Source organism: Rhinolophus sinicus, chromosome 3, assembly GCF_057876585.1.
Source record: "Rhinolophus sinicus isolate RSI-liver-muscle chromosome 3, RSI-T2T, whole genome shotgun sequence".
NCBI classification, from domain to species: Eukaryota; Metazoa; Chordata; class Mammalia; order Chiroptera; family Rhinolophidae; genus Rhinolophus; species Rhinolophus sinicus.
The window spans coordinates 5418417-5490505 of NC_142503.1; the positions used below are offsets into that span (position 1 = coordinate 5418417).

General features: G+C 40.6%; 1 long non-coding RNA gene and 1 pseudogene across 1 annotated transcript; both read left to right on the forward strand.

The window, feature by feature from the left end:
- The first annotated feature begins 3824 nt into the window (after positions 1-3824).
- Positions 3825-28954, forward strand: LOC141570440 (uncharacterized). Its single transcript, XR_012494444.2, has 5 exons — positions 3825-4855; positions 25085-25257; positions 26417-26495; positions 27485-27644; positions 28016-28954. It is a non-coding gene; the product is annotated as an uncharacterized LOC141570440 (long non-coding RNA).
- A 32851-nt stretch (positions 28955-61805) lies between these two features.
- On the forward strand, positions 61806-61983 carry LOC141570954 (U2 spliceosomal RNA; annotated as a pseudogene).
- The last annotated feature ends 10106 nt before the right edge of the window (positions 61984-72089 follow it).

The window sequence follows — 72089 nt, forward strand, 5'->3', positions numbered from 1 at the left end:
TTTTTATGGCAAAGTGATATGCCTTGGATTCTTATTTTTTATCTCTACTATCTTTAAAGTTTTAAAATTGATTAAATGCCTCCCTACCCAGACACACAAACTTGTTGATCTTGCACCACTAAATTACTTTTAATTTTATCCGACAGAAACTATATTAAGATTATTGCAGGAAATAAATTTATAATACAAATTTCAAATATATTGTGCATCTGAAAAGGTTGGCTAATGTTTGTGACTGCAAAAAGGGAAATATTATTTTTAAAGTAATCATTAATTTGAATCCCAAATGATTTTTCTGATATCGATTCATGTGATTGTTAAATGCATAGGAACATCAGATGGTTATTGTTTTAAAAAGTCTAAGTAAAAACTTAGAACTCTTGAAAGTTTGACCTAGAAATACCAAAGGCTTTAAAATATTGACCTATTGTGACTTTCTGTATTTTTCCTTTCACTCTTTCTTAGCTGCATACTAGTTATATCGGGTCCCTTAGTTAGAGCACCAGTTACACGGGTTCCCTTACAGCACTAGTTATGTCAGTTCACTCCTGACCCTCACGGTTCCCCAGCCACAGGCCAGGAAGCCAGGAACCCTGTAGCCCACTTCTATGACCTAACTTACATTGATCAACTAACTTAAATTATGTGTACTTGTGTGCTAGAAAATCGGAAATATTTATTGATCTTCCAGTATGTGCAAATTATAATGAAAATGAAAAGACAAGCACTCTCCCTTGCCTCATTCACTTTGAAATGGTGGTGGTAATGTTGGTAGCAACGTGATGGTTCCATTTTCTTTCTAAGGTGGGGTCAGCCGCACTTCTCTGAAAAGGGCTACATAGTAAATATTTCAGACTTTGAGAGTTGCTGCAACTCCTCAGCCCTGTCTCAGCAACATGGAGGCCATGACAGACGGTGTATCTAAAAGCAGGGGGAGTGGCTACACTTGGCCTGTGGGCCCTAGTTTGCCTGCCCCTGATTTAAGGCAATAAATAGCACACAGTTTGATGATATATGGAGAACAATTGAACATAACCTGTAGCCAAAATGTGATGAAACAAAAACAGATAAGATCTCTCTGTCAAGAAGATTTCTGAAAGCGGCTTCAAAAAAATGTGTCCTATTTATTGTCTTGGAGGAGCTTTCACAGGAATTGGAGAAAATGTAGTTATTCCAGATAAGAAGTCTCCTTTGTTGACCTAATATTTTCTGAGCCAGACAACAAGGTAGTCAGAGGGTAATAAACCAGAGTGACGTTTAAACTCTCATATTTTCTATTTATCATTCATTATATTTTTGTAGAAGTACATTATAAATACTATCAGTGCTCACCTCTTCTTATTTCTTTATTATTATTTTTTAACTCTAGAAAAAATTCTTTGTATTAGGACTTTTCTGCAACCTCAATTGTCTCTTTCCTCTCACTGGGAATGGTCATTCCTAAATTCTGCTTTCTTTTTCATGAACAATGATCCTTCACTTAGACTTTCATTCCTTTTTGTGTTTGGTTTGGGTCAGGACAATGATGACTGGTGAATAAGCAGAAACACTGAAACATTTTTGTCTTTCCCTGCAAGTCATTTCAATTGATGCATACACATCATGGGATTATGTTAATAAAAAATTTAATAGTATGACATCCTTAATATTTCTCATAATTCTACAGAAGATGGCATATGCCAATAAACTGGACGGAACTGTTTTAGATACAAATATACCTGTATCCTTTCGAATGAGATTCAAGTTGATTCAAATTAATATATTTTACTTATACCTACTTTAAATTATGGGTAAAATTACCTGTATAAATATTAGGTTGATGCAAAAGTAATTGTGGTTTTTGCAAACAATAGATTACTAATGATTAATATTTTAAAATACATTATAACAATGTACTTTTTACTCATTATTGCAGTAATTAAATTATATTCATTACAAAAAGGCTTACCTCCCCATACACAAGATTGTTACAAATAAAGCCAAGTAACTGCAGTAAATGTCAGCTCAATCTCTGTGATTGAATAAAAAATGGTCAAAATTAATCAGCTTCTTAAGAATAGCAACATAGACCTAATTTCACTCTATTTTTTTCTCACTGCTTTTTTTTCCTGTGCTTAACATATGAAGTAAAGGTAATTATTTTTAATTTAGGTTATTCATGCTATTAATTACATCTAAATATGGATATCATTCAGATAATTACCCTAGAGACATTAAAAATGTCACAGTACACCACTGTTTCTCATAGCTTGCTCTATGAGAGCTGTTATACAAATGACTAAAACGTAAAGCAATAAGAGTAATTTTAAAGTTTTGAATTACGGCTCTTGGATGGGACACTGGCTGATGACGGTTGGCAAAGTTCAAACAAGCCGGGTTCACTCTAGCCTTTCTGCTGCCGTAGTCTGAATTTCAGCTTTCCTTATCAGATAATCTCCAACAACACCTTCAAAGCAACTCTGAAAAGATAGGAGCATATGAGCATCATTCGTGAGATGAAAGAGGACCCAGACAGCGAGGTAAAGTTCTGATAAGCTATCAGCATTTCAATTTCACTACTTTTTATCTCAAAAAGTGAATAGTTAAACTATTTTCAAACAAAGTTACCAGAATGTAGAGTTTCAATTTTGCTCTGAATAAACTTTAGAAACTTTATTTGGCATTTTATTTATTCCCATTCCTTTCTTCTTCTTCGTAAGATAACTTAAAGACTTAAGTGTCTATAATAAACACAGAACCACATGCTATTCTGGGCCCCCTGAAATTAAAGGACCCAGGGAATTAAGCATTCTAGACCCTGATTATGGGTTCTGTGAATTCTGGAACTACCCATGAGGATTTGTTTGGGCCTTCTGATTATACAGTAGGACTCTCAAGCTCCTTGCACCTAGAAAGTGCATCTTAGCCAGGGGACACCCGAGTCCATCTTTGTCCCAGGGCACCTCCATAGAGAGCGGATGCTAGGTGGAAGGGAATGAAAAGTGCAGGATGCAAACAGTAAAGGAGTTCTTCAATTCCAGAATCCCGTCATCTCTTCACAGCAACTTGGCGAAGATCCAGAGAGCTGTAGACCCACCGAGGAGAAACCTGGTAAGAGGACACTTATTATTCCATTACGTCAACACTCTACGGCCCCATGGCATTGTCTAGAGCCATCCCTTAGGAACTGGAAATGTAGATGACGTATTTTCCAGGGCTGGAGGCAGGCCCAGGGCCACCTGAGCTGCTTCCTGTACACGTTTCCATCTGGACCTGCCCATGAATCGAGGATTTTACTGACCTTTTTGCGGATGATGATGGGTCAGTCCCTGGAAAGCAGCACGGTTGTCAGGAGGAGGGCAGCCTAAGGGCAGCGAGCAATGCTGGACCCTTTCTGACGGAATTAACTTTTCTGACCATTCCTGCAAAGCTCTTGTGTCTGGCAATTTTACGTTTCATGTCTGTAGACTCAAGAAGGTCTCTTTCCTATTGGATAGAATCTTGGAAACCAAATAAATAAGCATGGAGTGCAAGCAAAGCAGAAAGGAAAATGGAGTACTCAATGCCACCTTTTTTCCCTTGTAAGACCAAACTCCAATCAATAAAACTGGAGACCCATGAACCTGTGGAGTGACGTTAAATTATGTGCTTGAGCCTCAGCAGGTTATCCTAGATCTAGCGAGCAGCTGTCTGTGAGAAACAGAGCATTCATTCCTAACCCAGCTTGCAATGGGGCTCCTTGTGTGACATCAGTTTTACACTCTGGACTTTGCTAGACAGGTTTTGCTTAGAATGCCTTGTTAAATGGGGGTGCTACCTCAGGATAGAGCAGCATAATGGTCAGAAACACTTCTCACCGGTGATTCCATTCCACTGCTGAGAGAAATTCTCTTGTAAAACAGTTAATGGGCTTCTCTGCTCATCACGACGCTCTCGGTGCTCTTGAATGAGCTGAGAGGACGGTGAGGAAGCAGGTCTGTGCTCCCAGCTTCACAACCTCACAGATCCTCCACCACCTGTCCCAGGTCCTCTGTTCACCCCATTCTTTTGCTTTCTCTTCTCAACATTTTCCCGGACTCACACGGCGACACATGCTGCTGTGTGCTCACCTTGTGTGCAAATGCAAGATGTCACAAATCAGGATGGCTTCACAAATGGGCAGCCCTTTACATTGTGATGGGACCTCACTACAGATGAGCAGTTTTGGTCAATTCTTCTTTCAACTCTGCCCCCCGGCCTCCTCAGGGTTGACATGAAACCACTGTTCCAGTCACACAGGCTCTGCCAGCCGTGCCCTCACATCGTCCTCACTATCACTGCCCCCCACCTTTGCCCAACCCTGAAAACTGTGGAGGGTGTTGATATGGTCACGGGCTATCTGTTCTCACAGATGTAGGGTCTGGTCCAGGCACATCTGTGTGGCCTTGGGCAAAGCAGTTCACCAAACTCTGTCTGCAGGATGCGGTCGTTCCAGTCTCCCAAGGCTGCTGAGAGGACGAAAGGGTTCTGTGCCAGCAGAGGACTTACATTCCTGTGTTGCTGCTGTCGTTCAGGTTGCCCCCGCCCCCCACTAAGTTTGGATCCTGCCTTTTCTGGGCATCCTTGACATTCTGGTGCTTCAATTTCATGTCCCACTTCTTTTTCCCAGCCTTTCTTTGAAATTCCAGTCCCCACTGGTCTCTCATTTCCTTGAATTTCTGTGAAGATGGTGGCTCCTGACTTTATCCCTGATTGTGTTCTTCCCAGGGTTGCTTCTTACTTAAGTCCTATGCCTGAACTGTCCTCGTTCGGGGCTGTGTCTCAGCAAAGCAAAACCACGGTGCTGGTTTTCACCCGACTCCCATGCTGCCCTGCTGTGTTGCTCTCCACACATTGGGTAAGGACGCACGCTTTAACCTTTCTTGCTTATCAAAGTCTATGTGTAGTGGGCATCATAGGCCCTCCTGGTTTCATGGGTGAATGTTAATAGCAGACGAGATGTGTGGGGACAGAGCCAAGAGTGTAGTTTCCAGGCTCTCGCCCTCACATGGAAAGGTGCTGGCTCGGGTAGTAGATGGTCATCAGCTGTGACTAGTTGGCCGTCAGCTGTTACCGGTTAGCCATTAGCCACTGATATAACTGCCGTGGCTGAGCTAGCAGGTGGCAGAGTGTGGATTGCAGATCGTGTGGCTCCTGCTTCCTGTGTCTCCAATCCAGCCACGAGCGAGACTATAGTGGTATGACTCCCCTATCTGTGGCTCTGTGGGTGTTCCTTTTTGGCCTCACCATGTCCTGCGTTCTTATGTGGGGAGAAGGACCAGGGACCCCGCGTGACACCCTGCATGACAAGATGCAATTTGATGTGGTAAATAATTCAGCTCAGGCATCAATAGCAGGTCAAATTTTAGGAACGGTCGATAAAATATACCTTAGTAAACCACTTCTCTGAGTGGCATCTGATCACAGTTGTATGCTTGTAAGTGTGTTAGATGTGCCAAATCATTGTATTTGATTATCCAATATATGCGTTATATCACTTCTTATAATATTTTTTCAGTTAGAATTATATCTTATTGTCATACTTTTTCATACTAATTCAGGAAGTCAGCCTTTAGGAAGAAACTAAAACATATAGAACTCTTGGTGAGTTTTTTTTATTTGCTATGTAAGTATGCCACTAATGCTCTTACTGGCTGAATCAGGCCAGGAGGAAATGAACTGCGTTTGAAAACTCTCAGAAATACCATTTGCATTCCTGTAAATATTTTTGAGCTTCATGCTGGTACACTGTCACTTGGAAAGTTACTTGGAAACTGGTTGATGATTGTGGGTCTTGCTTCTAAGGTTTGGAGGCAAGATAAGAGCCATAGAGGCAGAACCTTTGAGTATTCTATGCAATGACCCAAGAATTATGAAGTTTTCTAGGCTGGTGTTGGGAAGGCACACTATTTCCGTCCCTGTGTGAATGGCTCTAATGACTTCCGGGGCCTCCCATGCCATAGATATTTCCCTCACACGCACGTGCTTAGAGTTTCCTGTAGAATAATCACAGAGACCTTTGGCAGCCATTATTTTTATAAATTCACTGGATTCTGGTTCTACCTCTTGTTTTCACCATGTCAATTAGAAAAGCGTGGTTTTCTAAATCTCATTGAGAATTTCTCCTTACCCTTTCGTAGTTCTTGTCTACTTCAAAAGAATGTCACATGAATTTATAAGATAATTCTCTTAAAATAATTAAGACTGTTCAAGAGAGAGGTTTCATGTAGGTATTAAGATTTAGCATAACGCTTTCTCTTATAAATATCCAAAAATAAAAGAGATTGTAGCATAACATGGTAAGTAGATTTGTGTGCGTTAAGAATTTAAACTACTTGTTCATGAATTAAAGATTCAGGCTTAAAATAAATCATTTGCATTAAGAGAAGTTTAAGTACATGGCTTGGAGAAATAGTCAAATTCAAATATGTACTATCTCATGTTGAGTATTTAAAAAGGACACAGTTCAAATAAAGAAAATGTGCTAAGTATTCTGAGGGTAAATATTTTCATGTCATTTCAAAATCATCTTTATAATTTTCTAAAAATAGTCTGATGTCTATTAGTGTCATGCTACATGGGATAATCAAGACACCTAAAATTTCTACCGCTTACCATGGACATTTGGTCATGCATTTTAGGGGTCAGTCAGGATAACAGAGATCACACCAAGTATTTTAGATATAAAAGGTTTAACGTCGGAAATAACATCTTATACGACTTCTGAAGACCAGGCAAGTGCTGTCTATGTTTAGGGAGCTGCTGCCATCTCAGTCAGCCTGATGCGGTGAAGTGGGTGTTACTCAAACTCACCTGGAAGTGACAGACGGTCTCAGGAATCCCCAAGAGGCTCCTGTCAGCTGTGCCAGCTGGTGGCAGCGAGGGGGGACTTCTTAGGAGCTCACTGGGAGCCACAGTGAAAACCTTTCATGTGCCTGGAGACTGTCTGCAGCTGCCTCTGAGGATGATGCCTTCTCCTCTTCCATCCTCTCCCAAATCCTGTGCATGTTCTCTCGATGGCAAACTACCCTGGATCCAGGTGGGCAAGGGGAGTCTCGGCTTCAACGACAAGGGTAGTCCAAGTGGTGGCCAACAGAAGGATGCAAGCTCCCCTAACCTGCAGTGGGGTGTGAGCAGTCCTGGTGGTGTGAGGTCTGCTGGTTGGGAGGATGGAGACGATACTTTCACACCCACTCCACATTCACTTTCCTCCATATCACCTCCACTCATGTGCCACTGACAGGAACAAGTCATGTGGTCCCATCCAACTATAAGACAGGCTGCCTCTCAGTGACTATCCATCTGAAGGAAGGAGGAACAGTTACATGGGTGAAGAGTTAGCTTAACAAATAAGTAAAAGTCAATCTTTATGATGGAAAAAATTAATACTGAGTGCACTACGTAACACGAAATAATAGTTTATCAACATAAACTGTAATTAGAGTTTCTTATTATTGAATGGTTACTTCCAAAATGTTTGAAAAATGCCAGTGTTTTTCCTAGGATACAAATATTAGTGCTAAAATAATCACCAATTTTACTGTATGAAAGTATGGAACTAATACTTTCACTTTTCTCTACTGACAGCCACAGTGGTCCTGGTACTGAAGGGAAGTGTCACATTGCTGATAAAATACAATTTTTATGCAAACATAGCAAAGACTGAGTTTCACTCAGTCACACATGGTATGGTTATATAAAATTTTATAAATATTTGCATTTCATAATCTTGTTTTAACTGGAAAATGGAGTCTTGGTTTGCACTCATTATTGTGAAAAAAAATTAGAAGTTACCTGAATTTCTACTGGAAACTTTTAGTGAGCGACAAGAAAATGAACTCATTTATGTTTTCTGAAGCACCTTCTATTGAGTTCAGTCTGAAAAGAGACTTGAGGAATTTTTTTAAAGTAGGATCATGTTATACATTTTATTCACCTAAATAAATCTCATTGAATAGTCTCTGAAGGAATGAATGCAGTGAATTATTGATGTGATGTGATTACATCTCAGTCTCTATACAAGGCTCTTAAAATCAGATATTTTTATTGCCTGCACCTGACAATATCTGCCACATTAATTTTTGTGAGTAAGAGTGGAAATTACTGTCAGATGTGCCTGATCAGCCCCTTTCTTCTCAACTGAAAATACTAGTATTTCTCTGTGCAAAAAGATATCTTAATTATGCATTCCCATCACACCAATTTACTTCCCTTATACCACTGTCCCCATATGCTGTTGACGTTCTAATGAAATTCACACCATCAATAATATCCAGTCACCTACTCTATACTTAGTTCGCAATGTCACATGCATTTTTACTGCCGAAAAAAAGTTAAAAAGATAGATACCTTGTGTTTCCCCAAAGAGGCATTACTGTTTAAAGGCATGAGAAAAGTTTTACTGCTTGTCTCCAGGTCATCTGAGTTATTACCTAAATAGATCTAATCATTAGTAGCTGCCTGAATTATAGCTTCTTCAGGGATTATCTGCAATTTATTTAAAATTTGAGAACAATTAACAGAAACGCTGCACTACACTGGGCAATAATTATAGCTCTGACAAAGATATTTTGTACATCGTGTATTTCCCAACTATTTTCTTGTTCTCAAATCAGCTTAGCACAAAAGGTCTCACCTTGTGGATGTATTATCTAAAAATTGTAGGCAAAGTAGATTTCAAAGTGAATCAAACACAATAATAAAAAACACATGTCTGTATAATTTAAGGTTTTGAGAACCAGCCTAATTTAATTTCTGCCGAGCAATTTTTCCTACGTGGGGTTTTCAAGCACGAATTTGTGAAATGTTACTCATAATGAATGTCACACAGAAGGGGTACATACAGAATTTATGAAAAGTTGTGTGAGGGGCAACCTCAGCTTATATGAAATTAGGACGCACAGAGAACTTGCCACTTCATGTTTTTGTAAAGAAAACCTAGGATAAAAGGTAGTGGTAGAAATCGATTCTTCAGAAGGAGAACATGAGGTGTGTGTGTGTGTGTGTGTGTGTGTGTGAGTGTGTGTTTGTATGAGTGGGTGTGTGTGTGTATCAGTGTGTGTATAAGAGTGTTTGTGTATGAGTGTTGAGTGTGTGTGTATAAATGTGTGTATGCATGTGTGTGTATGAGTGTGTGTGTGTATGAGTGCGTGTGTGTGTGTCTGTACAGATGTTGGGAGCAGATGCATCCTGCAGCCAGCCCTCTTAGGTATGTACCATCAGGTAGAATAGGTACCCTAGTGTGCCTTCCATTGCCACTTACAGGCACAGAGGTCATGTCTCAGGATAGACTGACTTCCATCACGTTACTGCAGCAGGCCCGTTTGTATGACAACACTGTTAGTTTTGGTCATGGAACAAATACCACATTTACAAGTGAGAATGACATATTAAGTAAATAAAAATACAATTGATGTTTTAATTAAATAATTTTACTCTAAAACGTCACTGATCATATTTTCTGTCACGGGCACATATTTGAATTTGTCACTAGGCCTCCATAACAATAGAGAAGGTAAATTCCTTGTTATTTGAGATGTCTATGATTTTTCCCTAATGAACTGTGGAGAGAAATTATTATGGAATTTGCACAGTAATAATTGTCTTGTCATTTTATCTCATAGATGACTAAACATGTTGAAGATTAAATTTCATATTAATAAAGAAAATATAGATATGATTATAACAAATATTGCAAGATATTATTTTACCTATTACTTAAGCACAAGAAATTGGTATTTGTCCATCAAGGTGAATATCTTATGTTAACGCAATTACATGACATCATATAGAAAAAATAATATTGCCTTGATGAATAAGTGGAAAAATGATGTTTTTAATACCCTAAATTGTTGGTCTATATTTTACCTACATTTGATGATATTGAAAATGTCAATGAAATATCTGCTTCACTCTGTTATTATACTAAAAGATAATATGCCAACTTTCTATTCTTTGGCAGATTTTTAGATTAATGAAATAATAGCTGAGCATTTATTATAGTTTTGTATTTCTCATAGTCATAAAACAAACTAGTAAAGTTTCTTACTTCAAACCAATCAATTCAAATGATTGAGAGTCTATGGAGAGATCTAGACCAAATGAGCGGCTCCGCTTGTAAGTACTGTATGAGAATCAATACCAGTGTAATCTCTGGTCCACATGAAATCATTACAAACTAAACATGAAAAAAAGCTAATTGCAAGTGGTCGAGCTGGTCAGTGTTTAACACCTCCCCACGTGTGCCTTTTATTATCGTTCCAACCCTTTGGAATGTATTATTTTTGTGAGGCAAGTTTTGCCTACTTGAGACATTTGAAACAATTTCTCCCCAATGACTCTTATTTAAAGAGATTCTTATTCTATATTATTTGCCAAGATAGCTAAGATTTAGTTCTATTTTTAAAATCATCTTTCAAAGATCAATCTTACCATCACAACCACAAAATAAATGTATTTTAATGAATCACCATGGAGATGTTTAAATTGAAATCCAAGCATATTGGTGAATTAGTTCATTAATTTTCTATTTGTTTTCCATATCAAAAATATATTCGGAATTGTAGATTTCTCAATATTTTCTTTCTAAAGAAGCTTTATTATCTAACAATTATTTTAAATTGAATTCAGGAAGTGGTTGATTTGGAAAAATTTGTCAAGAAGAATAAAAAATTAACCAAATTTCCTACTTCCCTTATGACAGACCCAGGCTTTGTGTTCAGATGTAAATATTGCCTTTCATAAAACTTTCTTAGTCTTTCTCCCTCTCTCACTTTATTATTCAGCTTTTTAAAAATTGCTTGTGAATATTACTGCTTTGGGGCAGTTTAGTGTAATCTTCAAATTATTTAAGAATAACATATACAGAAATGATTGAAATTTGAATAAGTGGTGGGATTATTAATTTTCCTTAGTGTCTCCTTAGTGATATTTTGTACTTTAGCTATAGGTTGTCACATGATACTCCCGACATTTCCCTTTCTGCATGCCATCAAAAAGTTTACTCTTTCTTCTAACTCCCTGAATGGAAAAATGAGAGAGACCAGAGAAAGAACAGATGTAATTTGGCTCTCTAGGACTTAAAAGAAAATCTTTCTTTAGTCTCCATACTTTTGAAATTTAGGGCAATGCCATTCCACCACCTGCCTGGCTCATTTGTCTGTTTTCAAAGAACTCGCTAAGACACCCTTCCACACTCTTGAATGCTCCTCAGAACTGGAGGGTCTGTATGGGAGTGGTAACTAGGCTAGATGTTTGGGTAAGAAAATAAATATCCATAATAGAATTCTCTAATACAGTCAGTGTTTCCAAGGGATTATTAATGCAGAAGTCTCTTTCTGTATATTTTTCTCCTTAAGTAACAAAGTGCTCACTAGTGAATGACTGACTGATGCTTCTTTGAGCAGATACTCTATAGTTTCCCAAAATAATGTAGGAAAACCATCTAACTGCCAAACACATTATACAACCAATAGGCTTTGCAAAGTCATGGTAATGATGGTTCTTAGGGATACTTATTCAAGCATTTCTTCTCATGAGATTTTATGTTCAGCAAGGTAATAGCTTAGTTTGATGATTTCAGTGATTTATGGCCATATTATGCCAGTGATTTGTGAAGACTTATTTAATTAGCTTCTAGTTTTTCTCTCTCTTTCCTTTTCTGATTGAAAATATCTTTAATTCATCTTAGTCATGATCATTTTTCTTTGAATCTCTATATACAGTGTTCTGACCTTTCTATATCATTTAGGATTTACAGTCAGCTCCTAGTAACAGAAACCTGACTTCAGAGTCTGTCTCCATAAGGATTCATTCTTTCACATAAAGCGCTGTGGAAGTTGGCTGTCCAGGGCTCACAGAGCAGCTCCCCAAGTTGTCAGGGCTCTAATGTACTGGAATCTTCCGTCTGTACTGCCCCCGTTAGCATAAAGCTTCCAGCCATCAGAGCACCACACGTCCCAGGATGACGGCTACAACAGCTGCCCTCGTGCCCCATCTCATCAACATTCCTGGCAGAAAGGACCCCACCATTAGTGTGCGCCTCATGTGGACACCACCGTTAATGGGATAAAGACAAGTGTTTACAGTGAACATGAATGTAATGTTGAAAACAGATGTCACTCACTGTTTCTTAAATGAGTAATTAATTACAGATATCTTTGCAGAATGTTCAGTTTCCTAAAAAAATAATTTCATTTTATTAGAGGCCGGGAGTTTTCCAGAAACAGGTTTGGAAACCTTTCTATAAAATTGTGGTTTAGGACATCATTCCTTTGGTAATTTTAAGCCCCCTTTTTTTTCTATTTTGGGAATGTCAAACCTCATATGTTACTTTTGCCAAAAATGGTAATAAACTAAAGATGGTTTACAGATCAGATTCAAGAAGGATGATTGGCACACCATTTTGTTAGCAATCTATTGATCATATCCAGCAATAAGAAAGTACATTACCAATGATTTATATAATAATATATTTGGACCACTAATGGTTTAAATGTCAATAACCCTAGCAAACTGATTTATTCCTAAAGTTGCAAATGTATTCATAAGAGCTATTAAAATATTCATACCTATCTATATGCAGGGGATAAAGTTTATAATGATTGGACTATTAAATAGTTATAAATTGTCAACAACTCATAGAAATTAATTTTCTGTAATGGCCGTTGATTTCCCAATAAATGGTTTATGATGCATTTAGCATCTTAGTAAAATATGAAGCACTTAAAATGGATATTCTTATAGTAGAGGCAATAATGTTCTCAGTAACCACATTGTAAATTATTTATGATTTGCTAGCATTTTTCTCCCCACGTGCTTCTGCCACAAATACATAATTAGTGCATTAAATCTGCCATTAAAATAAAGTGACTAAATCACCCAAAACTATCCACTTCAGTTATTCACCCTATTTAAATATTTCTGTGCCAAACGGAAAGTTCAGTTAACACTCTGACATTCATAAAACCCATGCCAAGGTAGTTTTTTTCATGGATTATACTGAAAATAACATATTAAATTTGTGTTTCGTGTATTGTCTGAGTCTTGGATTCTTTAACGATTTTACGGTTCCTTGAGCTACCGGAAATTCACAATTGGTCTCAATATTGTCTTCAGAAATTAACTGAAAGAAATCTGGGAATTGCCTTCTCAATCCGGTTTGAGATTTGGTGCTTTGATATGTTTCTGCTATTAAAGCCATTAAATCGGAAAAATCCTACTCTTGGATGGTCTTGCCGGTAAGCGTATTCTGTTTCACTAGGTGCATTTTCAAGTGGTTGTTGTCTGAAGCGCATCATATTTGGTCGGTCAGCCGACAAGCACTGGCTTCCTATCTGACCTCAGTGAGGTTGGACATTCTCGTCTGAGCAGGGCCTTCCGCAGACTGCTCACTATCTTACAGACTCCTCCTGTGCTTGTCTGAGTCATGGTAATAAGATCCACCTCCAGGCTGATCGAAGACTTGACCTCCTGATGACTTTCCACATTTCCTGATGCCTCAAGGACAAAGTTGGATGTTCTCCCTCTCCTGAATGCCTCCATTCCACACACCCTATGAGTTCAGAAACTTCCAGCATGCCACACACAGGTCTTCTTGAATTACTCTGAAACAAGTTTATTCAAGCACACGTTACATTTGACATTACAAAGTGTATAATAAATTCATATATAAAGGGAAGCAATATATATATATATATATGTGTGTGTGTGTGTGTGTGTATATATATATATATATATATATATATATATATATATATATATATATATACAAAGTTTGAATCAACTGCATGTAAGAACCATCTTTACAAGTAGGAAATAGGATTTTATTATGGGGTCTAGGCTTAAGACCCTAATGGAGTTCTGAAAATGATTACAGTAGTTTACAAAATCAATTGTATTGCTTCTTGGTGTTCTCAGGGTGTTCATACACCATACTATTACGTGGAAACCAATACTTGTCCATGCTCTCTGTTTCTACTTCCCAAAAGCCAACAGTTTTCAGACGAGAACTATATATTCTTGTGGGAGAGAAAAGAACAGGTTTTAAGTGCTGGGCAATAACTTGTCATTTTCCCTGACTTTGTACCCAACTTTGTCTTTGGCACCTGTCACAGTGAATGAAGACATTTGGCATTAATTATACTTTCGTGACCCTTGACTACTCTTGTTCAAACAGCCCAGCACTTAAGAGAATAAAATTTCACTGAGAAAATCCATGAGATCAGCTCATTTCTCTAATGCTGTCAATTCAAGTTCTAGCTTCTTTGGGAAATTGCCAAAAGGGGGTCTTGTTGTCATTTCAGTACAAGGATGCTGGAAGACATAGCTCATGTCACAGGAAATAGAAGAAATGAAATCATGCATTTTGTTCAAACCATTTTTCCACTTTTAACATTCTCCTCCAGGAGACCTCACTCATACCTCTGTGGTTTCAACAGACCCCAGCGGAGTGTCCTGCTGTGATGTTTCATTTGGCATCTGTCTCCCACCTAAGACTCCATTTTTTTTGCAGGATGATTTATATCTGTGTGTGTGTGTGTGTGTAACCTGTTTAGCACTTAGCATAATATTTGGTATAGAAAAAGTGATCAACACATGCTTTTATGAATAAAGAAATACCATAAAGTTATTAACACAGTATATTTATATAGTACAGAGTATATTTATATAAAAATTTATATACTGTAATTGATTTGTGTAGATATTGTTTCTAACTTAATTTGGGTAAAGTTAATTCTTATTAATGTAGGCTTGGTGCAAACTTGTGCTTTAGGTTGAATACATTTACATTCAGTTCATATCGTTGAGAATCGATCATTTTGCTGTTTACAAACAGCACTGCAGCTCAGCAATTTATGCATCTATCCTACGGCGCAAGGTCTTCCAAGAGGAGATGCAGGCTGGGTACAGCTGGGTGCAGCAACCTCATTTTCTTGATATTCTTGGCTTAGTGAGAAGGATTGTTTGTCTTTTATTGTTTGCTAAATGCAAGAAAGAGTATGGAGTTCTAAAAAGTGATTTTTATATAAACTATTAAATAATGCCTCACATTGACAGCTTTATAAATATTGAACTGTTTGTGCTTCTGGAATCAACACTACTTTGTCATTAGGTGGTGTCCTTTTAACCCCTAACTGGACTCCATTGCAAAGGTTTCTCAGGATTCTTCTATTTATACTCACAAATTGCTCTGCAGTTTTAATTCCTATGATATGAATCCAGATTTGAATACTAGCTTGTATTAGTCTGGTTAAATTAGACTCTGCTGAAGTAATTAATAAACCCCCTGTCTCCATAGCTTAACCAAGAAAGGTTTTAGCTAATGGTGTTGATGCAAAGTTGCTGAGCTTTGTTCAACACGCAGCCACTCAAGGACTTTAATTCAGAGTCACTCGTCTTCATTGTTTTCTGGCCACATCAATGAGGCAGAGAGAAAGCACAAAGATCTTCCACTGGCTGAGGCCGTGCCAGCCAAATGTCACGGTTTGCAGCCCACTGGCAACAACTAGACGTGTGACTGGGCAAGAAGCGGGGTACCGAGTCTTTTGTGTGCCTGAATGCAGAACTGCAAATCGGTAAGCCACCAAAATATGGAACATGTTGCCCTATTTGAATGTTCTGGAAGGGTTGTCATAATTTATAGTGCCTACCTCCTAGGAATTCTGTGAGGGTTCAATAATTTAATATGGGTAAAGCCAATAGGGTGGACACATAGTAAGCACTAAAGCCTGCCTGCTTGTGTAATTATTGTACTAGTAGGAGTAATAATGGTGGTGGTGATAGTGGTTGAGATAGTAGCAATAGTCAAGTTTGTAGTAGTGTAGCAATATTGGTAATAGAAGCAACAATAGTAATAGTGGGGATCGGAGTAGTATGCCTAGCAGTAGCAGAGTACTACTGGTAGAAATAGTGGTAGTAATAGCAGTAGGAGGAGTAGCAGTGGGGGAGCCGTAGTAGTTGTAAGAATAGTAAGAGTGAAGGTAGTAGACGCAGTAGCAGTAGCAGCAATAGTACTAGAAGGAGCAGCAATAGTAGCAATAGTAGGAGCGGCAACAGTAGTAGTAGAGTAGAAGTAATAGTAGCAGTAGTAATAATAGTAACAGTAGCAGTAGTAATAATAGTAATAGTAGCAGTAGTAATAGTAGCAGTAGCAATAATAGTAATAGTAGCAGTAGTAATAGTAGCAGCAGTAATAATAGTAATAGTAGCAGTAGTAATAGTAGCAGTAGTAATAATAGTAATAGTAGCAGTAGTGATAGTAGCAGTAGTAATAGTAGCAGTAGTAATAGTTAATAGTAGCAGTAATGGTAGTAGCAGTAGTAGTAATAGTAATAGTAGCAGTAGTAATAATAGTAATAGTAGCAGTAGTAATAGTAATAGTAGCAGTAGTGGCAGTAGTAGTAACAGTAATAGTAGCAGTAGTGGCAGTAGCAGCAGTAGTAATGGTAATTAGTAGTAGCAGTAATAGTAGAAGTGCCGGCTCCCTCATTGCTTGGCCAATTTGTATATAAATATATACATATATACACCTTTTTAGCACTTAGATTTTATGTTCCATTTTCATTTGCTTATTGCTCTATTCATAATTCCATTGAACATTTAGTAGACCACCATCATTTTCATCTTCATTTATTTTTTTAAAAATGCTGAAATGTGTATTCTACTGCAATTGCACCTTATATGCACACACGACTGTTTTCATCTCCACTGAGGTGGTCCAATAAAGTCTCCTCAGAGGTGCTTCAGGTCAGTCTCCCCTGAGGTAGCTCAATTCGTGGACACTGGAACTAGATTTTCCGGGCTTTGGTCCTGCCTCCAGTACTCCTGAGTTTTCTCTGCTTCCTCAGCCTCAGTATGTGAATCACAGTAGTGCTCACTTTGGAGGGGTGTTTTAAGGGTTAAAGGCAGGGATCTACATCAGGTGCATAGGACAGTTACAAAGATGGAACAGTTGCTCACTAAGAGTTAGTTCTTATTGTTACTTGTGTGGGGTCCTGGGCTATTTATTTGCATCTGCTGTCGTTTTCTCTTAATCAGATTTGTCAAAGATTTCTGTGCCTTTGACCTAATTGATTGCTTTTCATTTCTGGCTGTTGTATTTCGTAATCTATTTTCGTCTGCTTTCTTTGGCATTTTAAATTGCTTTTGCCAAGGTCCTTCAGTTGTGTAATTGGTGAATTTATGTTTTTGCCAGACAGGCATTTACAGTTATACTTTTTTAACCTAATGGTTTGATTTGCATTTCTTTCAGGACTAAGAACGTGCAGTATTTTTTCATGTCCTTATTGGCCATTCATATATCTTCTTTGTAATGTGTCTGTTCAAATCATTTCCTTATGTTTATTGGATTTTCTTATTATTGAACAGTAAAAGTTTTTACTATGTATATTACATATATTTATATATAATTTAGGTATACGAGATGCTGAAAATATTTTTCTCCTCATTTATGGCTTGTCTTCTCATTTTCTTTATGGTATATTTAGAAGTGTACACATTTCATTTACATTTCTTTTACCATTTGTAACTTTTCTATTCTAAGAACTTTTTCCTGTCCCAAGGTCACAAAGATTTTCTTTTACATTTTCTTCAAGGAGTCTTATAATTTTAGGTTTCACATGTGGATGTCAGACCTATTTAAAGTAAATGTTGGGAAGAGATAACTTCTATTCCCCATCCCCACCATATACAGGCTAACCCCATTGTTTGAAATGGTTATACCATTTATTGAAAAAAATATATTTTTTCTACCATTTGTTTTATTTTAATCCCACCAGTTTGATGTATCTTTTTTGCTTCTTCTTTTAATTTCATTTGGATTAACTCATTAATTACCTTTACTTACTTTTTAGTTGTATGTTCTTTTACTGTACATACCTCCAGGAGTTGCTTTAGAGATCACAACATGCTTCAGTGAATTATTTTGTCCTCCAATAAATTATTTTTTCTTCATCTTCCTATACAATACTAGTACATGAGCACACTTTGACTTCATTTAAGTTAATACCTTTTGAATATTTAATGTTATTGTGCTTGCCTATTTTATATTTACATATTACATATGTGTGTGTGTGTGTGTGTGTGTGTGTGTATCACATGGCATCATTTGTTTTCTAATGTCAATATTCACTTATGTTTACCAACAGATTTATTTTTCCTGTTGTTCTTGATTCTATTCTTATTTCTTTTTGCCATCATGAATTATTTTATTCTTGCAAGAAAACCACTTTTAACATTTCTTTTAGTGATTAGCTCCAGGTGATAATTCTGTTTTTAATTGTTTTGTCCTTGTTTATTTTACCTACATATTTGTAGGGGATTTTTACTTGGTATGGAATTTTAGATTGGAAATTATTTTCTTTCAGGCTTTTAATGATGTCATTTTATTTTCCTCTGGCTTCCACTGTGTCTGCTGACAAGACTGGCTGGCAGTCTCCTTCTTGCTCCTTTGAAGTTTATGTGTACTTTTATATCTGGCTGCTTTTCACATTACCCCTTTTTCTTCCATATTTTCAGAATTTTTATTATGACTGTCTAGATGTGGTCATTTTGTATTTAAGCTGTTTGATTTCACTAAACTTTTAAAATCTGTATAACGATTTCTTCACTGAATTTAGGAGAGTTTAGATTTTGCTCTGTCTCTGTTCTCTTTTCTTCTGGGATTCTAAGTGGAGGTAACTCAGATCTTCTGATTCCACCCCTCATTTTGAAGCTCTCGATGTTCTCTTACTCCAGAGAAGGTTCACCATATCCTGTAGACAGCTGGAGGGGGGCGAATCCTTTTACTGAGTATAGGTCTCAGCTGACTCAACTCGAGTTGAAATTTTGACACCTTTGCCTACCCTTAGTGCAGCCTGCTGCTACTGCCCAGCTCTTCAATTGTCAAGTTAGAGTCTACAGCGTTGCCAGCGTTCCAAATACATATTAGGTTCTCAGTGCCACTTCTTATCTCCTTTAAATTGGAAATCTACCGAAAGCTACACTCTCATGTTCAGCTCTTGTCTACTTAGTTCCTCGTGCACTTCACCTGGACATTTTAAGAATTTTGCAAATGCCTAGAGGGACATACAACAATATGCGAGCTCCCTTCTCAACACTTCTTTTTTCTCCAGGATTTGGCCTTTCGAACATGAATTGTCTATCATTTTGGCTCTAGTCATGCCTTTAGTATTAAATCCTAGAAGAGCAGTCATTGGGCAAAAAGTCTTAACATTAATAAAATTTTTGACCCGTTGTAAAATTGTCTCTCAGAAAGATTGGCTCAATTCAGTTTCTCACCAAAGTGTATGGTATAAACTATACCTACTTGTCAAGGGATTATGTTCTATAGTCTCCTGCATCAATATACGCAATAAATGAAGACAAATAAAATTGAACGAGTGGTTTTATCTAGAAGAAAATTCTTCCATAAATAAGAAGGCAAATGTAGTGGCAGAGAATTCTTTTTAGCTTAATAAGAAAAGATAAACTAATGGCTCTTCCTTGATGAATTTCAAGCATCGTATAGAGATCGCTGTACATTGAACATTAGATAGTATATCAAACACTAATGTTGCAGAGAATTTATCATTTCACTCATGTTACTTGACTGTGAGGAGAGAGAAATCTTTGCTTTGCCTTCTATCAATTTGTGTATGTATTTTTTTTAATCAAGGCATAAATAATAGGTTATATGTTTTAATACCCTCTCAATGATTTGAAGTTTGAGATTCTACCACGTCTCTTCCCATTACATGTAACATCTACTAGTGCATTATGGGGACTTAATAGAAGTGTGTTGAATGGATATTTCTTGAAGAATGTGGACGTGGCACCATCAGCAAAACCTTTAACCTAAAGCATGTCATCAGAATTATGTTTTTCTAAAAGCCTTTGATGAGTGGCTAATGGATTCTTCTCTGTTGGTCAAAAAAACTAGATCAGTGCATCCAAGACACAGAGAGACCCAGACTAGTCAACACAGGTCAAAACTGATTAAAGAGTCATACAATTAATTATCTCAGTTATCTTGTTCATCCTACTTTCTGATACTTCTAAAGTTCAGAATCTTCTCTTACTAGTGCACCTAGGATCCAAGTAAGAAGGAATTGTAATTTCCACACTGTTAAATCTAACACTTAAAAAGAAACACACAATTGTTCATGATCCATACCCTAGGGCTCCCAGGGTCTATAAAGTGTGGATGGATGTGAGCCTAGAACCAGTCATGGCTCAGGCAAATGAGAGGACAGGGCCCAGACTGCACACACTCTGCAGTGCAGCAGCGAAGTGTGAAGAATTATTTACAACTGCTTCACTCACATCTCTTTGTCAAGATTCTCTTTGTTCCATAACAAAGGCCTCTTGGCCCTGTTTGCCCTGCTGGATTCAATATGTCTACAGAGCTTCAGGCACGGACTCTGAAATGTTCTCTCCAAGCACATGCTTTACAGAGCAAAGGAGATGGAGCCCAAAGCATGAATGAGACTATTCATCCACACGTCATTCCTTAAACTTAAATTCTAGTCTGTAATAATTCTTGGCATAGTCATGACTTCATAAGACCTCGACTTCACTTATTTTATTATATTAAATATCCCCTCAAATTCTCAACAACTTAATGTCCTAAGAGATAAAGATTCTTCCAAAATACAGGTATTTTGAAGAATTAAGGTAAACAATGGCAGACCTTAAGGGAAAATCCCTTCCCAATAACTATCTCCTTAGTGTTGGGGGATGGCTGTTTCTGTCTCAATGATTTGGTGACTATTTACTCCTCTGCTAAACCCAGTACAAATATAGTTCTCATATGTTTGCATCACAACAGATTTGAAAATAACATGGTTGGACCAGTTACATGTATTATTAATTATTGAAAATATGTTACTGAACCTGTTAAATGCATAGCTACACGCCATCGACAGTGTATGGAACAGAGAGAAGTAAAAGGAATCTGCATATTGTAGTGTATAGTAAACATTGTTACCGAAAATATTATGTTAATGTATTCTCTGAGAAACTGAGAATACCTGTGCAAATAACTGAAATTATTTGAGTAAATACATTCTTTTGTTAATTTCAGTTATGCACAATGTATTCACTTTAGTATATAAAGTTTATTCATTTAATTCCTTTTCTGAACCACTTGAGAATACATATTTAATATCATGTCCTTTCCCCTGACTACTTAAGTATTTTATAAGAACAAAATGTTCTCATACATACCACAGGATGGTTATCAACTTCAAAAAAACATCTTATTGACATGACACTTTCACCTAATCTGCACTGCGTATTCTAATACCTTCATTTGCCCCAATGGTACCATTTTTAGTATTCTGTGGTACAGACCTAGTCTAGGATTATTTATTGCTTTTGTCATTTCTCTTTCGTCTCCTAGCTTAGTTATTCAGAGTGTCATTATCTATTGAATAGTATTTTGAATACAGCCCAGGAATTTTATAAATTTTCCTCAATTTGAGTTTGTCGGATACGTCCTTATGACCTGACTAGCGGGATCAGACATGATGATATGCTCACAAGATGAAGTCCTTCCCTCCCCCTGGTGATCTGAATGTTAACCATCTGGTTGAGATTCTGTTTTCTCCATCTATATTTGCTGTGTCTTCCCTTTCAACTTCCACAGTGAGAACCCTGGCTTCGGATAACATTACCACATGTAATCATATGCTCGGTTCTACAATACGCACAAAGTAATTTCAGAATCACTGTACCCATACAAGCACAAAAAGCAAACATAGTAGCAAGAGGCAAGATTTGCTTGTATGCAATTCGGTTGATGAGAAATCTTGGTTACTGTTATGTTGGGTCATATTTTAAAGGAATTCTGATAATTTTCCCTAATGGAAAACTGCCTATACAAGCATTTATGATAGTGATTCTATACACTAATTTTCTTTATTGCTCATTTTTATTACTTATTTTTAGAGTATTTCATCTCATTGCACTGTCCGTATCTTTGTAAGCTGATGAATCAGTGGCTACTTGTGTTTAGCAAACCACTTAAGAATCACTCAAAACGAGAACAATCATCTATTTGGCTTATGATCCTTTGGGTGAACAATTCAGACAGGCTCAGTCTGGTGGTTTTGATGGTCACTGGCCGAGCTCACACACCTGTGTATAGCTGGACAGGAGGCAGGGTACTGGCTGGGCCAGAGTATCTTATCTGTGTGCTTGACAAATGTCTGGCTGTTGGTCAGGGCAGTCAGGTGTGACTGGCGCGTGTGTTTTATCAGCCGGGCTGTTGACATGAAAGTGTCAGTTTCCAAGGGAGTGAGCAGAGTGTACAAGACCTCTTGGGGCCTGGGCCTGGAATTGACTTGCCTTCATTCTACCACATTCCATTAGCCAAAGCAGATTTAAGGGGTGGAGAAGTACGCGCTCCCCCTTGATGAAACAGATGGACTGTTACATGTAAAGGGCATGGATACAAACAGAAGTGAAGAGTTGTGGCTGATTTTGGAATCTGCCACAGGTTCCTTACTTAATGTTTTTGGGAAAGGATATGGCTTTAAATGTTTAAACATAAAAAACAAAAGAGGACATCTTGTATATTAATGTAAATGCTTTGGTGATTATGAAAATGGATATGAAAATCCACATGTGGCTGTATGTTTTTCTTTGTCATCTGTCTTCTCAGTCAGGTAACACAAGTATCAACATGGCTCATATCTCTAGTAGGACATACTTGAGGGGTGAAGGTGCTAGAAAAACATCTAAATTTCACTTCTGATGTTGTCTATATATAAATGATCAAAAGGAAAAGGTCCTTATTTTATCTGTGTAAATATTTAAAGTTAAACCACCTTTTAGTGGTAATTGCATGAGATATTATAAGCTTCTTTTCACTGAAGAGTGTCTTCTATTTTGTTTCTCTGTAATGTCCTACACTTTGTTATTTTTTAATTAAATTTATTGGGATGACAATGGTTAGTAAAATGTCCTACACTTTTTGTTGGTCTCTCTCTCTCTCTCTCTCTCTCTCTCTCTCTCTCTCTCTCTTTTCTTTTTTTAAAGCAGCCAATAGATAAAACAAATAATGCCAAACGCTGAGAGGGGGGCAGAATTTTTCAGGTGCCCATTTCACATATTTGTCTCAGTAGCTGGGGAACTGCGGAGCACTCTTTTTTCCAGCTTTATTGAGAATAATTGACATATGTGTGTAACATTGTGTAAGTTTAAAATATACAAGGTGATATTTAGATAGATAGATAGATAGATAGATAGATAGATAGATAGATAGATAGACAGACAGATAGATGATAGATTACAGAATATGATATTATGGACCGTGATTGATATACAGAAAGTCCCTAATTTAGTATGGTTCAACTAACAATGGGAGAAAAGAGATGGGTCTTCAATGTAGAAAACTTCCAAATAAAGTATGTTGGTCCTCTGCCCTCATTGAGGTGGAGTACAACTCGTTAGATGTGGGCTTTGTGTGGTGACATCCTTCCAAAGAATACATTCTAGAAAGAGGAGATACAAGAGTAACTACAGTAGAGAAATCTGATGGACTCTGTCTCAGCGCGTTGAATAAGGTCACCATCGACAGCCGTGTTTATACACCCTTGATATGATGTGACGAGAATGACACTGACCTCTGTGGTCTTGGTCCCAGAATTCCATAACCCCTGTCTAACCTCGAGGAAAGTGTCAAACAAACACAAACTGAAGGATTTCTACAAATTACATGACCAGTACGCCTCAAAACTGTCAACTTCATCAAAAAACAAAGCAAGTCTGTGAACCTGTCCCAGCCGAGAAACCTAAGGAGTTGTGATGACTAAGCGTGGTGTCCGGGATGGGCTCCCGGAACAGAAAAAGACATCAAACTAAAAACGAAGGAAAATAAAAACCGTGAAATATTTGCATGGAATAACTTTAGTTAAGAATAATCTATTAATGCTGGTTCTTTCGTTGTGATGAATTAACATGACGTGCTAGCAATATGCAAAACTGGGTTGAGGTATGCACAAACCCTCTATACTATCTTTGCAACATTCCGTTTGTCTAAAACTATCCTAAATTTTAAAAAACTGTATTATAAAAAAGCAAAAGCTTATTTTACAATAGTTGAGTGTGTTAAATGCCCGTTAATTTATTTGGCGTGTCACATAATCTGTTGCTTTAAATAAGTAGTTCCCAATCTCTAATCTGTGTGAGTCACTAAAGTCTTTGTTAAAATCTTAGAGTTCAGAGCCTTGCTGTGAGCCTGGGACGGAGCTGAGTGGGGGAGAGCGTTAGAGGGAAGCTGGCAAGAAAGTCAAATGTTGCCGCCACTGTGGGAAACAGTGTGGAGGTTCCTAAAAATTTTTTAAATGGAACTGCTACATGATCCAGCAGTCCCGCTTCTGGGTAAACATGTAAAAGAATTGAAATCAGGATCTCAAGGAGATACCTTCACTTCATGATCACCGAAGCATGGTTCTCAACAGCCAAAGCTCTGGGAAATGTTGCTGTCACATTAACTCAACACATCAGAACCTGTACTCACAAGTCTGTGACTAAACCATTTCCCAGACCAACCTCCTGTTGACTATCAACTTCCTACCTGAACACTTCCCACGTTTGTTCTCTCTCTCTCTCTCTCTCTCTCTCTCTCTCTCTCTCTCTCTCTCTCTCTCTCCTGCTTTGGAATTCTGTTGGAGCAGCTGTGACCTCAGAACACAGGATACTATAAAAGGGGAAGAGTAGCCCCAGGTTAGAACTGGTCTACATCTGACTGGCCAGGATTGGCAACAAATTCACTAGAAGGTGAACAACCTTGCATGTCCTGCAGGAGCAATTTTGGCAGCTGTAGAGCACGCAGGAAGGAAACCACTCTGGTACCAAAAGAAAAGGGGCCCTTTGCATGCACTGTCCCTCCAGCACCACCCCCTGACACCGTTTAACATCCCCTCAGCTGGAAAAGGAGAAATACCTAGTGAATGCGGCCAGCTCCTTTAACACAGAGAAGACAGTGGGGGTATGTTTGGAGTGGAGCCGCAATAAATTGCTGACTGGCACAGCTGATTTCCTGGTGTGGTCATTGGTGTGTCTTGTAGACTCATGCTTTCATGTTATGTTTTCTGTCTTGCAGAGTGCTTAAAGCTGACCAGTGGTGATACACCTCAGCACTAGAAGATTGAGGTCTGGCTCACCAGGAAGGCACTTACAATGTGACAAATGGACTGGTGATTTAGGAGAGAAAGGGTGCAGTAGGCACCTGGAAACAAGAAGACATCGGTCAAAGCAGTGAACTTGCTCAGTTCAGTAAGTGCTAGACGATGGGGGACCGGGAAGGTGCGGAGAATGAGCATCTTAGTTTGTATGAAAGGAATCATGCATTAAAGAACAGATTTTTTAAGAACAAGGAATAAAAATATGTTATAAAATCAACACATTTATAAGTAAGAAACTGATCACAATGAGTAAATTTTTGTGTTGCACTGGGGAGCTCATTATTCTAAGGTGAATCTCTCTCTCTCTCTCTCTCTCTCTCTCTCTCTCTCTCTCTTTCTCTCTCTCTCTGAAAGTGTCTCTCAGAAAATAACGTCATAATTATTTTTACAAATTCAAAATTGTAACACTCTACTTTCATAAAACTAGGTGATTATGAAACTGGTTGTCCCAATATACTGAAAAGCACCTCTGTGCGGTTACAGTGGAACCCGTGTCGTTCTTCACTGATAATGCCACACCATTATCTTTGTAAAGTTATTGTCCCCTGCCTAGAGAGGACGGGATGAGAGATGGCTTTCACTTCACTGGGCAGAATCAATAGCCACATTTGTTGAGATAAATTCACCACATAAGCCAGCAATTCTTTATCCAAATAGGAGCCTGGGCTGGAATCCTCTGAAAATGTCCTGAAAGATGGTAAGAGTTGCCATAATCTATGTAGTGAGTTGGACTTTTTCCACTACTCCATAGAAGGCTGTCTCCTAAAAAGGATTCAAGGATTTTTGTTTGTTTGCTTTTGTTCTTGTTGTTGTTTTTAACCTTAGAATGTTTCACTGTGGACTAAACAAGGGCCAGAGTAGAAGTGAAGGGAGAAGCAGGGAAGGATTTCTGGAGGGCAAGGGAAGGGAATTGACTGCATTGGTGCTGGGACCAGCGCAGCCACTCATTTGGCCACTCAGTGGCTTAATTTGGGCCATTAGTTATTTGAGGACAACAGGAAACTCTTCATTTCATTCATTGCATTTCTTGTTAGATACTACTAGTTCTTAGTGATAGAAACAAATCAAGCAAAATTAGTTATTTGGTTTAAAATAGGTAAAATATACTATAAAATTCTCTTCTCAGAATGATCCAAAAGAATGGTTTATTTCCACATTTAGTTGGGGAAAAAGCCAGCAGACTTCATAAAGACATAATGATGCATGAAAGATTCTGGATGATTACAGACCTCCCTACTGGTTTTATCCAGGTGGTGGAAGCTCAATAAATGCCAACCGATTGGCAGAGCCTGTGGACTGAGACATTGGCCTGGACAGCAAATTCCACAGGTAACATTTTCTTTTTGCTACGTGATTCCTCCACACTCCAGTTCCTGAGTTCTGAGGAAGCTCTCAAAGGAGATGTCAGCGTCCTCTGGAGGATTATTGACATTTCTAATACAGTGTGGGTTAAAAGGTCCTCAAAGAAAAATGGCGTGTAATAATCTGGGCCCCAGGCGGCCCCCAAAGGGGATGCAGGCCACAGTGAGTTATTTGAAGGATGTAAGGCAAATACCACCCTGTCAGTCATGACAATAATGACGAGCTCTGTAGGAAGATGAGTTGTGGGAGAATAAATCATAAATAGTTGTTCAGGTGTCAGTCAGGAAACGAGCTGTTATTTTGTCCAAAGTGAAGCAGTTGGGGACAGCAGGGCAGAATATTGCATATTTGGAAGCTTCTGTGAGCTCTGGGCACCATGCTAACCAGGCCAGGATGGGGGTGACACTCATTGTCAAGTTTGAAGGCATCACAACAGGTTTCCCTTCTGAACTCAGAACATGGAGGCTAAGAGGGATACGTGGATAATTCATTTCATGAACTGCACGCATCACACTCCTGAGAATGCCCAGACTTCTGGAGCCTGGGGGGCAGGCCCAGGGTCACAGGGGGCCTGATGGAGACCTGATGCAGCAGCATCTCTTCCACTTTCGCTGCGGGAAACTTGGCTGCACCTCATTTTGACTCTGTCTAGAACAGAATGATCAGAATCTTTGTCAGTTGTCTCTGGGAAGCAAACATTAAGGGAATGTTTTAAAATAAAACAACTTCAGATAACTCATTCAGAGAATGTGCATTATTTGCCATTATGGGATGATGTTTTTGAAATTCTGAATGCTTTCATCATCCACCTATCCTGTCATCTTAGTAATGAAAGGATCTGGGTGGCGGTGGGCTGAGTGGTCCCTTTAATTAATTCTTTGATCCTTAGTTTTCAGTGGGAATTCTTACAGAAAAAACAAACAAACAAACAAAAAAGCTTGAACTCCTTTCTCTAGAGCTTCTCACGCTATGGCAACAGTTTTGCATCAAGTTCCGATGTGTGGGTTTCCACCCCATACCAGGCATTGCCCAGCACCACACGGTTGTCCTACGATTCAACTCAATTCAACTCTACTCTGAAACAATCTACCTGGAGACTGCGTCAGATCCCACAGAGTAAGTACGAGTTGTGTCCTAACTCTCTGCCCCAGCTTCAAACCCCAGTGGCCAGATTATCTCCTGCTTTTGGCTGACCGGCTACAGGTTGTAGTAGGTTCCAACAACCTCCTCCTTGGGTTTGACTAATTTGCTATATCAGCTCAGAGATGAAGCAATAAGAACTCATCCCTCTGTTAAGCATAGTGTCCTACAAATGGGGTGTGGAAATACCACTTTCTATGACTTCAAGGGTCACTTTCTTTGATGTGACTTTTAAATCAAATGTCAGTTCCCATTGGAAATGAGGAAACAAAGCATTCTGTGGGATTTGAATGTTCTCAGCTGGAGCGCCTCATACCTGAGGTCTGATCTCTGTGGGTCTCCTACAGGGAGGTGCCGCGCGGCCTCGGCAGGTTCTGGAGCTGGGTCGGGAAGGAAACAATGACGACCGGCAGTTCTCCTCCTCAGGCCCCGTGGAGTCCATATGGCCCTGACGTCATCATTCAGACAGTGGCTGCCCCTTGTCCTTCCTGGAGACTCCATATGTGGTTTGGGACAGCAGGAAGTGACATATTAAGATATTGTGAGGTTCAGCCAGAGCTTTGCTTCCACACATTGAATTGAATCAGAAGTCACCCTCCTGTATCCAGCATATGAAGTTGTCTTGAATAGATTCAAGTACGTCATTTCTGCAAAAGTTTGCTGTAAGTAAGTTGTGAACTTCATGTGTTTTTTTGTTTGTTTGTTTTTGTTTCCTGATCTGTAAGTAAAAGAGTTGTGTTAGAGATGCGGTGGGGTGCAGGGGCTCTTTCTTCGCCTGTGAGGCTCCCGGTGGTGAGCACATACAGGGCCGGGAAGTGATTGTCGGCTGTGGGAGTATAGTCTGTGCTGCTATTAAATCACGTTCATGCTATTGCTTTAGGGGCTTCCAAAAGTCCTTTCATGCATTTTCTACACATCCCTTTCCCATAAGCACAGTCTGTTTTCCCTATGAAATGATTATCTAGGTCGCTAATGCTTGGGAAATTTTAAATACGAAGAAAGCTTCCCTATTCGCCATTGTTCCCATTTTATTTTCTGTTTAAACAATTGTTCTGTGAAGCAATAGAAAAGAAGCTTGTTCACTTAAGAAGAGGAGAGCGGGGAGGTAGGAGAGGTTAAAGGGGAGCAAAAACGTGGTGATGGAAGGAGATTTGACTTTGGATGGTGAACACACGATGCAATATATAGATGATGGATTATAGAACTGTACACTTGAAACCTATATAATATTACTAACCAATGTCACCCCAATAAATTTAATTTAAAAAAGATAGTAATTGAGATGATATATAGAGACAGAAGAAATAAAAGATTATAAACCAAAATATTAAAAGACTTATTGCTAGATGGTGGAGTTATTGATGACATTATTTTCATTTTTGTATTTATGCTTACATGTGTTATACAAATATTATACAGGCAATAATGTTGATACTTTTGTAAAAAGAAAAGAGAATAATGAAGTGACCCCGGCCTAGTCCGTCTGTCACTGTCAGGGTGGAGGTGGAGGGAAAAGAAGTGGCAACAGTGGCTGGAAGATATTTTCATTCCAAAGACTCCATTAGCGAGTCTGAGGCTCTTGCTCAGAAACCATGTGGAGGACAGATGCCACGCTAGGTAATGTGTTGGTTTGTTTCTGTGACGCCCTTTGTTTAACCTGGAAATGGCGCAAGCCGCAGTGTTTCCTGCAGAACATTCAAATCAGAGGGCTGTGAAGCAGAGTTATCATTGATTTTCACTCCCATCATCTCGGACACTGAACGTCTGCTCAGGAGCTTGTGGGTCCCCTCAGGCCCTCAGAGCTTCCCCAGTGGGTGCAGGCCTGCATCTCCCCGGACACAGGAGGCCCTGGCTTTTCTTCTGCAGCAGGGCCTCAGCCTGACCGTCAGCCTGACGGCTCAGAAAGAGAGAGAAAATACAATGAAACGCCACAAGATCTAACTGCTTGCTGAGGCTCCTAAGATGTGCATTCCACAGCTTCTGTTGAGAACATGAATGGGGAGTTGATACTCAATGATTTGTCTTTTTATGGGACTGACATGTTATCTGTGTTAATCTGCAGTAGTTGAATAACCAGAGGCTTCACACCAGCATGAATAATAAATCACGTATGATGAAAACCCATTAAAAACATCCAAATAGTCTGCCAACTGCCACTCCCAATCACTGAAAGCCATCAAAAGATAACCCCAAAAAGGGGTATTTTTGAGATCTTCAGCTAAAATTCCCCATTAAAAGAAGAAACTTTCACATCCTGATTGGAATTAGAAATCTTAGAAACTCAACCTGAATACGAAGGCATGAAGGGCAGACTGTGCTTATTCTCACCAGGCCCAAGGGGAGGTGGGGGAAAGGAGGTGGCCGTCAAGCTGGCCCTGTCCACCAAGGCGCCACATACTGCCCCCTCCAGTGCTGGGTCTTCTCCCAGAAGCCCTTCCAGGCACACGCCACATCCTTCCAGAGGGGCCTTGAGAGGAAGTTCATTGCTCTCATGTCTCTCAATTGCAGAGAAAAACGCAGATCGCATGGTGCTGGGTTGGTGCTCGTCACCTAGCATGGCGTTCCTCACTCGTAATATAACAGAAGCAATACCACACTCTGTAGCTGAGTGTGTGCAATGACTAGGAAAGAGGCAATTGCATAATAACCATGCATGGACTCCAGTCTCACATAAGATAAGCCTGCACCACTGGGACCCACCCAAAGACCACAGGAGGGCCGGATGCAATGTCACAGCTAACTGGGCCATGGAGCTTGTGCCCACCTCCAAGCTCCCAATGAGTGCCCGGGCCTGCTCAATGGATGTGAACAATTCAAAAGGGTTTTACCTTGGTTTCTGCTAGACTTGCTGGTTTCATCAATCTAGGGCCACATTTTCTGGTATAGTCTCAGGCTGGGAGTTTTGACCCATGTAGGTAATGTTTATTCAGACCCCACGCACCTGTGTGGCAAGGACTCCATATATAGTTTCCCATAATTCAACAACGATGTATTGAGCACATAGCGTGAGGCACGGCTCTAGGTGCTGGATTCGGAAGTGAGTCAAAGAGTCAACAACGCTGTCCTCCAGAAGCTGGGATTTTCAGAGGGGGTGGGGGAAGGGCTCTGATCCTGGAGGCACAGGAAGAGACCAAGCTCGCTTGCCACTTGTGGGTGGTGATAGTTTTCCTTGCCTGCTCAGACTGGCAGCATTGTAAAGACCCCATCTCTGCCAGGGAGTCAGCCCTATATCCCCTTCCTGGGGTTAAGGCCAAAAAACTTGCTTTCCCAGGGGATTTAAAATCTTATGCCCCCTTGTTCCTGAGTCCAGATCCTGTATCTCCTCAGGCTGCTGGGGATTCAGCTTGAGTTCCCCAATACTTCTGGACCACAGGGTGTCCCTTGATTTGGAGCTAAGTGATCAATTAAGGTCATTTTTATCATATTTTATTTAGCATATTTCAAGGTGTCCATAAAGTCTGGAAACATGGATAATATGTTTCATATTGAAGATGTCCTTGATGATGTTTTGTGTACTTATCACTGTTCCCAGACTTTATGGACACACATCTTTGGAGAGCAAGTTTCAATTCAACTCAGTCTACCAAGCTACTGAAAGTCCATTCAAACTCCCTGCCATCTTCATGTGTGGACAGCATCTCTGCCTTCCCACTTTAATATGTTCTTATTGCGGAGTAATACATAGAAAAGGAAATGAGTCCCAGATGCTGTCCTGATGAGGATGTACTTCTATATGCAATTTAAGGAATGGATACTTCTTCTCTTTCAAGACTTGTAATCTCTGAGCTCATGCATTGTATGTTCTCTTTCTTTCTTCCAGTGTTTTTTTCGTCTCTGCCAACTAAGCTCTGGTGTGGTGTAAGACTTGATCCTCAGTTCTCTTTGTTTCCCAATCTCACTAGGTGGTGACACACATTTGTTCTGTGCCCCCAGCCTCTCTTTCCTTCATCTTTGATTATAGTAGCCATCTCCACATGGGGGACTCTTTTCTTCCTATCCCATGGTTGCTGGTGGGACTGTTAACACAAGCGTTCTTCTCTCTATGGTAACAGGAGGGGAAGAGTGAGCCCACCTGTCCCATTGTACAGCAACAGCATGGCCAATATTTCAGGTGTCACTGCTGTGCAGTGAAACACTCCAAAGCTTAGAGGCTTAAAGTCACCTCAATTTATACTCTGTCATGTATTCTGTGGGTTCATAAGGTAGGACTTCTCCTCTAAGTGATGGTGCTTGTAAGTGCTCCACCTACAATTTCTTAGGTCTGTCCACTTCTTGGTCCCCACCATCCCTCATAAGTTGTCATGGCAACAGACTCCTCCACCTTGCTGCCATCCATCTTTCCCTACCCAGGTGCTGTTCCACACTGCTGCCATGGTGGTGTTTCTGAAGCACACATCTGATCACATCCCTCGCAGTACAGAATCCTGCAAAGTCCCCCTTTGGACATCAGAGGAAAACCCAGTATTATGACGTAGCATGAAAGAAGCTGTGATCGGGTCATCCCTGTTATCATTTGCATCCTCACCCCTACCACAGCTTCCCATGCTCACCCTGGGCTCCACCCATACTGAAATTGCCTCAATTATATAAATATACTTTCCTTAGAGACAGAGTTTGGGGACTTCAGACTGAACTGCATTTTGTCCTTTCATCTGCCCCCACTAAGACCACTATAATGCTCGTGTTCAGAGGGGCTGTTGGTAAGGTTGAGGCAGCAGGTAGGAAGGAAACTACAAGATGAATATTATTCCAATATAAAAATGCGCTTAAACCTCGACTCAAAAATTATATTTCCAGACGTCATCAAAATGGTGGCGTGAGGTGAGCCTCTGTAAATCTCCCCTGGAATTATCAACTAATCGAACAACAATAACTCCACAAAGGACTCCCTGCACAGCAGACAGGCAAGACAAAGAGGCCCACTATTGAATTCACCTAAAGGTGGGCAAATCCTGCCAGCAAGGGAGGAGGGCAGAAGTGCGGAGACAGAGCCGCGTGGGCAAAGAACTCAGACAGGCTCAGTGCCCCGAGCTTGCTGCATCCCGGAACTACCGCAGCTGTGGGAGAGGGAAGAACTCAGACCGCTAGGGCTCCGCTTATGGCCCACAGGGCTGAGGGGACAGCATATAACACGGCTGAAACCAACGCTCACAGCAGAGACCTCGGAGAAAAGACTGAGGGAAGAAGGCTGAAAACGTTGGTTTAAGCCCTCACTGCCAAGCAGAGAATGGAAGCCTTAGGAACTGAGACTAGCCGCCCCTCCCTACCCTCCCAGAGCTCACCCCGCCCCCACCTGCCCGGTGCTAGAAGTGGAACGGTAGCAGTGTCAGATCAAAAGAACAGAATATTTGCTGTTCTGAGAACTGTGGACCACAGACACAGATTCGCAGCCCAACTAGTTCCGGCAAAGGGGAGGGACCTGTGGAAGCAGGACAGGCTGTGGTGGTGGGCACTGCCATTGCTCTGGGCCACCTTTCACAACTCACCCCACCCCTGGCCCCACCTATCTGGGTGGATTCCTGCAGGAGTAAACAGAACTGCTGAAATACATGGGCTCTGAATCTGGTGCAGGAAGAGCTTTGGAACTTCAGAAGCTCTCCGCATACCCACACGGACACTGCACCCTGTGACCCAGGCGAACTATTAACAGAGGAGGAGCCCATCTCCCAGGGAATCCCCCCACTGTGTGAGAAGCTGGAATAGTGCAGAGAAAACATAGCACTACCGTGTGAGAGGGGGAAAAAAAGCTGCAGTCGGAGAGAAAATAAAACATTCTACCAACAAGTACTGGAAAACAAAAGAAAGACCTCTTCCTATCAACCTGTTGCAGAAGCCACTCCTGTAGATGTCTAGGAAGAGAAATAATAAATCAGTAATTGCCATGAATAACCAAACCAACAAGACACCTCAGAAAGAAAATGAAAAGTCTCCAGAAAAGGAACTTAAAGATATGGAAATATGTGATTTAAATGACAGAGAATTCAAGATTGCAGTTCTGAAAAAACTCAGCAAGATTCAATAAAACACAGAAAGGCAGTTTAATGAAATCAGAAACACAATCAAAGAACAACATGAGCATTTTACGAAACAGATTGAAATTTTTAAAAAGAACCAAATAGAATTTCTAGAGATTAAGAACTCAATAGATGAAATTAAGAATGAAATAGCCAGCTTAGGTAGTAGAGTTGACCAGATGGAGGAAAGAATCAATGACATCGAAGATAGAAACCTGGAAATGACACGGATGGAAGAAGAAAGAGACTTGAGACTTAAAAGAAATGAAAGAACTCTACAAGAACTTTCTGACTCCATCAAAAAGAGCAATATAAGAATAATGGGCATACCAGAAGGAGAAGAAAGAGAGAAGGAAACAGAGAATATATTCAAACAAATTGTCGATGAGAACTTCCCAAACTTGTGGACAGAACTGGATCCTCGAATCCAAAAATCAAATAGAACACCTAATTACCTCAATCGCAACAGGCCGTCTCCAAGGCACATTGTACTGAAGCTGTCTAAAATCAACGACAAAGAAAGAATCCTCAAGGCAGCCAGGGAAAAGAAGATGGTAACCTACAAAGGAAAGCCCATTAGATTATCATCAGATTTTTCAGCAGAAACTCTACAAGCCAGGAGGGAGTGGAACCAAATATTCAAACTATTGAAAGAGAGAAATTATGAGCCAAGAAAAATATATCCAGCAAAGATATCCTTTAGATTGAAGGAGGAATAAAGACCTTTCCAGACATACGGAAGCTGAGGAAATTTTCTAATACATGACCTGCAGTACAAGAAATACTAAAGGAGGCTATTCGACCACCATCAACAGGGACAATTTGTGGCAAACAAAACATAAAAAGGGGGAGAGTAAAGGCCTGAACTGGAATATGGGAATGGAGAAAATAAGCGTGCTGAAGAAAATGGAATACTCTAAATATCAAACTGTCTTTTACATAAACTTAAGGGTAACCACTCAAAAAAAAAAAAAAAAAAAAAAAAAAAAAAGAAAAAAAGGTCCAGAACTGAAATATATACTGAAATAAAAGAAGAAACAGAGGGAAACATCATAGAATACCACCACACAGAAATAATAGACAACAACAAAAAGGCAAAGAAACAATGGAGACACAGTCTTACCAGAAAACTAAAGATAGAATGCCAGGAAATCCTCACATATCAATAATCACCCTAAATGTAAATGGACTGAACTCACCAATAAAAAGGCACAGAGTAGCAGATTTGATAAAAAAACTAAACCCAACCATATGCTTTCTCCAAGAGACACATCTCAGCTACAAGGACAAGCATAGACTCAAAATGAAAGGGTGGATATTGACACTCCAAGCAAATGGTATCCAGAGAAAATAAGGTGTAGCCATACTGATATCAGATGAAACAGAACTCAGGGTGAAAAAGGTAACAAGAGACAAAGATGGACATTTCATAATGGTAAAGGGGACTATACAACAAGAAGACATAACAGTCATCAATATTTATGCCCCCAATCAGGGAGCACCGAAATATACCAAACAACTACTAACAGAACTAAAGGGAGAAATTGACCAAAACACAGTTATACTAGGGGACTTAAATATATCATTAACAGCTATGGATAGATCATCCAAACAGAATATAAATAAAGAAATAGCAGCCCTAAATGACACATTAGATGAAATGGACATAATTGACATATATAGAGCACTTCATCCTAAAACATCAGACTATACATTCTTTTCTAGTATACATGGAACATTCTCAAGGATAGACCATATATTGGGACATAAAATCAGCCTCAGCAAATTTAAGAAGATTGAAATCATACCAAGCATATTCTCTGATTCCAAAGCTTTGAAATTGGATATCAACTGCAAAAAGAAAGCGGGAAAAAACACAAATACATGGAGACTAAACAACATACTTTTAAAGAATGACCGGATCAAAGAAGAAATTAGAGGAGAGATCAAAAGATACATAGAAACAAATGACAATGAAAATACATCCTACCAAAATTTTGGGGATGCAGCGAAAGCAGTTTTAAGAGGGAAATTTATATCATTACAGGTCTATCTCAAGAAACAAGAAAACTCCCAAATAAATAACCTCATGTTACACCTTAAAGAACTAGAAAAAGAAGAACAAATGAAACCCAAGGTCAGCAGAAGAAAGGAAATAACAAAAATCAGAGCAGAACTAAATGAAATAGAGAACAAAAAGAAAACAGAAAGAAATTAATGTGACAAAGAGCTGGTTCTTTGAAAAGATTAACAAAATTGACAAACCCTTGGCTAGACTCACTAAGATAAAAAGAGAGAAGACACTAATTAACAAAATCAGAAATGAAAAGGGGAAGTTATCACAGACACCACAGAAATACAAAGGATCACCCAATAATGCTATGAAGGATTACATGCAACCAAATTAAATAACCTAGAAGAAGTGGACAAGTTCTTAGAAACATATAGCCTTCCTAGACTGAACCATGAAGAACTGGAAAATCTAAACAGACCGATCACCAGTAACGAAATTGAATCGGTCATCCAAAACCTTCCCAAAAGCAAAAGTCTGGGACCAGATGGCTTCACTAGTGAATTCTACCAAACCTTCAAAGAGGATCTAATACCAATCCCGCTAAAACTCTTCCAAAAAATTGAAGAAGAGACAGTACTCCCTAATTCATTTATGAGGCCAACATTACTTTGATAGCAAAACCTGGTAAGGACAACACAAAAAAGAAAAATACAGACCAATATCTCTGATGAATACAGATGCAAAAATCCTAAACAAAATTCTAGCAAATCGAATACAACAATGTATTAAAAAGATTATTCAACACGACCAAGTGGGGTTCATCCCCGTGGTACAAAGATGGTTCAACGTCCACAAATCCATCAATGTGATACATCACATAAACAAAATAAAGGACAAAAATCATATGATTATATCAATTGATGCAGAAAAAGCATTTGACAAGATACAACATCCATTTATGATTAAAACACTTAATAAAATAGGTATAGAAGGAAAATACCTTAACATAATAAAGGCCATATATGACAAACCCTCAGCTAATCTCATAATTAATGGTGAAAAACTGAAGCCTTTTGCTCTATGTTCAGGAACACGAGAGGGATGTCCCCTATCACCTCTGCTTTTCAACGTAGTGTTGGAAGTCCTTGCCAAAGCAATCAGGCAAGAGAAAGAAATAAAAGGCATCCAAATTGGGAATGAAGAAGTTAAATTGTCACTCTTTGCAGATGACATGATGCTATATATAGAAAACCCTAAACTCCACCAAAAAGCTATTAGAAACAATCAACGAATACAGTAAAGTTGCCGGCTACAAAATCAACGTAAAAAAGTCCATTGCATTCCTATATACTAATAATGAAATCTCAGAAAAAGAAATACAAAAAAAAAAAAAAAAAAAAACACAAAAAACAATTCCTTTTGCAATTGCAGCAAAAAGAATAAAATACCTAGGAATAAACTTAACCAAGGATGTGAAGGACCTATATGCTGAAAACTATAAGAGATTTTTTAAATAAATTGAAGAAGACACAAAGAAATGGAAAGACATTCCGTGCTTATGGATTGGAAGAATCAACATAGTTAAAATGTCCATATTACCCAAAGCAATATACAGATTTAATGCAATCCCCATCAAAATCCCAATGGCATTTTTTAAAGAAATAGAATGAAAAATCATCAGATTTGTTTGGAACCAAAAAGGACCCCGAATAGCCAAAGCAATCTTAAGAAAAAAGGAACAATACTGGAGGTATCACACTTCCTGACTTTGGTTTGTACTACAGGGCTGCAATAATCAAAACAGCATGGTATTGGCAGAAAACAGACACATAGACCAATGGAATAGAATTGAGAACCCAGAAATAAAACCACATAAATATGGACAGATAATTTTTGACAAAAGAGCAAAAAACATACAATGCAGAAAAGACAACCTCTTCAATAAATGGTGCTGGGAGAATTGGAAAGCCACGTGCAAAAGAATGAAACCAGACTGCTATCTGTCACCATGAACCAAAATTAATTCAAAATGGATCAAAGACTTAAGATAAGACCCAACACAATAAACTGCATAGAAGAAAACATAGGTACTAAACTTATGGACCTTGGGTTCAAAGAGCATTTTATGAATTTGACTCCAAAGGCAATGGAAGTAAAAGCTAAAATAAACGAATGGGACTGTATGAAACTTAAAAGCTTCTGCACAGCAAAAGAAACCCTCGACAAAATAAAGAGACAGCCAACCGAATGGGAGAAGATTTTTTTCAAACAGTGCCTCTGATAAGGGGCTAATATCCAAAATATACAAGGAACTCATGCAACTCAACAACAAAAAAACAAACAACCCAATTGAAAAATGGGCAGAGAACCTGAAGAGACATTTCTCCAAAGAGGACATACAAATGGCAAATAGACATATGAAAAAATGCTCAACATCACTAATCATCAGAGAAATGCAAATCAAAACCACAATGAGATAGCACCTCACCCCAGTCAGTATGGCTATCATCAACAAGACAAATAGTAACAAGTGTTGGAGAGGCTGTGGAGAAAAAGGAACCCTCATACACTGTTGGTGGGAATGCAGACTGGTGCAGCCGTTATGGAAGGCAGTGTGGAGGTTCCTCAAAAAATTACAAATAGAATTACCATATGACCCAGCAATCCCTCTCCTGGGTATCTACCCCCAAAAATATGAAAACATTTATACATAGACACGTGTGCTCCAATGTTCATTGAAGCTTTGTTTACGGTGGCCAAGACATGGAAACAACCAAAATGTCCTTCGATAAATTAATGGATAAAGAAGTTGTGGTATATATACACAATGGAATACTATTCGGCGGTAAGAAAAAATGATATAGGAATGTTTGTGACAACATGGATGGATCTTGAGAGTATGATGCTAAGTGAAATAAGTCAGACAGAAAAAGCAGAGAACCGTATGATTTTGCTGATATGTGGTATATAGACCAAAAACAACAAAAGAACAAGACAAACAAATGAGAAACAAAAACTCATAGACACAGACAATAGTTCAGTGGTTACCAGAGGGTAAGGGGGGAGGGGGGTGGGAGATGAGGGTAAAGGGGATCAAATATATGGTGATGGAAGGAGAACTGACTCTGGGTGGTGAACACACAATGGGATTTATAGATGATATAATACAGAATTATACACCTGAAATCTATGTAATTTTACTAACAATTGTCACCCCAATAAACTTGAAAAAAAATTATACTTCTAGTCACCTATATGAAAAAGTGTCCAAAGTTGCTCCAAAATGATTTCATTGCAACATATTCATTCCATCACAGCAAAAGTTGGAAACAATTTAAATGTCTTCCCATGAGAGACTGATTAATAAAAATGTTTTGTACATTTATGCAATGAAATATAATTCTAGGCCCCTTTCAGATATAATAGCACTAAGAGAAAAATCAGATCATTGAAGAGCGTGAAGAAGCAGGAAGCCGGAGCAGCTGGGAGCGGTGCTCACGAGAGAGTCTTACTCTGTGTTGATTGGAATTCCATTATTTATTATCAGAAAATGTATGTGTCATTTCTGCGACATTGAGCTACATATGCATTTAGATGAATCCGCAAATAAATCTTAACTTCTAGGTTAGAATCAGAAAACTCATCGTATAATAAAAATGGTCCACTTTCTGCCTTTGACTGTTTTCTAGTTAAATTTTCTGTCAGCTTTATGCTGCGAAAGTGCAGGAAAGATCTATGGAATATGGTTAGCTGTGTTTGTGGAGTTACTTTCAGGCTACACTCTTGTTCTTGGCCACTTATAACATCTTGGAGAAAAAAAATAGCCTTTGGCCTAAAATTTCGCTAGCTGTTTTCAAGCCAACGATGAATTTTAATTGGAAAGCTTAAAGGTTGGGCAGGGGGAGTGGTGGATTTAGCTCCTTTTCAGTTATTAAGATTTAAACTCATGTGGTTCTTAACACACTGAGAGGAAAAAAATAACATGTAAATGCTTTTTGTTTATGGGTAACCGGAAAAAGTTTTCATTGAGTTGCCTTCAAGTTGGTGTGGTTGCAGTCTGGATATTTTTAAAAAATAAGTTTTCTCTCTTCGTACTTACATCCAGGTGAGTGTGAGTGAGTACGACAACTGAATCACGGGCCTCCGTAGCCTCTTTGAATAAACATCAATTTCCATGTTAATCCACGCGGATAAATAAGTCTCTTCATGGGACCAGCCCACAGTATAAGTCTTTCCTTATGTAAACACTTTTCATTTCTTTATATTTGTTTTTAATTTTGGCAGCAAATCAATATGGCATTTCTTCTGTACATTTTTTTTTTTATATATTCGTTCTCTCTCTCATCTGTTCTTTGACTCCAGTAGTATTTATTTTCCTTCTTAAAATGATGAATCCTGGTATAGGCTTTTTTTGTTTGTTTCCTTATAAGAAATTTATTCACTTCACAGGCAGAGGGAGTTAAAAGGACTAATGCCCTTCACCCCTCAGCACCCTCCAGACTTTATCCTGCCTCTGGTTTGGGCTATGTCCTTCTGACCTTTGCCCTGCGACATGGGCTTGGCCATGTGGAGGCTGGACCTCAGGGTAGCTTAGCTGGCCCCAGTGTGGTCTTGGGCCTGGTGTTGGCCTGCCCTGTGACCCGTGCCTTCCTGGCTCACTTCATCACTTTCAGATGCCATCTACCAACTTTCTCTTATTATAACCAAGCTTTCACTGATTTACACCCCAGTTTACTACATTTTCATTATTAAAACTTTATTGTTTTTGTTCGCTGCTGAGCCAAAGAGGAGGCTATGATGACATTTTTTCTTCTTGGGCCATTTTTTGCTGTTCTTTGTTATACTCACCCTTTAAAATGCTTCTTGATAAGGTGTTGCATAGGCTCGGATCATCTCTGCAGTCGGGTTCCCTTGGGGACTGTCTTTCTGGGGCTGTCTGACCACGGCTCCCACCAGAGTCGCCAGGGTCTATTTCAATAGGCTTCTAATAGGCTACTAAGACTTTCCTGCAACCTTCCCTATTTTAGCCCCTTTGATCCCATGTTCTGAGATACTTGGTGGTGCCAGTTGTAAGCCATTTGAAGAACATGCCGTGTCAAATAAATAAACTGAGATTCCGAGCTTTTGTCCCCACCGTCTCAGAGTGTACACTTTCTCCTTCAGATCTCAGAGGAGTCCGGACGCCTGGCTAGCCCAAGTCTGTTACTGACATTTTTTCCATCTTCCAAACCCCTCTTGCTATTGTCGCTTCTCTTGTGATTTGTGTCTTTCTCAAACTAGTTCCAGTGGTGATTTCTGGAAAGAGCAGATTTAGTCTTTATAGCTTGAATTCCATCTTCCAGCTTTTCCCAGAAGCTGTGCATAATCTTTAATGCCAGTGCAAAGTAATTCTCCTTTGTGAGTGGTTATGGAAGGCTGAAATGGGCAAAGAAAATCTCACCATGACTGCCACAATTTATCCCTTATTATTTTAGGCAGAAAACAGCCTGGACTCCAGAACTACATGTACTGGACAGAGCAGTATATTATATTATAACAAACTAAACATATCCCAAAGCAGCCATACTAATGCATCTAGGTTCCTGTGTTACTGAAATGTTAAAGAATTATTAAATCTCTTACATGTTAAGGTGCATAAGTAAAAGTTAACCTAGAAAGTATACAAATAAGTTAAAAGAGAATTATCTAATGCCTCTGCATGAGGAAGATAATTATTTGTTTTAAACCATGAACTAGAGGAACATTTGAAATGAGTTTTATAATCCATTTTTTATTATCCAATTCAACTTCTCTTAAAAGTACAATTAGAAATTTATGAGGAAGGAATCAGAAATCATTAAAGAGTAAAGCTGATAGTAAATTTCCAATTTATGGACTTTCAAACTTTAAGCCGTTTGCCCTGCTTATTGATTAAAACTCTTATTCTTTACTAATCCACATGAACGAACCATTGAACTTGAATTTGCTAAATGCATTTGAGAATTCTTTCCCACGTTCCTTGTTGATGTAAAGATGTACATCAAGGTAAAGTGCACTCACTTTTAAAGGTTTTGTATTAACCATATCTATGTATAACTATACCTACAATCCACAGCTATACTTAATGATTTCCTTGGACTTCTCCTATCAATATGGCAGACTGAAACAAGGCAATTAGGTCTTGGGTGAATTGGAACAAATACACTTAAAATGTATTCTGGAGCTTCTAGATGTCAGGCAAATATTGAAAGAGCAAAAAGAAAATTAAAATTGAGGGAAAAACATATTATATTCAACTTGAGCTTGCCCTGGGAAAAATGCACACCTTAAATCTGGTATAAGGAAACTAAATCTAGTACCTGTAAAAGGTCAAGAACTAAACATGAGACTTTCTTTAAGATAAATTGATACCTTGGAAGCCCTCAGCATTTCTGTAATTAAGTGTAATCAATGGGGGAAGTTTTATATCACCAATTGCAAGAAGAAACAAGCCACCGAATGAGTGAGTCACTGGAAATAATCCAGAGTAAATAAACTCTCTTCAAAGGTTTCAGATATTAACATTATAAACAGAATACAAAGCGCTATGTATAAAACATCTAAAAATTAAATGTGGAATCAAATAATAAGCAGAGATGTACTATCAGAAATGGCAAGGCAGATTTGGACAATAACTAGATAAAGCATATGGAGATGAAACACATAATCACTAGTAATAAAACCTCAATTGATGCATTTAATATCAATTAGGCATGGACTGAAGAAGTAAGTCGTGTCTTTGAAGATGGCATTAAAGAAATTATGCAAAATACAGTGAGGCAAGGCATAGTAATAGATGAAACAGAGTATTCCAGATTCTATTGCAGCATTAACAGCCCAGCCCAAAACTGAGCAGCTTGAAGCAACAATGATTTTATCATCCTTATGGATTCTGAAGGTCAGTCAGCTGTTCAGGGCACAGTGGGGACAGTTTGTTTCTGATCAGTGATGTCAGGGGCCTCAGTGGGGGGGACTCCAAACTGGGCTGATTTTAGTTAGTGGCTGAAATCATCCCAGGACATCTTCACTCACATGGCCGAAGGATAATAACAGTGGTTATCAGCTTGTACCCAATTTGCTCTGTCAACCAAAACTACATCTGACCTCTGCCCACGGGGTTTTATCTGTGCACCCCGTGACAGATCATACTCCGCCATGTCGTGGAGACAGAGCTCCAAGAACAAGTGTTCCAAAAGAGTGTGTCACTGTATGCTAGCCTTAGACGTCCGCTAGCATCACATCTGCTATATTCTGTTGGTTGAGACCATCACAGAGATCCATCCAATTTCAAAGGTGTGGAACATATGTGCATCTCACTACTGGATGGGATAAATGTCAAGAACCCACATTCTAGAAGAGCATGTTGTGCCACCTTTATAAAGCATACTCTGTTACAAGAGGTTAAAACCCATTGAGGATATTAGAAAAATCTAACATATGAATCATCAGAGCCGCAGAAAAGAAGAAGACAATGGTGGAGAAGTAATTTTCAAAAAAAAAATGGCTGAGAATTTTTCACACGAATGGAACGCATGAATCTATCAATACAGGAATCACAACATGGACCAATAAGGATTTAAAATACAGAAAGTGTACCTTTTGTGTATTGTAATGAAATATATACACAAACAAAGAGATAGAGAAACTTCTTAGGATAAAAAGAAATACAAGGATCACCTAATGAAATAATACAAAGAATAGCACCTCAGGCACAAAAATGAAACAAAAAGCAGGGAACTATGTCGCTAAAGTGTTGAGAGGAACTAAATCTCATTCTGGAACTGTTTATGCAACAGCAATGCATTTCACTATGAAAGGTGAAATGCATTTCAGATTATCAAAAACTGAAACAAAAATTACCATCTACAATCTTTGCTAAAATTTTTTAAAGGATTTTATTTTTAAACTAATTTTTCAGCTTTATTGAGGCTTATGCCTTCAAAGAATATTACTTCTGGCATTTCAACACTGTGTCCACCTAAACTCACAAGAACAAGGACAGTGCTGGCTTAACCTTTCAGTAAACAAGTTACAGGCCTAGGACATGACCACCCACCATGACCTGCCCAGTTAGGAATTAATGCTCAGATTCCCAGGTGAGGTTACTTTCCACAGAGGCCCTTTTTCATCCACAAGAACAATAGTGACCTCTGCTTTGTCCTAACATTCTTTGCTTTGTGGCAACTGAATATTAAGAAAGAGACTCTTAACATGCCAATAGGTGGCATTTTAAATGAGCTGAGAAACCATTATGGTGTCTTAGGGAGGGTGGGATCAAAGTGCTTCTCTCTCTCCCCCATGTTGTTAAATTAAACATTGAGCACCCATTCCTGGGGATGGGATCCACCCCATGGGGTCCACGGAATGGGGAGAGCAGTGAGGTGTGCCCCAGAGACGGGGTGCTGGGGTGGACTTCCCTGGAAGAGGGTGCCCCTCACTGGTTAGGACTTGGGAGGATGCTGAGAAACCGAACATGAGGAAGGAACAAGAAAGGGAGGAAGGTCCCTGGGCTGTCCCTTAGTGGGAAGTGCTAGGACGACTTTCTCCCCCTCTTGCTGAGTCAGGGCTGGCCAGAGGTGGAGTCTGGGGGTTCTAGGAGCTTGAGACCCACTGTTTAGGGCAGGAAGCCTTGGCAGTCCCTGACAGAGGTGACACAAACACAGGGCAGCACACAGGATGCCACCAGGACAATAGGCTTCCCAGCAGGCAGGGCCCAGCTGGGATGGCCAGTTAGTGACCAGTGTGGACAGAAAGTACCCTCACAGGCTGATCTGATCACAAATTCCTAACTGGGCAGCTCATGATGGGTAGTCATACCCAGGCATGTAACAGTTTTTTAGTAAAATGTTTATATTTACCTTAAACCAGCTGGGTCCATTGTTTCTATGCATCTAGATTCACACCCCTTTGAAATAACCACCCCCAAGAGAGCACAGAATCTTGTTAACTCCCCTGGAATCCAATCCGCCTTCTTTTATCCCACCTTCCTGTTCTCTTCCTTACATTCCTTCCTAATTTCAAATGCACAAAAGAAGCTGCAAAACTGTCATTCTCTAGAGTATTTGAGATCATGCTTCCCAGAAACTGTCATCAGTTTGGGCTCAAACAAACTCTTAAAATATTCTTACAGGTTTGCAGATTTCTTACCTCAATGCTGAGCATTTAAGGGGCATCTTCTTAAATCCCTTCTTGACAGTGACTAGAACACCCTTTTGTCTTGTTTTCTTTCATGAGATGGTCACTCAGGTGTGGTCTCCAAAGGGGACACAAGGACCAGCCTTTTCAAGTGGATGTACCTGGTAACCTGGTCAGTGAACTCACAGCTGGTGTGTGGGAACCTGGAGGCAGCAGGAAAATGGAAAGTTGTTAAATTTACATAGAAAGGAATGCCGGCAGCATCTAGAATCTGGAAACGGCAGAAGAGTTTCTCTTCTAAAGCCTCCAGAAGGAACATAGCCCTGCCAAAACTTTAGGCCAGGGACCCATTTTGGACTTCTAATGTTATAAATTGGTGGTGTTTTAATTCACTGAGTCTGTGGTCATTTGTTATTCCATACACACTCTTGGATGCGCATACACTCTCTGAGGAGGGGAGATTTGAAGAATTTTAAAGAGATGGAGAATAATGAGAAGAGGTGGAAAGGGTAGTTTCGGAGGACACTTGGGATCATATATGTGCTTCTTCATGAAGAGACTTGAGGGTGGGCAAGTAGAGAATGTGTCCACAGTTGCCATTGTTGCTGACCCCCGCATGGCCTCTTGAGACCTGGCATGTATGGGAAAATTATCCGAAGTCCAAAGCTGCCAGGAGGAAGTGATGCAACAAATGACCCTTCTCACCTGATATGCCAGCCAGGCCACTTTCCTCCCCATGGTTCCCTCCCTGTGCTACAGAAGTTGGAACTACAGAGAACAGCCACATGGGCTCTGGAGACAGGCCAGGGTTGAAAATGCTATTTGTTGAATGTGGCTTTGGGCAATTTACTGAGCCTCCCCATGCTTCAACTGTGTCACCTCTGAGATAGACACAACAAGTGTCCATCTCACCTTCTCCTGTCACCATGAGAATTAAATGAATCAACATATTTAAATGCTTAGCACAATAGTGAGTGTATAGTTAGAACCAGTAAACTATCATTGTTATTATTATTTTTCCCATGGTAATTACATCTCTGAACATTTATCTGAAAAGGGAAGATTTGGAGGAAAAACATAAGCAATCAGTCACAAGGCATTGACTTAGACGCACACAATTTTAGGACAGAAAGAACCCTAGATAGTATACGATCCAAATGCGCCATTTTCCGAAACAAGCAGGGAAATTACTTGTTTTGTACTGATGCCCCAGGGAGTTAGCAGCAAGACCTGGCTGGAATCAAAAAGCACAGAATTGCGTGGTGGATCAATGCGCTGTCTATTGCACTGTGACCTCTCTATAGACCTTCTTCCAGAACCGAAGTGGACAATTTATTTGAAAACTACCAAGGAAAGTCAGGGGAATAAACCAGGTTTACAGTGTATGCATTTGTTGAGATATTTCGGCTTATTTTTCTCACCCCACAATCCTTTTTTTTTTTTTTTTTTTTTTTTTTTTAATTTCTAGTTTTCTACTTGCGATGGAAAGCAGGAAGAATTACTTATTATCAACTGTTCCACATTGTGAAGAGATACTAAATTGTTAACATCTGAATCTCAGCCGATGTAAAGACCATCGGAGTTGTTACCCAAGTTGTTACCCTGGCAGCACACCAAGCTGTGATAAGTCTGTAAATGTCATGGACAGAGATTCTGCAGCTGCCCCTCAGGCTCAACAGGTCCTTGAACTCTTCAGATAAGAAAGGCTTTTCCAAAAAAATCTCTCAGACACCAGGACACATTCAAAGACAATTATGTGTGTGTGTGTATATATATATATATTTAAAGCTGTTGGAATTGGATAGTCTAGTTCTCATTCTGGCCACTTACCAAGAGTGTTCTAAATAAATTGGGCTAGTATTTACCTGATGGGAATTAAGAGATGCATCAGAATTACCCTTTAAAGGTCAGAGACTTCCTTTGCTTCCAAGGAAATAAAATCTTATTTCATAGCTTCCTAGAAGCAGAGGATTGGAAGAAAGGAGTGAATGTGTGTGGTTCTGACCTTTCTGAGTTTGGATTGCCGAGACGAGCTTGGGGTTGTTGAATGGAAGTGTGTCTCTTACCCTAGAGATACGACTTCCAAATGTTGACAATTTTACCATTTCCAGGGTACAGCAATTCTGTCCTTCCCAGGCCATTGCTAGGGCGTTACGTGGTTCCTACGCACACCCTGTCCTGTGGGTCTGTTCTCTCCCTAGCCCAGTTTGGCTCATTCCTATTTGTTCCCCAACATCTAGTTCATGTCTCACTTCCTGTGTGCGACCATCACTGACCCTCCCTGGAGAGGTGAGACCCTACTCACAGCACTGTCGTGGTAACTGTCACACTGTGTTTTCATTGTCTTGTCCTTTTGTGCCTCTGCACAGGGCACTCCTAGGCCACAGGGGCTGCGTCGTCATCTCTGTTTCCTTGGCATAGAACACAACTTCTGGGGCATAATGAGTCTTCAATGGAAGTTCGGAGAAGCCTTTAACCAATTATATTCCAGCCCTTTCTGCCCTCTGACACCAGGAGGGCATGTGCTACAACCACAGCAGCCCCATGTTACCCTCTCATGAAAGAGTATTAGAAGGCAAGTGACGGAGTGTGACATTCCAAGGATAATACTCAATCTACTTCAATGTATAATAAACAAAGGGATGTTAGTAAATTATTCTAACTAGTAACAAGTGGCTTGTAAATACCTCATGTTGGATTACAATTTATAGGTGTTTTGCCAATCTGGAGTTGACTCACCAGTACCCATGGGTCAGAAGAAAACAAGTTTTATGGAACAGCCATGGCCACCAAATATGTGAAGACAGAAACACAACCTTAGCTCATGTGACTTCTAACAGCTACACCTGGATCATTGACACCAGGTGTTTCCCAACATTACCTGTATTGGACACAGAGACAGCTAGAAGGGGTGAGAAAAGAAACCTTCAAGAAACCCAAGTTAAATGTTACTTTACAGTAATGTGGGAGCATCTGCCTTTGGCAATTATATGGAGTCCCCTTGAAGGGAGGCTAAGTACCAAGCATAGAGGGGTAAACAGTAAATTCAAGAACTATTTACTGCTTCCGTTAAATCCACGTGGAATTATTTGGAAGCCAAGCCTACTCTGTTTTCCTGCCACAAATAGAAAGAAGTAACTGTTTACTCCCCCTAGAAACCCAGATTTCAGCCCTCATCCACAGAACTACAATAGAAGCTGAGCAGCACTGTTTGAGGAATTAACACCATGAGAAAATTACGAGATGGAGTCCAAGCTGAAAAGGAATGTATGTCTTTGCACCATGGTTACTTAAGTGAACATTTTCGCGTACACCGTTAAGTGCACCTAAGCACCCACATGTGGGGGGATCTATGCTGTGCCACGTCATCTCCTGGCAGTCAGGTGTGAGCAAAGAGCACCAATGAGGAGACACCATCCCCTTAGAAAAAGCCATCAGATGTCAATGCAGAGTTTCAGAAGCAATGCTGGCAAAGAAAGACGATTTAAAAATAAAGAAATGCTCTCTGTTGTAATAGACGTTTTAAACGTCTACTTTTTCATGGAGGTTAGTACAGATGGCATCCCCCGTAGTTAGTCAGTTTTGTGAAACGAGTACTGAATGCTCAGGTCTATCGTGGCGCATTCGCTCATTGCCCTTCGTGAGGATGTGGAACGTAAGCAGGCCCTACACCCCACAGCAAGAGCAGGGCAGGGGACATGAAGTGTGGGGCTCCAGTACTTAGGAGGCACAGGAAAGAATCCAGATAAGAAGGAAAATAACTCAAGACTTTGACCAGCTATATAAAACTTGAGGAAGTGGGCACCTCTGTCATGCAGGGTCTCTGGTCCCACTCCCGGCATAAGAACGCAGTACATGGTGAGGCCAAAAAGGAACACCCACGGAGCCACAGATAGGGGAGTCATACCACTATAGTCTCGCTGGCGGCTGGGCCGGAGACACAGGAAGCAGGAGCCACACAATTTGCAATCCACCGTCCGCTTCTCTGCCAACCAACCGACCGACCAACCAACCAACCGACCAACCAACCAACCAATTTGCCAACCCAACCACCCCCTAGTGTAGCCACAGCAGTTGTATTAGTGGCTAATGGCTAACTGGTCACAACTGGCGGCCAACTAGCCACAGCAGACGGCCACCTAATAACCGAGCCAGCACCTTTCCACGTGAGGCTGAGAGTCTGGAAACTGCTCTCTGGGACTCTGTCCCCACAGCATCTCATTCCCATGAGGAATTTTTCCTCATTTTCCTCCCCACTGAAGTGAAAAAAAACTAAAAAGAACCAAAAGGAGGGGCATGCTTGGCGTCTTGAAAGAGACTAAAGACAATTGGGTGTTTTTTTTCAGGGCATTTGGTCGATCTTGTCCAGTGCAGAGCCAAGTTCCTGCAACTAACATCCAGTCTAGAATAGTCCATCAGGTACACAGCTTCTATTAGGTTGGTGCAAAAGTCATTGCGGTTTAACAGGTTAAAAATAATTGCAAAAACCGCAAAGACTTTCGCACCAACCTAATACATTGGACTCCTGGACCGAAGAAGAAAGCAATACATTAAATATGTGTTTAATCTTCCTGGCTAGTCTCCTTCAGACCTTTGAAGAACGATGTGGGGACAGAGTCCCAGAGAACAGTTTCCAGGCTCTTGGCCTCACGTGGAAAGGTGCTGGCTTGGGTAGTAGATGGCCATCAGCTGTGACTAGTTGGCCACCAGCTGTAACCAGTTAGCCAATTAGTCACTGGTGTAACTGCCGTGGCTGCATTGGTTGGTTGGTTGGTTGGTTGGCAGAAAAGCGGACAGTGGATTGTGGATCTTGTAGTTCCTGCTTTGTGTGTCTCGCCCAGCTGCCAGCAAAATTGGGGTGCCGGAATACCCCTTGTTGGGGTACTGGCAGATGTTTGCTCCCTGTGTCTCCAACCCAGCCACCAGTGAGACCGTAGTGGTATTGACTCCCCTACCTATGGCTCCGTGGGTGTTCCTTTTTAGCCTCACCATATCCTGCGTTCTTATGCAGGGAGCAGGACCAGAGTCCCTACATGACAAACCAGGAAGCAGTGAACTCATGGAGGTTTTAAAGATCTTGCCTCCCAGCAAGTTCCCCATATTGTTGCACGCAGACAATGAGAACATCATCGCCCCCATGATGGCCAGGCTCTCTCCTTATCTTATAGCATTAAGCTTGACTCCGTCTCTTGTGTCTCCCTTCTCTTTGGGTGCCTCCTCCCTGAGCAGAAAGCAAGCTCAGTCATCACATCTAAAATAACTCTTTCCTAAACTTTCTCATCATTTCTCACTCTCACCCAGTTGACTTGTCTCAACCCTTTGCTTTACTTCCAAACTCCTACTGTTTCCCTGAAAATAAAACCTAACCCGAAAATAAGCCCGTTAAGATCGTCAGCCAGATGGACATATTTAGTACGTTATGACAATGTTCCAGAAGATGACAGGACTGTATTTGAATAAATGTAGATTGTGAAAAAATAAGACATCCCCTGAAAATACGCCCTAATGTGTCTTTTGGAGCAAAAATGTAAGACCCAGTTTTATTTTCGGGGAAATATGGTAAAAAGAGCCATCTTGGGCCCCTGAATCTACCTCTTTACCTCCTGTCCACTGGCCACGTTGCAAATTCTGTAACTTTCTTGAAATCCACTTGATTCCTTATTTTCTGGAAATGCACTTGGCAAGGTCAAAAGTAGCTTGTAATTTGTCACAGCCAATGAAATTTGTTTTCATTCAAGAGCCATTTTCTAAGTAGGCTTTTAAAATATGTTTGGGGCTCTGTTTGGCCCCTGATAATCATCACCCTCTCCCTGACATCTTTTTGACGACGCGTCCTCACAGTTCTACTCCCATCTTCTACACCTGCCCTTCCTCCGCCACTGGCTCCCAGTGTCTGGTGTTACACAGACGTCTGATATGAGTAATTTCTCCTCAGTCTCCGTGTTATTTACACACAATCCTATGCGCTGACAACTTTGAAATCGCTTTCAAAACCTTGAGCTTTTCCCGAAGCTTAGATCCACATTTCCAAACTGCATACAGAATGGTTTTATGAAAACATCCTGAGGCAATTTAAATTTAAATTTCGAAAGCTTGGTTTCATTATCTATCCCTAAAAATACTCTATGTCTCCTGTATCCTTTATGAAACCAAGATGATTTTGTTAATAAAGGTTTATTAATTATTTAAAACCACTATTGTTTTCTACAGAGAAGGTCCTAAAACGGGGGGTGGGGGGGGGACACCTTGCTGATCTGCAAAACACTTTGAGACGGATGTGGGGCTTAAGAGCTGGGCTGCGTTACAGGCTTCACATCAACTAGAATTGTGAGCCTGGCACTATCCAGGAGAAAGAGAGTAAGCAGTTAATACGAGAGCAGGGAAGAAGAGAAAAGAGCCGGGCAAATAACGAATAGGCGTGAAATGGTAAAGTGAGAGACTGTCAGTGCCAGGGTGGCTGAAAGAACACATGATTCATTGCAGGCTCCATCCCCTGCTGTGTGCGAGGGCAGCCCTCCCAGCTCTCCAGGAAAGAGTCTTCTGTCCTAACTGAGCAATGGCCTCGGATGAGGGGGATCAACCAGCAGGGATAGTTTGTATGGTCTGGAATGATATCCAGACACTGATATAAGGGTCATCTCAAAACAGACAAAAGACAATCAATGCAAAGAGACAGTCCACGGACAACAAAGACCGGGAAATGCAGACACCGCTGAAATCTGGAGCGATCTGCCTATCTGCCTTCAGACTTCCACAGCTGCTGAATGTTAAGAGGTTGGGGAAAGTCCTGTGAAGTGGATGTCCTCACCTGAGCTGCTGACCTGATCAGTCAGCCTTCTGAGGCACTGATTTCAGGGCTCTGCACTACTGATTTCTCCCTGTACCCAGTCCAGGCCTGAGTCTAGCCTTGTTGGTCCTTGCCATTCTTCCCCCATCCCCACCATTCTCTCCATCACAGAGCCCATCCCTGCAAGCTGCATCTCCCAGTCTGTCATGACAGCTTTGTTCTAGCCGGATCCAATAGGAAGCTCCAGCAGGAAATGAGAAGGAGGAGGGAAGGGAGAAACTGGGCCGTTCATCTCCTGCCTCTGTCTTTGGTAGCTGAGTTTCCTCTGTGTATCCAGATAGAAGTCTGTGCATGCGTCTGTCCCCGAGGGACCCCATCCCCAGGCGCAGGTAACAGCCTCCTGCCTGTGAGCCTCTGTGTGGCCCACCTGAGTGGCCTCACCGACTCACGTGAATTCTCAAGGTTTTCATTCACATGTATTAGCAATGTTGCTTAAATGATCCGTTTTAAACACACAAAACGGTTTCCTTTTTCTTGTTTAGACCCTCACTGATAAATTACTTATGGCTATAGTTCCCCAGTGAGCCCTAATAGGGAATATATTTCAGTTTGGATGTTGTATTTTAACCAATAGCATTCCATGAATTTAATATTAGGAGAATATCTAAAGTATGACATACAGAATCTATTCTAAAGGTGTCGAGGGTGAAATAGCTATGGAATGTAAAATGTTTTATTAGCACTTTGAAAAAAACAGACAAAGGCAATAATGTTATTCATTCATTATTCATTCATTATCTCTGCATGCACCCATTTGTTTAACAAACATTTACTAGCACCTTCCATGAATCAGTTCTCCTTTAGAGCTGTGTGGACAGGATAGGTGTCGTGCGGGAGACCCTGCTCACTGCGCCATTTGTCGCGTGGGGCGGCCTGCAGGGTCTCTGGTCCCGCTCCCCACATAAGAACGCAGGATATGGTGAGGCCAAAAAGGAACACCCATGGAGCCATAGGTAGGGGAGTCATACCACTATGGTCTCACTGGAGGCTGGGCCCACCGGTCGCGCGACCTGCAGTCCGCCTTTCCACCAACCGACCGACGACTCTCCTCCACTCTCCTCGACTCTGTTCCTCTACTCTCTTCCGCTCTCCTCGGCAATCTTCGGCAATCCTCGGCTCTCCTCGGTAGCCGCAGCAGTTATACTCGCGGCCAATCGGCTAACCAGCCACAGCCGATGGCCAATCAGCCACAGCTGACGGCCATCCACTACCCGAGCCAGCACCTTTCCACGTGAGGCCGAGAGCCTGTAAACTACTTTCTGGGGCTCTGTCCCCACAATAGGTGACAGTAGAAACAACAACAAAACTGCTTTCTGCCTCTGAAGAGTTCAGTTCAATTGCAGGAAAAGAGAATAAACAAATACAGTAGTACCTCGGTTTTCAAACATCTCCGTGGATGAATATTTCCGTTTATGAACGCGGTAAACCGGAAGTAAATCTTCGGTTTTCAAACACACCTTGGAAGTCGAACATGTCACGTGGCTTCGCTGAGTGCAAGATCCTAAGGCCTACCTGTTGGCTGTTTTCTAACGTTTCAGAACTTGAGCGGTCTTCCGGAAGGGATGATGTTAGAAACCCGAGGTGCCACTGTAATTACTATGATTCCAGCGGGGTTCTGCACCCTGTACCAGCTAAGGCAGGGAGGACCCCACAGTCATTCCTCATTAAAAACAGAGAAACTTGATTTTTAAATACTCATTATCTCCTGTGTGTTGCCTTGTGCTGCAGTTTATGTATCTTCTGTGTGACTTTCTTAAGCTTATTTGGTGCTCAGTCCTGCCAGCTTTGCATTCTCACAGCCATTGGGGGACTGATGTCATGTTTTTGTGTTAATTAGATTTATAAACAGGAAATAAATGTGCACTCAGCCCAAAGTACCAGAGCAGCCATATAGCAAGACCTATTTTAAAACTGACTACATTATGTGTTTCTTTTTTCCAACTTGCTGAATATTCCCAGAGCAGAAATACATTCCAATTTGATATTTCATACACTTATCTGTGTACCAGCAACCACAACACGTCATTTAATTTCAAAGCCAACTGCAATCTAAGCTGTAACCCACATTTTTATGAAACACTGCAATGTGAAGCAAACCTTAAAGATTGTGAGTGATGTCATGTGGGTCACCTCAGCATCTGGGGTATCACTGGAGAGACAGACAACCCTCCATGACCCACAGCTCTGGGCATAATTTAAAAGAAGGGGTACACAACATTTTTAGAAATCAATGATGTGAGAGACAATATACAAGCGGACAACGAGCATATGTAAAGACGACACTCTGACCTACAATCTGCAGCAACCAGCCCAGGAAACCAACCCTTTATCTTCATAACCTGCCCAGGAAGCCAGCCTGCTCTCTCTAACTCAGACGTGTGGGGAGTCAGACCACTATCTCTAGTGACAATGTAGGAAGCTAAGCAATAACCTCTGTAACAATCGGTCCCAGAGGGACAGGACTTGATTAATAACTGACAGCTTCCCTGATTTTCTCTCTGCTTCCAACTTAGGACCAATCAGAGGAAGCCAAATGTGCCCCCTTAACCAATCACATGGGACGCCCACTTCTCGTTAGGCCTCTCCATGCTCCCCAGGCCAACAGCCCCTGGTCAGCACCCCCCTGCCTGACACCCCGCCCCCCGCCCCGAGCCTGCCCTGTCCTCCACTGTAGGACATTTCTGCCAAATAGTGATGGTGCCCGACGCCCCTAATGTAAGAAGATCTGAATAACTAGCCTGTGCTTTTCTCCTTTGGTTGGTCGTTACTTCCACATACGACTTCTTTGCTTTCTCTTTCCACATGTGTTTGGTTGGCTAGAAGTAACATTCATTATTGCAATGAACAATGAGCTCACATTTTAAAACCAAATTAATTGTCCAAGCTTGAATAACCCACTTCGGAGAGAGCCAGTGAACTGCTTGTCATAGCATCTTAGCTCTAAACCTGAATACATCTAATAAAACCAATAATGTCACTAAAAGAGATTCTCTACTAGAGACTATGTTATTTGGGCTAAGCAGAAACAGGTTCTTATGGGGACAAAAGCTCAAGAGGTGACATTAGAATGTGCATGGACAACAACTCTGCCAGATAAAAGAGGGTCGTTAACAAGTACAATGTCTCTGGAGAGAGTGGGCAGGACACCAGGATGGGTCTGGAAGCCTCTTTAGAATGGATCAATTACAACAGGAGATGTCCATAGCACACATTAAAGAATTTCACAACCTACATCACAGATTTAGAGGGATCTATGGTTGGAAGGACGAGGCATTCTGTCTCATGATGCTCTAAAATAGAGTATAAGAACTAGCACATTAAATGCAGGTGGGGGAAAAATACTTTTAACTCTTAATATGTGAATATATTTAAAATATTTCAAAATATATGATTGGCGGACTTCTAAAGTCATATGTGCCTCTAAGATTTTATTCTTTTCTTTTTCCCCTCTTTCTTCCTCCTTCCCCCTCCCCCCCACTCTGGTTCAAGCCATTGTTTCTCAGTCTAGTTGTGTAGGACACAGCTCCCTGGCCCATGCTGGTATTAGAGCCCTGCACTCCCCCCGGCTGAGGCAGTCATTCGCGAGTCACACCGTCATCAGTGGGCTACTCACAAGCAGTTCACAGCAGCCGGCTGCAGCTCACGGAAACTCACGCCAATCTCCAGCTGCTCACGACAGCCCAGCTCCTGGGAGAGCTGTTGTTCACAATCTTAGCTGTAGAGGGTGCACCTCACTGGTCCATGTGGGAACCGAACCGGCGGCCTTTGGCGGTAGGCGCACAGCGCGCTAACCACCTGAGCCACTGGGCCGGCCCAAGATTTTATGATTCTGCTCAACTGTAATTATTGTTTTTGCCCCCTCCCCCATCCCAGTACTCTCCTACCCCTCTGGTTTTTTAAGCCATTGTTTCTCAGTCTAGTTGTAGGACGACCCACTGTAATTATTATACCGAGACAGTGAGGTAGCCTTGCACACCTGCTGACTAGTGTGCTTCCACTGAACAAAACCAGGGCAGGGGTGCAACTCAGGGAGGAAGGTATGCAATTCAACTCAACAGTAGGAAGAACTTGCTTTAAGAGAAGAAATTATGAATAAGTCTGATGTTGTATCCTAGATGAGATACTGAAACAGAAAAAGGACACTAGGGAAAAACAGAAAATCCAGATAAAGTATGGAGTTTAGTTAATATAACAATGCATTAATGTTGACTCATTAGCTGTGACAAATACACCATAGAACATAAGATGTTAAGAATAGGGGAAAGAGTGTAGAGTACCCAAAACTCTCCAAACCACCTCTGTAACTTTTTTGAAATATGAAACTATTGTAAAACTAAATGTTTATTTAAAAAATTAATGACCTTAAATTGCAAGTGACTGAAAATGCATAGGCTTAGATTTTCTCTTTTACTGGAGACATCCAAGTGAGAAAGTGTTGAAGGTGTAACATATCAGAAACATTATGTTCTAATCGAAACCTGTGAGTTGGGGAACACACATAAAGTGAGGATAGCATGTGCTATACAGGCAATTAATTCACAGCAGTTATCAATATATTTAAGAAAGTGTTGAGCGTCAGTCATTGCCAGAGTTTCAAACCCAAACCAAATGCATTTAATAGTTTTTCCAATGTTTCAAGATTAATGTTAAGGCATGAGAGTAGACATCTTTATTATAAATTGTATAAAACACTTTAAAATGGGCAGGTTGTTTGATGGGATTCCACTTATGCATTTAGATTTCTAAATAGTGTGAGAATTGAAGCTTTTAGCCTGGACACTAAATAAACTATGATAGCCAACGATTCCAGAGAGACATATGTTCCTTAATAAATAGCCACTAACAACATTCAATTATCTGGAGTTATGACCAAGCAAAGCCTCCTGATATGGGAGAGCCCCTTCACTATAAAGTTTTAAGCCCCTCACTATAAAGTTTTAAGATCCCTCACTATAGAAATTGTAAGTCTCCTTTTCCCTAGTTTCTTAGCTCCTTAGCCCAGGGCTTTGATTACTCTTCTAATCAGTTTCTGAATCCTAAAGATTGCTCCCAGCCTGAATCACAGAATGAATCTCACCTGCTGCTTCAGATAACTATTTAAACGCCTGTGACTACCCAACATCCCCAAGCCATTCTGAACCTGACTCTTGGATAACTCCATCACAGAGACCAAATAAGTTTTAACATTCCCCCAGGCCAGTATACTTGTTGATTGTAATCATTGAAGCCTAATGTTCTTTCCAACCCATTCTGGGCCCAGCTCCTGGACAATTGACGCCACAGGCTCTATAGAGCTGACGGATTTATTAATTAAAATCTATTTTTCCTCATTTAGGGGCCTTGGAGATACAGAGGATACCCCAGCAACATTGCCAGTCGCAACCACGGAAGCCAACAGAGTCTTCCAGATGGATATTGAGACTCCTTCCTCTCATCTAAGATTCGATAGGGGGAGAGTTCTGTGAATCCCCCACTAGGTAGGGACAGCTCTACACCCCTGTCCAGCAGGAAGCAGGTACAGAAGAACAAACCTCCTGTCTCTCAACTTCCCATAGAGATTTTATGGGGATCACGTCTCTCAAGGGGAAAACAAGGCAGGCAGTTAGACAGGCATCGGGTCTCTGCATTCCTGCATAACCCATAGTATTCAACCACCAAAAAGATCTCCCCTCTCCACCCAAAACTTCCCCTTTTCATTGTAATTATCTACCCCTATGAGGAACAAATGGGTACAAAATACCCAACAAGATTATACCAGCCACTCACACCTGTGCAGTAAAGGCCACAACACAACGACCTTCATTTCACCTGGGCCTCATTATACCATCATTATAATATCATGCATATGCCCAGAAGTTCATTATATCATAACAGACTGAATTCTGGGAAAGAACATGCACAGTCTAAAAAGATGAGGTCATAGCCTCTTATCAATCACAGGTGTCAATCAAGTGGTCCTGTGCCTGGAAAGGAACAGCCCATTCTAGAGAAAACAAGGGATAAAAGCTCCAAGTCCTCACCAGTCTGAGCCCTTTCATCCTCCTGAGCCTTGCCTTTGCCTGGGGCCAACTCAAAACCCTTTGGAGTATACCTTTTCTCCTAATAATGCCACCTTGGGCCCTTGAGCCATTTTACTGCTTGGGTCCGCCCCTATTTCCTTGGAGTGTACTATCTCTTCTAATAAACTGATTTTTCACTACTAGTAGTCTCAGTATCTCGTTCAATTCTTTGCTTGAGACACCAAGAACCTGGACACCGCAATGAGAAGGGCCCACTCTCCAGTAACCCTCCTATCTGCAGGCCCCCCCAGGCCACACACCATATTTTACTGAGCAGGACACTACTTTGCACAATTAGTTATCCATCATAAATTAAGCCTGATTAAAGGGTAAACACCACAGATAAAGGAAAAAACTAATACATATTTATCAGCCTCAAGCAGTCATTGACGCTTCAACTCTGGGTTTCATTAGGAATCCATCATAGACATTTGGACACATGAAAGGATTAAAAGTATTTTTAAAAAGGAAAAAAATGCCTAAGAACTTAGGTTTCTGAAATACTTTTAAGCTTTTCTTTGGATGTGGATATTATAACTTGAAGGGTCATTTTCTATCTTTCTTGTAATATAAAATGGTCACCAGTTCCCATACAGCTGATTATACACTTATAAGAGAGCAAATGTTCCCTTTACTGTTCCTTTGGTCAAAATAAGTTATTATTGAGAGAAATCACTGCCTCTGATTTACAAATGTAGATAAATATTTCACATCAAAGGCTTTCATGGCTAATAGAATTTTCTTTGCTTGAGTGGTTTCTGAGGATGAAATTCAAGCTGGAACAGATATTATAGTGAAATCTTAGTGAACTTTGAAGGGTCCTTAAGGATTGAAAACGTTTAGTGAAACACAAGAAAAATATCACTCCTTTTAAAAAAATGCTGTATAAAATATAATGAAATATACTAAATGCATGCAGCAACTGTTGGATATTTTGACAGTTCCATGTTCACCATATGAACATAATGTGAAAATTTAATTACACAATTGCTACAAATCATTAATAACAGAGTGGTATAACAGTAACAAATAGTGCAAGGTGGGAGGTCCGATTCTGGTCTCCACTCTACTTGCTACCGTGTTTCCTCAAAAATAAGACCTAACTGAACCATCAGCTGTAATGTGTCTTTTGGAGCAAAAATTAATATAAGACCTGGTGTTATATTATACTATACTATACTATACTATACTAAATTATATTATATACCCGGTCTTGAAGTAAAATAAGGCTGTGTCTTATATATATGTATTAATTTTTGCTCCAAAAGACGCATTAGGGCTGATGTTCTGGCTAGGTCTTATTTTCGGGGAAACACGTTATGTGGTTTTAGGTAAGCTATTTAACTAAAGATGTTCACTTTTTTCTTTTTTCCTATAAAGTAAGGATAATGAAGTACCCACCTCATTGGATTGTTAACTGCTGCTCTTTTTTTTTCATATCTTTTACCTCTAAATATGTCCAAAAACCTACTTCATAGTGTTTTTTTGTTCTTTTACAAGTCAATTTTTATTAATTAAATACAAGAGGAAAGAACACACAGTCTTTTCTAGTTAATCACCCCATTTCCATTTCAGGGGCTCATCATCTACCTCCACGTCCAAGTTTCCAGCTGGCCTCATTTCCTCCACTTGGAAGGGCAGCCTCTTCCACTTCCCGTGGTGCAGACCTGCGGGCGGCCAATTGTCTCAGCTTTGGTTAATGTGAAGATCGCTTCTTTTCGTCCTCATTTTTGGCTGATAAATTTGCATTGTTTTACTTCCAGCACTTAAAAAAGGTATTTCTGTTATCTTCTATGAAATCAGCAGGCATTCCAATCCTCGTGTGCCTGCACATAACGGTGTCTTCTTTTCTTTGGCGCCTTTCAGGTGTTTTTTTTTTTTTTTTTTTTCCCTTTTCTTTAACTTTGGTGTATAGAATGTTGAGTATGGTGTGTCTAGGTATGGTTCTCTTAATGTTTATTTTACTTGAGTCTTGCTCAGATTCTTGCATGCATAAGTATATTTTTTTCATCAACTTTTGAAAGGTTTTTGTTATTATTTCTTTAAATTTGGTGGAGGTCCAATTTTACACTTTTCTTCTTCTGAGGGACCATTACATGGATGCTATATCATTTGATATTATCTCCAATTCCCCAAGGGGCTGCTCATTCATTTTCAATCTATTGTCTCTATTCTTCAGATTGGATAATTTCTATATTTATATTTTAATAGTATATATTTAATATTATAATTTTACATATGAACATTTATATATAAAATAGTATTCAATATATAATATTTAAATATAAAATGGATAAGTAAAATATATAAAATATGTTTATGTCATATATTTATATATCTACTTATATGTAAATATAAAAATATATGATGTATGTTTTATAAGATAATATATATTATAATATTCTATAATGTTATGCATTTAATATTTTATATTTTGATATATAAAAATATTTATATTTTATATTCATACCTATGTACTTACATAGGTATAAACAGATGGTGTGACAATATGTATGTATGTATTTCTAGGATAGGATACTATTTTTGCTTTAAATGATGTAAATTAACATATATTTTGATGTCTATGAGGCTTATTTATTCTATTCATCTTTTTGCAGATAAAAATGATGTAGCAATTATCAGTGTCCTTCCTCAGTAGAACTGTATTTCCCCAATTTCATGAACTCACACATGGCAGTTCAACTTGCTGTGGTCAATGAATTGTTAGTAAAAGTGACATGTGACACTTTCAGCACTGCTGTAAGAGTTACTGTATCTTTCATCATATTATCTTTTCTCTCTGCCTTGATGTGTATCCATCAGTGTTCCAGAAAGTTGAAGTCTCATCAGGCTGAATTTGGCATGAAAATGCCAACCATGCAATGCAAAGATCTATAGTGACCTGAGTGACGAATAACCATTTGTTGTTTTAATCAATGAGATGAGGGTGTCACTTGTTACTCTAGCAAATTAGTTTATCCTCACTGATAGGTACCATATACATGCATTTATTCATTACAATTTTAGAATAACTTGTCAGTTTCAGTATATCCCATTATTTTTGAATTTTGTTAATCACAGAGTAATTCAAAGTAATACATATATTTAGATTATTGAATCATCCTCTTCAATAGCACAATGTCTTTCCATTTATGCAAATCTTCTCTTGTGCCATCAAGGGAGCATTCAGTATCTACTATACCATCATTTATGTCAACCTTTTTCTAATGAAGTGTAAGTAATTATTTTTATCTTTAATCTATTAATATTAGTCTAATGAAAACATTTTGCATAAATATTGACATGAGTTCTAATTAATTTCACATCACAAATGCATAGAGTGGGACATCTAAATTAAAGATAGTAATGATCTTTAAACTCAATTACTGTCAAATAATATCTTACAAAGATTGCATGAACTCACTCCTCCACTAGCAATATATCTATACTGGTAATTTAATACAATGTTACTATTATTAAATGTTCTTTTCTTCAGTAAAAACTTCAGATGACAGATACATGCATACATACATACATATGGTATTATAAATATTGGTGAAGATACCCATACAAATAAATGTATGTAAAATACATGTGTGTATGTATGTATACACATATATGTACACACCCACTTACATACACATATTTGAACCTAAACACTGAACTGTACAGAGACGCACTCATACACATACCCACCTATACATATGTGTCCTACACAGACAATTTTTGGCTGTTTCTAATATAGTTAGAAATCATTATTTGTACTCTCTTGCTTCCCATAATCCCTAACCCATTAGACTGTTTTCATGCAAACCCCAGACATGCTATATTCCACCCAAAATTCTTCAATATGAGTCTCTAACAGATAAGAATGCAATACTATTATTGCTATTAACAGCGTTATAGAGTTTCTTTAATGCTGTACGAGTACAATATTCACTCTGTTCAAATTTCCCTAAGTGTCTCACAAATACTTTTTTAGCTTTAGACATTGTTTAAAATTTTTTCTGGTTCCCTCTATCAATGGAATTTTAGATTAAAAATTATTTGATCGCTTCTTGGCCTTTTGGCTAAGATCAAGTGTAAAATTATTTCATATAAGGCTGCAATTAACATTCTTGTGTGTATATCCTTGCAAATGTGAGATTAATTTTATCTTTGGTCTCTACATAAAAGTGGAGAGCTTAGCCCATTTTAAGTGCTTAATATCATAATTATTATAAGATTTTATTTAATTACATCTTTGACTTATTCTATATTTTTATATCTATCATCTAACTGGTATTATTATTTTATATAACTTGTAATTTAATTCTTAGCCCATTTCTAATCCTAAGTAGATATATATATGTACATATACATATCATATTTGCATAAGCTTTATAATTTACATGATATATAATATCCACATAAAAGAGAGACGTTTCAAATAAGTTAAGCCTATATTTAATTGCTCTTCTTGCAAAAACGTCACTGTGGACATTTCTGAGTGGTTCCCCCTGTTCAGGTCTCCCATCTCTGCTCCCCTTCCCAGGTCTGCCTACCTTGTCCCAGAATCTGTCTCTAAGGGGCCAGCCACTAGTGCTCAGTAGATGGTTTTCTGTTCAGTATGATTTCGCTCTTATTCCTCTGTGTCTTTTCATCATCTTTATCTAAGCAGAAGAATATGTTTCCTATTTTCACGTACAACAAATGAACTCACTATTTGAATTATAAAACTTGATGACATTTTTAGGTGTTGCAATTTTTTATATTTTAATATTTTAAAGTTGTTTTATTTCCCTCCAATCCCTAACCATTTATATAATGTCCCTTCCTCACTTCATTAAGCTTTTGTGGCCCTTCACAAGCACGTCTCTTGGAAGATTTGAACATCCTAAGGCTCAATGGTAAATATTCCTAGTTGGAAACTGCTAACTGAAGAAACTGCCATCAGGTTACTCAGTCCACACTGAGCTTTGTGGCTGCCCTTGACCCTTCACTTCCTTTTGGGCTGCAGGATGGCGTTCTCCCACTGTTAGGAACCCCAGAAACGCCATTATTACTGGGTTCAGACATACCAGCTATTAGAAGCACCCCGGCTGGACAGCCCCTCCCTCCTGACACATCTTCCGTGAACAGTCACCTGCACAGGTGTGCAGCCAGCAGGCAGCAGAGGTGCAGGATGGACTAACTCCTGCTCTTTCCCTGCGGGCTGAGGCCCTGTCAGCCCACTTCACCTGCCATCCTTGCTTGCCCTTACCTGTAACTACACAGCAGGGCTGCTTTGGGGAACAAGGATTAAGGCGGCTCTGAAACTTGAGTCTGCTCGTCCTGCATCTCCCGTGGCTCCCAGCACCCAGGCAGACTGGAAGGACCCCTCCTGTGCATGCTGCGCCCCTTCCCACACGTGCCTGCTGCCCAGACTCCTTTGTCTTTCTGGAGGTGGCCATAGGGCAGTAGAGACCACTGCAGCCTTACTAGCAAAATGCTGTGTTCACGGGGAAGTCTATATTCACTTCAGCAAGTGTTGGGAAACAGAGCCAGGCAATCCTGTGTTCTGAGCAGATGCCTTTTCTTGTCTTCTCCTTAGGCAGCCATGTTCTCAGGACAGCCAGCTTCCTGATGGTCAGAGAATTGGGCAGGATATTCTATGTTTAAAAAAAAGGAAAAGAATTCAGGAGCTGAAGACTGTTAGAAGCGAGTGTGCCAACTCACCATCATCAGGACCTCGCTACCCGAACCCCTTCTCCGGAGAGGACTACACCTTCACCAGCTGCCATAGCAGCACCATGTCTTAAGGTGAGGGATACAGGAAACCAATGCACTCGGGCTGGAATACTGCAAAAAGCAGCAGCGAAAGGTTGGCCAACTTGTCCAATCTTCTCTCGGTTCCTTTCCCAGGAGGTGAGACAACAGGAAGAAGTTGCAGGAGATGAGTGATGCTTTCTTCAGGTGAGTGAGTGCTCACCTGCGCATATGCTGCAGGCACTTGCTAGCATTAAAAACACCAGTCCTTCCCTTTTTTGTTTCTCAGTTTTTAGCTGTTGCATGTTATTTAATGCATCTCATCTCCATTTGGGTCAAAGGGACAATTGATGTAACGCTGCAGACTTTCCAAGCTGCCGTCATTAATCAAGGCTTCCTCCTTGAACACCTGTGTTTCTGCAAGCAGGATTATCTTTAGACTATGTCAGCCGTAAGGAGACGTCTTGAACCCTAAAATATAATGCTTCTGGAGAGCAGTCCTGCGTGTCTCTGCGGGTTTAGAAGAAATGAAATCTTTCTCTCCTTGGTGCTTTCACAGCACAGCCATTCCAGGGCTGGGCGATTCTTGCATATTTCCGTGACCTGCCTGAGTGCTCCGTCTGCTGTTAATGACATGGAGTGACTGCAGTGTCACCCGGAGTCTCAGCTCCCATCCCACCTGTTAAAATATAGCCCTTAGCTTGCTTCTAGTCAGTTTCTGCAAGAGAGCAATTTCTCTGTCTTCTGGCAGTGCTTCTCAAAATCTTCCTCCTGACCTAAATCTCAGAGCTGGAGAGAAATGGGACCACTGAGCTATCAGAGTGGTAGTGTCACTTTGGAGAAACTGAAATGTATACTTGAACTCTCATGGGTCACCTGTAAATGCCATGTGAATTTCATACCATGTACAATTATACATTCATTTATTATTTTAGACAAATAATATTTTCTGTAACCCATCTCCAAGCAAAGTTAATTCTACTTGAAAACTCCCCATCTTTATTTTGTGGCTTGCCGTCCCCCCTGACACATGTGGGTTCCATTTTTAAAATCAAGGGCTTCAGCTTTGTAGTTTCTCTTACTTGGAAATATCCATTAAGTGGCAGAATATAGAATGGTTTCTCAGTCAATTACAGTTTGTATGAAAAGCTGAATAAAACTTTTCTACCAGGTGTTAGTGTAGAAGAAAGGGCAATGCAATTATGAGGATGCTGGTGACCTCATAAGGAGAGGAGAGAGTGGAAAATGTTAAGTGAAAACAATGACACAAAGCTGGGCAGGGGAACCACTGAATGACAGTGAAGCAACACACGTCCAACTGTTACTTTAGAAATCAGTACTAGAGATGAAAGCTGCCCATACTGTTAAATTAAGGCCATTTTAATAACTTCTGTAGCATTAGTTCTTTTCATCTTACAACCACATTCTAATCACAATGAGCTATAAAAAGCAGGACATATTCCTCACCTAAAATGAGATGTGATGTAATAGGAAACCCATGTGAATAACTGATGCAGAGGCAAGGTCATCTGAGTGCAATTCACAAGGTTGGCGCAATAGTCTGACCAGAGAGATCAGCTAGGACTTCTGTTCATGGAGAAGGAAACATGGAACTTCTTTAGACGGTGTCGTCATATTTAATAGCCACGGGAGGATGGTGTAAATAGCATAGGAGATGGACAGACTAGACAGTGTAAAGTGGTAGAGGAAAAAAGCCCAGGACAGAGTTGGAAGATCACCAATTTTTTAAAATAAAATTTAGTTTTTAGAGAAGTTTTAAGTCCACCGCAAAATCAAGAAGGAAGTATGGAGATTTCCCATCTAACCCTGCTCTCGCCATGCGCAGCCTCCCCCAACATCAATGTCCCCACCAGAGGGGCACATTTGTCATAACTGATGAACCTGCATTGACAGGTCAGGGTCACCCACAGTCCATAGTTCACATGAGGGTTCACTCTCGGTGCTGTACATTCTGTGGGTTTTAACAAATGTATAACGACATGTGTCCACCATTGTGATGTCATACAAAATGGCTTCATTGCCCTGAAAACCCTCTGTCCTCCGCCTGTTTATTCCTTTCTCCTCCCTGAAAACCATTGATCTTTTTACTATCACCACAGTTTGCCTTTTCCAGAACGTCATATAGTTGGAATTATATAGTATGTATCCTTTTCAGGTTGGCTTCTTTCATTTAGAAATAGGCATTTAAGCTTCCCCCATGCCTTTTCATGGTTGAGAGCTCATTTCTTTTTAGTACTGAATAATATTTCATTGTCTGATGTATCACAGTTCATTTATCCATTCACCTATTGAAAGACATCTTGAATGCTTCTAGTTTATGACAATTATGACTAAAGCATCTGTTTTTGCATGGACTTAAGATTTCAACTCATTTTGGTAAATACCAAGGAGACATTGCTGGATCATAAGGTAAAAGCATATTTAGTTTTGTAAGAAGCTACCGAACCCTCTTCCCAAGTGGCTGTACAGTTTCGTTTTCCCACCAGCTGTGAACGAGGGTCCTGTGGTTCCACATCCTCACCAGCATTAGTTGTCCGTGTTTGGGATTTTCATCATTCTAATAAAAATAACAAACTTTTAATTCAGCTGAAAGTCAGCATATGTGTAAGGGAAGAGTGGGGGCTAAATACATAAATTGAGCTCAGGCTGTAAATGGCCTTTACTGGCCTTCTAGGAAGACACATCATTCAACAGAAACGTGATCTGCGTGTCTTCCTCCTCTTTTGTCAGAGGTCAACACTTCCCAGGTCATAAATGCAAAGAGGACAGAGTTTATCTTACAACCCTCCAGTGAGGTCTCTGGACCTGCTTTTCAGACCCATATTCCCCACCCCCAGGCCCTCCAAGCCCCTCCCAAGCTGCCCTCCCCCCCCCACACACACCCTCTTCCCCATCCCCCACCCCCTAGTCTCTCTGTGACCCTTGTAAGTAAATTGGAAGTTTCTTTATCTTCATCCTTTGTTAGCAAATTGTGCCCTTCTGTCTGGCCAGGAATAAGACACAGGGCCACTGGGGCCCATTTGTTAGATATGGGCCCCTCCCTCACCTGCAGGAAACAAGGTCAGGCCTTCAAGTTGATCCCATGCAATGGCTGGTTGACTTCTTGCCCATGTACCCTTGGCCTCTTCCAGTTGGAGGAAGCCGTATTTCTGTCTTTTTTTGTCCTTTTTTGTGTGTCTGACAGGAAGTAGGGTCAATGCAGGTTTCTGATGGGGGAAGTGATGTTATCAAATTGGTATCAAATGGAACCTGCCAGTTGCAGTGTGCATTAGGGAAGCAGGGAAGCAACATCTGACATATTCAGGCGGCTGGAACAGTGGGGCAGAGCTAGACTGAGAACGAGGCGGCCTGTCTGAAGTTTGGAGCTCACCATAATTACAGATGTTGGAGTGGGGGTCACGTGTTATCAGGACTCCCCAGCTTGCTGTCAGGCACAGAGACCACACACCTGTGGGTGGAGGGTCATCCTATCCCAGACATGGGCCGCTGACCCCAGTTTGCCTGTAACTTCCCAGCCCAGCCAGTGGCCACGAACCTCGCTGCCATCTGCTCTTCCTACCACAGGCCCTTCTCCCCGTGACACTGGTGTCCACGTGCTCACCCCTTCCTGGCATTTCTAGAGACAGCTGTTTCATGGAACCTGATCTAGCTCTCGGTGGCCGTGAAAACACACGCCGCTGTCCCTCCTTCTGACTCACTCGTCTGGACTTGGGCACCCACTCACTTGTTAGAGGTAATGAGGCGGCTGGGATGGTAACTGAGGGCAGCCAGCCTGGCTTCTTCTGGCATGATTGGACAGCGGCTCTGCCCTGAATTGTTTCAGAAGAGGTCACAGTAGTAACTGATCAGATTGAAAATCATCCCCAGTGTTTTGAATGTGATCGTTGTCAGCCATTAGCACACTCAGGGAGCCTCTGCAGGAGCAGTCTCATCTGAGTAGTTTAAGCTGTTTGTTTGCAAGAGGTCAAATAACATTCCAGAAAAAAAAAAAACGTTTTTGAGAAGGACTGCTTTCTCATTAGTTTGTCAGCGGAGGAAGACGGCTAGCGTTCAGTCTCTGGAAGGAGCTCAGGAGCCCAGAGCATTAATACATGTGACCCCTGAAGTCACAGAGCTTAAGGCTTGGTTACCATGGAGATTACCCTCCTCTCACCCACGGTGCATCTGTGACAATTAAGATTAACTGTCGCTATTGTCCCGTTGATCCCTGGGTAGACATCACAGGCACTCGATGTTCAGGAATTTACATAGTTAAAAATCTGCACTGGGAAGAAGTAGCCCCGTGCCTGGGCCCCTCGCCCTCACAGAGATTTGGTTTACTTGTTCTGAGATCAGGCCTGGACATTAATGATAAAAAAGCTCAGGCAGAATTATACATCCCTGATGTTCACAAAAGGTGGGTGTTGGTCTCAGGCAATTGTTGAAGGTTCTTTTTCTCTTCTGAGACCAGGTATGAACACTGATTTAAAAACAACAGTAAAGTAATTCTGCTCACACATACTCTCCAGGTTTCCAGTGAACTTTAGATAAGTGCGGAGTTGTTTGGGTTCAGTAGGAAGTTGTATCAAGCCCTAGCACCCTTCCTTTTCCCAGGAGCACCCTTCCTCTTCCCAGGAGCACCCTTCCTCTTCCCAGGAGCACCCTTCCTCTTCCCAGGAGCACCCTTCCTCTTCCCAGGAGCACCCTTCCTTTTCCCAGCCAGAGAGCAGATTCCCTAGAGCAGCTATAGAACCCTGAGGTGTGAATGATTTCACCAGGAGCCCTGAGGCATCTGAAGGTCAATCCATGAAGGTCTTACTGTCCACCACTCACCTTGGAAACTGAAGAAGGTAAACTGTGTTACCGTCAGGTTTCCTCTCAACCTGCATTCTTACCAACAGCTGAACTCCAGCATCATCATCAGAGACATTGACAAATAGGTGTCTTGTCCACCTTCTTCCTGCACAAGGCTGACCCTCCTTAAAGGGGCATAAGACTTGGTTTGGCCACTGAAATGTGAATGGAAGGGAAACACCCAACTGCAGAGCTTTAAGAGCCAGGGCACAGTTTAACACATGTCCATTTGCCTGCTCTGCCTGTTGTGGTAACCATGCCGAGCAAAGCTTTTGTTGATGTGGACATTGAATGATTGTCCTGGGCAAAGGGTCCTCGCAACTCACATTGTATAAACCAGACCAACCTTCACTGTTTAAAGCACTGGGATTTAGGACTTATTTGTTATGGCAACACCACCCAGGTTTTCTGACTGATACAATGCATCCTACCTCCTGAGACCTCCATGGGGGCGTTGTACATGCTTTGTGTCCTACCGAGAGTGACGCAGTCAAATGTCTGTTGATCACAGTGATCCTGGTGGAGTGATCTGTGTGACTGATCACAAAGGAGACCATTTCTCACGTGTGACAACTTTAAAACGTGTATGACTTCATTTGTCGGTTTCTGGGATTTGGCCAGTGGGACTTACAGATCTTAATGAGATCCAGAGAGTTCTGATCCTGAGGTTGAAAATTAACAATTACATTCTCCAGGGATTGTGACTCTAAGTGACAGCCATCAGTGAAGCTCTGGGAGCTTTTTTTTTTTTTTTTTGCAAATTAGTGGTTAATGGTTTGGACATCAAAGGCTACAGAACTTGTCAGAGACGCTTCATAGAAGTCCAGTTCACCCCCTTTGAGATTTAATGAAATCGGGTTTAACATTCCATACCTGAGATTTGTTATTAACTTACGCTTGAGGCAAGGAACCTGGTAGATGGCATTCAGCTGAGATCATCTGCACACAATCACATGAAAAATGGAAATATGAAGGTTCGTTTAACCCAGCTGGTTGCTGTGCTAAATGAAGATGCATTGCTAATGAAGAAGCTCTTCTCTGACAGGGGGCTCACCTGAGGCTGCAAAAATACAAAAGAGACTGTAAACCAAGATGGAGACAGGAGGAATTATTCCTAATTAAACATTAGTGAAGTATTTGTTGAACCTCAGACACTGCAGTGAGAAGTTCACTGGTTGTAAAGGGGGAATTTAGGCTTCCCTCCTGGCTGACACCATCCTGGACTAATCTGAATTTGCAATCTCCAGTGTGCTTTGCCCGTGTTCCTGTCATTTTAAAATGCAATTCCTAGCATCTCTGCTCTTGGCTCATGCATTCCAAAATCAGGCAATGAAACAGCAAACAGCCATCAAATTTTAGAAGAACAGCAGTGACAGCAGCAAACACATTTAGCAAACTGTTCTCTTTCCTGTGTTGAAGATGCTAAAATACTGTTACCTGCCAGAGCCCAAGCAGGGCTGTAACTTGTCTGGTAGCTGGAACAGCATCTTTCTCTTTCAACACATTTCACAGTGTGCACTTGCTTTGCAGAAATGCAGGGTAAAATTGAAACAAGTCCTGGGTTCTGGATATTCCCCAGAAAGCTGTCAGGAATAAGAACAACATAACAAGTAACAAAAAGACAATCACTGAGACTATTACGTTTGGGGCAGAAGTGTGCAGCACAAAGAGGCCAGCTGAATCAAGGAAGGGGCACTGGTGACGTGGAATGTTGAAGTATCCAAAACGGTCGTCGGGCCAAGGACAGCTGGTTGTGGAGCTCACCCGTTGGGCGATTGTTCAAAGAGGAATCTGTTGGGATGTCCTGATGAACATTCATGTCAAGCTTTTTCAGTTGACCTCAAATCTTAGTTCTTGTGATTCTCCGCGTGCAGGGTTCTCCTGTGCACAGCTACAGAGTGTCCGTGACATTTTGGACACTGATGTCCACCCAGATCATCACGGATCTTTATTGTGTGCCTGTGTGCCAGAACTGAAGTTATAAAAATAACCAAGGCCAAGGCCTGTTTTCAAAAAGACAAATCTAGGTGGCACTTGAGGCTTGTGTTCTCCTTTCTTGGGGAGCTCAGCATTGAGGTAACTGAGCTGATAGTTATTTCAACAGCAGAACAGGCTGAGGCCAGCCCTGCCCCTTCCTCACAAGGAGCTCCTCCATCCAGGGAGCATCCATGGTGATGGTCACCAGGTGTTCCCTGTCCCCTGGCCCTACACAATGCAGAGAATCAGAGCACAGGGCGCTGTACCTGGCAGGGTGGCCGTGGGTGTGGAGACTCAGGAGTGGGAGAGGGAGAGTTCAGGGCGTCTCTTCTACTTCTCAGCTCTCAAGTTCTCCCCAGTAAACCTGTGTTCTATCTGCACCACGTGTTGGTGGCGTCTGAAAATAACCCCTGTGCACAGCTCAGGAATGGTACTGACGGGTAAACGGCTGCCCCAGGTCACGTTAAATGGACCTACACACACTGTCTATTGTGCTGCAGAGAGAAGAGTCCAAATCCTACCTGCAGCTATGGCCGGCTTTCACGGAGGACGTGGTCATGACATTGGGCCCTGAGGCCGAGTAGGGTTTGGATAGATCAGGGAGGCGAGGGCACTTGGAGAGAAGGCAGGGGTTCGGGAGGGTGCTGATACAGGTTAGCTAGGTGTCCCTAGGTAGACAGGGAGGTCCCTGGTGGAATAAACAAAGACAGTCATATCCTAAACTCCAGGTTTTGAAATCCCTCCTTCGCTCCAGGGCATAATGTAACAAGGCCTTGAGGTTAATCATAAAATTCCTTTTGGCCTGACAAATGGAGCAGATCTGATAGATAAGAGTGGGTTACTTTGCTAATTCCTCCAGGATGGGCAAGCAGAACAAACCTGGAGATGAATTTCATTAGAAGGCGCCAGTTCCCTTCTTCAAACAGTTCCCTTCTTCAAACAGTTCCCTTCTTCAAACAATTTCCCCTCCCCAAACAGGCAAGGGAAAGTATAAAAAGTAAGAGCTTTTGCTGCAGTCACGGGGCACCCCCATTTGGGACCACCTCCCGCTCGGGAGCTCTGATTCTTCGCTTTCAATAAACTATCCTCTTTTTAAAACTCTTTGCCTCTGCTGGGTCCGTGTTTCCATTCTTCGCTCTCACGAGACACAATCCCGGCCTACACCCAGAAACTCCCAGCAGATCCAATATCATCTACGTCATTTGGGGACTCACAGGAAAAATATTCCTACATCAGTGCGGGGTGCTTGGATGGGGAAAAGCCCTGCAAGGCTCGCATGTCTGCACTCTCAGCAGATCCCATCTGCCCAGACAGCAAAGGGCACGCGGGGAAAACCTGCATAATTTGTGCCTTAGCCCCCCTGGGAACAGTCACATCAGCAGGACAGTTGTCACTAGCTCATCATGATGGTACATAGAGCTGAAATGGAACGGAGACTCACTGAAATAGTTTTTCTCTTCACGATGGTTTCCCCTTGCCTTCCAAGCACTGCGTTCTCTGAAAGGGAGAGTCTTCAGCTCCTATGTACAACATACATGAAAATTACTAAACATTCATTTATCTTAAAAGAACACGTTTCACTAAAGGTTGCTCACAATTTGGGGTTGGTATTTGATGGTGATGGATAGATGCCACTTCTCTTCCCACACATGGGTTTGTATTTTTCCTTCTGGAAGGTCTGGAATTTGCATTTGTTGTTGGTATAGGTTCAAAGTTGTCAGTATCACAGGAAGTCAGTCCTTTTAAAAATTTCTAAGAAAGCACCTGTGTTCAAAT